Below are 72,089 nucleotides of genomic sequence, written 5' to 3'. Positions count from 1 at the left end.
TCAGTAACCCCATCGAGTCTGTGCGCGTTTGCTAAGCAACAGTGCAACTATACTGTCATTCCCGACGCCAAGAGGCCCAGCAACAACCACCAGCCAGCGCTAACCGCAATCGCGTTCTCTGAAACAAATAGTAAGTCTTTTCTTTTGTTTATGATCTCCCTCCTTTTTCTTCTCTTTACTTATTATAATCGCTTCCCTAGTGGAACCCGTTTCGAGGAAATCCACTAGAGCCAAAGCAAAGCGACTCCGATACCGTCGCAATCGCCGAACCCGCAGATTACTGGCTCGGGCTGTGGCTGACCCTTCTTTTACATTAGATTTAAACGAAATAAATACGAATCTTCCTATCACCAGAATCTTCTTGGGTAACATCCAAGAAGATACGCGAGACTCCTCATATCTCCCCCCTCAAACCTCTCCTCCCAATTACTCCCCGTATCTGTCTCCTGGAACCCTTGCTCCTAGTTACTCTCCCGTGTACGACACGGAACCCGACCATCCGCCTGAATTTCCGCAATTGTCGCTTTTCCCTTCTCCAGCCCACGAAGCAACTCCCGATTCTCATCTCTTCTCTCCTCCCGCTCTTCCTCCCCCTATTTTCTCCTGGATCAATTTTCGTGATCGAACCGCCGCAACGATTCTCTCCTTAACCTACCCTGAATACACAGATCCCATCCTCCCAGGTACTTTCACCTTGGGACCTGGCCCCATACACATTCCTAGCTTTAAGGCTTTTCTCCGCACCGCTCCTCCCGATATTTCCATTCCCTGTTTCACCCCCTTTACCGATAACCCCATAGCCTTTCCCATAGAATACTTCCGGGAAAGGTATCCTCCTGATTTTGATTAGATCCTCTTCGTCTCGCACACACACATACACACACTCACGTACACACACACGTACTCACTTAATATTGTTACAGAATCATGTACTAGATCGTATCGATTTATGATTAAAATTTTTATATAACCTTTCTTTATAATGTATAATAAATTCATTTAAATTTATTCTTTCGCGTTCAACTCAATTGATCCCTCACTTCTCCCACGCTCCTGAATCGCACTTGGTCCCATCCCGGGTAAAAAGGATTAAATTCCTTTACCAAGAAGGGGACCGTCGAGCGGTCATTTGGACCAGAAATAGCGTAAGATCGACCCTTGCGGTCGTTGACCTATCTTTGGCTCTCCCGCAGGCTCGCTCGACCCGAGACATCTGCCCTTAAGGCACCTGTTCTCGGGATACAAGTGTCACGTCCTTCCTTCGGCCCATCCTTTCTCGGGCCTGGATGTAACATACGTAAATTTTTGGGGGCTCGTCCGGGATTGATATGTGCGATTCAAGGAAACGGGAATGAGTGACGGGACTCGAGGTAAAGCCGATAAAAAAGAAGTGGAAAAATTTTATAAACTCGCTCTAGAAGAAAAAAAATCTAAATCTAAAATTGAAATTAAATCATCTGGTTTACCTGATACATCTCCAAAAAGAACTATCGAATCCACACCAAGACACTTTAATTTTTCTTTAGAAAACACAGACACAAGTATAAGTAATACTACTTTAACAGCCGACACGCCTGAGCCAAAATCTGACAACTCTGGTGATATAACTTGCCAAGAATTTTACACACTTACTAATACTCTTATTTATAAAGCAGAAAAAGATCTTGATAGATCCGAAACCATGACTCACCAAAACCCACTTGCCACCTTAAAATACGCGGTTGAAGTTGTTCCTTTTTTTGATGGTAAAAATATTCCGCTCAGTTATTTTATCGAAGGATGTGAAGAAGCTAAGTCCATGTTACCTAAAGAAGCTGAAGCGCAATTTACCAAAGTTATAAGAACCCGAATAGTCGGCGAAGCCCGTCGAACCATCCAAGACCAAGATTTTGACAGTATCAAATTTAGCTTCGTATTTAAAACAAATTTACGGACCTTCCAAAAATGTATATATATTGCAAGGAGAATTAGGACGCGTTTATCAAAAGAATGAAGATGTAGTCACATACGCGAATCGAGTAAAATTGCTGGGAAAACAGATTTTAGAAGCATACCGCAGTACTAGTCGTTCTTTACCTGACCAGAATATAAAAGCATCATTAGAAGGAGACATGTGTAAATGTTTTAGCCGAGGGCTCAAACCCGAGATAGAACAAAGAATCGCAAGAGACTTAGACGTGCATGGAACCGTCGCTGACGCATTAAGGATAGAAAGAGAGCTTCTAGCAATGACAGATTTACGGCAGGGACAAGATACTAACTCAGATCAAAACAAGCCGCGAATACGAGAAACTTGCCAGATCTGTTATAAAGAAGGACACATAGCTAGCAACTGCAGGAAGCTCACGCAGTCATCCTCTTTGGGTCAAATTCAGGGAGCCTTAGGAACCGAAATTTTGATTTGCCAAATTTGTAAAAAACGCGGACATGATGCAGATAAATGCCGCCTGCGCGATCCTCAATATCGCCAACCAGTGAATGTAATCCAACCGCGAATCATAACTTGTCAATTATGTTCTAAAAATGGACACGACGCAAAACTGTGTCGTCAAAATAGCAACAATAATCAAGCTAACAAAACCTCCGTAATTTGTCAATGGTGCGATAAAACTGGTCATTCCGCTAATAATTGTTGGAAGAAACAAAATGAACAACGCAATTCAATAAATAAAACTACTGTTACTTGTCAAATTTGCAACAAAAACGGACGTCGCTAAGAATTGTCGCACTAGAACAAATCCAACACCTACAACCAACTCTTTTTGCCGATATTGTAAAGAACAAGGGCATCCTCTTGAAAATTGTCAACTACGGATCGCAAGTAATAATCGTCGGAAAGAAAAGGATCAGGGAAACTACAATGGGCCCTCGACGTCGGGTGTGCGACAGGGGCCCGAGCGAGCTTCACACCCGTCCACTCAGCAGGACGCCAAATAAATCGACAAAACCCAGATGTACGACCTGTGACAGTGACCTTCGCTAAAGACAGTCGCGTGCCTACTGTTCAGGTCAATCTCAACAAGACATCCGCTCATATAACTCTCATGCTAGACACGGGATCCGGACCGAATATAATTAAAGAAAAATTCATACCTAAAGATATTGATATAAATTTCGATAATATTTTAAAACTAAATGGTATAAATAATTACCCTGTTTACACACTCGGAGAAATTATATTAACGCTTTTCGGAATATCTGTATCTTTTCACATCGTATCTGACGACTTTCCAATTCCACAATCCGGAATACTTGGAAATGATTTCTTCAAACTAACTTCTTCAAAGATAGATTACGCAGAGGGATATTTAGACATTTCTGGAATTAATGTGCCTTTCTTCTCTCCCGAAACTATTACAGTGCAACCAAGATCCGAGTCATTATTTTACGTAAGAATAGTCAACCCTGAAATAAAAATAGGATACATACCGAGATTAAAGGTGGAGCATGGAATTTATCTGGGAGATACAATAGTAGAGAACGTTTCTGGAAAGGCTTATTTGAATATCATAAGCACTTTAGATGAAGAAGTGGAAGTTCGTGTACCAACACTACATTTAAAACCATTAGACGAATTGTTCGACGATCATAATTCGAACATTGAAATATTCGACAAACAAAAATCAACAAGATCACTGGAGGATTTCGGAAACATCGACGAAACTCAAGATAATATTATTCTTAATGAAGATGCTGAAATCAATACCCTTAATGAAATCCAAGATGAAGATGAAACATTTAAAGAAATAAAAGGAAAAAGGATAAATCAAAATAAAAGAATCAAAACTAAGAGAGGAGATAAAAATCATCCAAATAAAAATTCTAATAATTCAAAAATCCCCGAAGAGGTAAGTTACTAAATCTCTTCCCAAAATTTTAATAATCCAACCATCCTTGGAGAGGGAAATTACCAAACCCTTCCTGAAAAATTGATTAATCCATATATCCTTGGAGAGGGAAATTACCAAACCTCCTTAGAAAAAAATAATTCTGGAATTTCGGAGGGAAGTTTCCAAACCTCGTCAGAAAATTCCAGCTCCGTCGATTGCGAGGAGGGAAGTTACCAAACCTCACTACGGAAATCGACACCTTATTCTAAAAAAGGGAGAAGTTCTTCACTCTCTCTGGACGCTACATTTCCAAAGAATGGACTATTTGCAGAAAATAATGACAATAATGAATTAGAAACCTCTCATGTTACAATAAAAGACCTCCTCCGAGAGGCTCAAAAATATAATTCGAATATTAAAAATATTGAAAATTCCCGAAAAATTTATCACAAGAATAATCCGTCTTTGAAACTTTCTACATCTTTATGTAGAAAATCTCAAGAAATAATAGATAAATTTATGCAAAAACGTAAGTCTAAACACAAGACTGACATCGCAGCCTCTGATTCGCACAATTGCTTGGTACTTTCTGAGGAAACTAAAGAAGATCGACTCTCTAAAATTATCGATTTATTACGATTAGAACATTTAAATAAAGAAGAACAGGAAAACATAATAAAACTAATAGCAAATAGTCAAGATCATTTCCATATTCCCGGAGAAAAATTAACTGCAACTCACGTTTTGCAACATCAAATAACGACCACAGATGATCACCCGATAAATACGCGACAATATAGATTTCCGCAAGTACATAAAGAAGAAATAAACAAGCAGGTAGAGGACCTCCTACAGGGAGGCATAGTAAAACCTTCGCAGTCGTCTTACAATACTCCCATATGGATCGTGCCTAAGAAAGACGATTCTAAAGGAAACAAACGCTGGAGAATGGTTCTCGATTTTCGAGCTTTAAATGAAAAAACTATTGGAGACGCTTACCCACTATCTAATATCGTTGATATACTAGATCAACTAGGGGGAGCGCAATATTTTTCCGTATGTGATCTCGCATCCGGATTTCATCAAATAAAAATGGATCCTGCCGACAGTCACAAAACCGCTTTTACAACTCCTTTCGGACATTACGAATTTGATAGAATGCCTTTCGGTTTAAGAAACGCTCCGGCTACTTTTCAACGCCTAATGGATTTAGTATTAACAGGATTAAAAGGCGAAGAATTATTTGTATATATGGATGACATAGTTATTTATGCCAAGTCATTAGAGGAACATGAAAGAAAATACAACGCTTCAATAGAACGTCTTGGAAACGCTAATTTAAAACTACAGCCCGACAAATGCGAATTTCTAAAATCGGAAGTAACATATTTAGGACACGTAATTAGCAAGGATGGAGTAAAGCCAGATCCAAAAAAAATTAGAAGCTGTAAAATTATTTCCGAGACCGAAAACACAAAAAAACATTAAACAATTTCTAGGACTTGCAGGATATTACAGACGTTTTATACCTAATTTCTCTAAATTTGCCAAACCGTTAACAGCTTTATTGAAAAACAACACGAATTTCGAATGGACATCCGAACAAGAAGAATCATTTCAAATCTTGAAACAAAAGTTATGCGAAGAACCTGTATTGCAGTATCCTGATTTCACGAAACCATTCATATTAACTACAGATGCTTCAGGAATAGCCATAGGCGGGATTCTAACACAAGGAGAGATAAACAGAGACCGACCGATTGCATACGCATCACGTACTCTAACAGATAACGAGATAAAATATGATACTTATGAAAAGGAAGCACTAGCCATAGTTTATTGCGTAAAACATTTTAGACCATACTTATACGGAAGAAAATTTACTTTAGTTACTGACCATAAACCTTTAACGTGGTTCAAAAACGCGCAAGACGCGAACATACGAATACTAACGCTGGAGATTGAAATTAGCAGAATACGATTATGATGTTGTATATTGTTACGTCCCCGCATAAATTTCAACCAAATTACCGACTAAATCTCTTGCTCTAGATAGAACATAACTCTAATTACCGACTTCAGATAACACCGGCTCCGCCTAAAACGAATCTACCTTACCAACACCGGATAGAACTAACCCACGATAAAAACGAGTTATCTCCCTATCTGACTCCGGGCCACACCAATAGATGGCAACCGTCATCTCCCACCCCTAAGGAACACCCCCATCATCCCTACCTCCCCACTCTTCAACCCCAAATCAAGGGACCTCAGTGCAGTCCCAAAACCAGGCACTTCGATTCCAAGTCCCGAGCGAGCCACTTCTCTTCTAGAAGTGTTCCCTGGACACGCAATAATTCCATTTCTAAACGCGATCCTATTTCCAGTTGAGATTCTATTTCTAAACGCGATTCTATCTCCAGTTGTAACTTCATACCCGAATACAATTCTATTCCGACTGCGAATTCACTCCAAAACTTACGACGACTACCATTTCATACTGCCAGCGTCCGCGCCGATAGCTCTCGAACAATCTATATTGTAACCTAACATTGTAAGTAAACCAAACACACTTGAATATACTCTTAGTTATTATACAGTGTTGAAATTTAGTACGCCCTAACCCTGTACGCATCTCCTCCAACGAATCGGCACGAATTCCTTAGCCATACTATAAACCTGGTTTCGATCATCCGCGAGCAGTGTTAATACGGTGCCTACCACGTGGCACGGTTATCACGGGCTCTTAACTCCGCCGTTTAGTGCTAACACTCTGCACACTCGGCACTCCCACCCCCTAAAAGATCGGTACTCCGGTGCTAATAAGCTGCACGTTGTTCTCGATCATTCCTACCATCTCCCATGATCGAACCCAGCCGGCTTGCTAATTCCGTTTTTCTGTAGATGCCTAAAGCAAGGAGAGGCGGACATCAATTTTACGCACGCAGTTTATATTATAAATTCAAATACGCTCCCGTGACCGAAACTGATAGCGAGTTCCTGGGGACTGAGCGTATATACCTCGATACTGAGTACGAAGCATTCTTCAACCCGCAAGTCCAACTAAAAGGGATCAAGCCTATAAGAAAGGATATCCGTATTAAATCAATCGAATATTCGCAGTGGCCGCGTAATCTGACAACCCTAGAAAGTAAGCCGTCACTACCGCCCCTGAACTACGTGCCCGGGGATCTCCGGAAGACGCGCTACCTTCAGATCCGCGCAGAAGTCTTACACAAGGAATACGGGGCCAGTACACCCGAACACTGGGGCACCGCGGACCAGCCGATAATATTGGATTAATTCCCCACGCGCTAAATCCAGTAAGAACCCAGGACACAACGAAACACGATTTTGAAACCGAAAGAACCACGCAAGTTTCACTTTTATTGCCCCAGACGAGGCAAGGATTCACCCTTGGCCTCCCCCGACAGGGCAACCCTTTGCCTGAGTTTTATTGCCCTGACCCTTTTAGGAATTTTCACTTTTCCAACTCGTAAGAAACCCCGAAGTAATATTTAGCAAGAAATATTATATATGTAAATTCTACAAGCGATTAAAAACTCTGGGGATAAATAAATAAATAAACTATCAAATTATTGTAAATTCAGCCGTTACCTTTTTATTTATTCCCCTAACTCAAATACACTACGCCCACATGAATCGCGAACACACGCACGGTGAAGTATTCGACCGACTCACGAATATTCGTTGCACATACATTTCGGGGTTCGCCCATAGGATCCATCTAACTCCTTATTGCGTGTACTGCTTCGCCAACTCGAATAATATTAACAAGGACCCATACGCGTATTTCAATGTCCATTTAGCCATAGATAGCGATACCTACGACGGGGTACGCTGCACTGTATGCTCTCGAAATCTCGCAAATTTCTTCCCTTTCGACTGCAACCAATGTATCGCTGCATATGTTAGATTCGCCAGGGAGTTAAGGCAGCAAGGCATAAATTATTATTCACTTCCTGACCCGATTAAAGTTTTCGTGACCGGCACCATACCCGCTAGCTTTACTGTACGGGACTTCCCGTGACCACAAGAGCCACGGCACCCCTCGCCGATAACTTTGTCGATAACTCCCCAGCGGCCGGTAACGTCGTTTCCGCCGCTAACGCCTTCGGGGCCTCTTGGTTCGCTTTCCCTTGGGAAAATCTGTCGCTCGGGTAGCCTAGTCGCAGGCACTCCCCAGGGCCTCTGCCCCTGAAATAAGCGACCCGTCCGGCGCAAGGTCCGAGTACTCGTAGGAGCCGCGACCCCGCCGAGACGTAACAATATAAAGCTGGAAAAACTAACGTAAACGCAGATGCATTATCACGAAATCCCGTAAATCTCATGAAAACAGAATGTAATATTATAAAAGATAAGCTGTTGAATCCTAATAATTCGCAAGATGCAGAAAAAATTTCTAGGATGTTAGAGGAATCGGACGACGAGGAAGAAAGCGAAGACGACGATTTTCATTTATATCTTTCAGAAACCGAGACAGATGAATCATTTTACGACCATACTAATGCCCCACCATCCATCAAAGAAAACGAATCACTACCATCCAAACGAGATCGAATACAAACCAGAAGCCAAACTATAAATCAAAAGGAACAAAATAAAAATTTTCAAGATATGGAAAGAAGAACAGACCCACCAGATAAAGACGAAGATAAAGAAGATGAGGAAGAAGAAGATGATGAAGAAGAAATTATCAATCAAAATTTAAGAAAAACAAGAACAAAATCCGTCGAAAATAAAAGTAATACCATAGAAAGTCGCGAATTATTTTTACGAAAAGATAACGTAATGTATTTCGTTGACACCAACGGAAAACCTTTAGACTCAGGCTCGCAAAAACTCTTTGAGCGGAACGTTCTCCCGAATCTTGGGTCCCTTACCTTAGGTAAACCTAAGGCCATAAAATATAAAAACTACTTCGACATAGCTCTGCCTATTACAGAAGGACAACAGGAAGGCCCTACGATGACTCTAAACCAAATATCGATCGCCATAAATAATCTATGCGACATCATTCAAGATTTAAAGTTAGAAACGATTAGTATCGCAAAAATGGAAACAATTAATAATGTACCATGGAATAATATTAAATCGCGACTTCAGTCAGTATTCGTTAACGTACCCACTAAATTAATTATATATAACGGATTAGTCAAATATCCACCTAAAGATCTACGACCTGTTATTATTGGAGAAATGCACTGCTTACCCACAGGAGGACACCGTGGCGTTACGAAAACTTACAATAGAATAAAACATAATTATTATTGGGAGAATTTGAAAGCCGACGTTCAAAGATACATCCAGCAATGTTTACAATGTCAGCTCAAAAAACTTGTTCGAGTCAAACTAAACAACTTATGATAATTACAGACACACCAGGATCTTCTTTCGACAAGGTCGCTATGGATATCGTAGGACCATTACCGAAAACTGAGAGAGGTAACGAATATATTTTAACGCTACAAGATCAATTAACGAAATATTGTATGGGAATACCACTACCAAATCGGACTTCCGAGACTATCGCAGAAGCTTTCGTAGATCGATTCATTTGCGTACTCGGAGCACCGAAGGCAATATTAACGGATCAAGGACGAAACTTTATTAGTGAACTACTAAAAAGGGTCGCTAAATTATTTAAAATTCGCAAGTTTCGAACAACAGCTTTCCATCCTCAATCAAACGGATCGTTGGAGAGATCTCATCATGCACTAGGAGAATATTTAAAACAATATGCGAACGAACAAAAGCAGTGGGACAGATGGGTTGGTCTTGCGATGTTCAATTACAACACTAGCGTACATGAAGCAACTAAACATACTCCATACGAATTAGTTTTTGGCAAAATAGCAAGAATTCCATCTAACGAACCCCTTACTTCAGAAGATAAATTAGCAAGCTACGATGAATACTTAGTAAATCTCGTTTCACAACTTCACGCGATTCAGGGAAATGCTCACGATAATGTTATCCAAGCAAAAACTAAATCAAAAAATTATTATGACAAGAAAATAAATCCACAGACCTTTAAGCCTGGCGACCAAGTATTTTTATTAAAAGGTCCTAAACCTGGTAAATTCGGAGATCAATATACCGGACCTCACGAGGTTTTAGAAATTCTTAACAAAAATAACATAAAAATTAGGATAAAGGAAAACAGTCGAATAGTACATCCTAACCGCTTACGAATCTCACACATCAAGCCATCGAAAAGCCAATAACTAAATAATAATTAAATACAATTTCAGATGGATCCCAGAATCAGAAGACTAATTGCAAGAATAATACTCCTAACAATGCAGTTTCTTCGAACGTTCGGAATAATAGGATATGATTGTGGGTCATCATCAGCGAATCTAACGACCTTATCCTTATTGAATATAGAAGAATGCGATATCTCTCAAAAACAAGTTAATTCTAGTTCAATTTACGTGCAATTACTGCAAATTAACGATTTCAAATCAACCCGAGTCATACAATGCAAAGTTGAGATCGATAGATTAATCAGAAAATGTGGAATGTTCTCCCACACTATGGATGTACATAATGGAAAATATTCTTACATTGAACTAATAACCCGCCAAACTTGTAGACGCATGCACGACTATGGCAGCTACCAGCTGGGAAGCACATACATAACCGGCCTGAAATCGAATACGACCACCGCACGCCCAGTAACACTGGCCGGAACCGTAGATAATGACGGTAAATGTTCTGGAGGATCATATTCCGACCCTTATGGAACATGGTCAGATGTTCTTGTAATGGGATCAGTAAAAATTACATTACATGACTACACCACTATGCGAATCAATAGTAATCAAGTACAACTCAGATCAGGTATGACTTGTGAATTTGGCTCCGTAGAATGTATAGACATAGAAGGAGGAGATACATACTGGGACCCAGTTCCTGTTGGCCCTTGCAGATTTTCCGACTACAGTATAATATATGAAGGATACGCTGACAAAATAATCGACGAAGAACTACATCAAACAGTCTATTATCTCACCACTCAGGACATAATATTTGCTTTAACCAGCGTAGGGAGACATGAAGTTTGTGGATATTCATTAATACGAACAGAGCATCCTAAATTATTAATTTTTGAAACCGTACGTGGCACCGTAGTTTTTAATAGACAAACTCGCACTTCTAACTTGGATATCTTCGCATACATGAACTCAAAATTTGTCTATGTGGAGAAATACATTCGTATCCAAATCAATCAACTTTATCATAATATCTTGTTACAACAATGCAGTCTGGAACGAAAAATGATGCAAAACGCCTTAGCTATCGCTACACAATCACCAGATATTTTTGCATATCACTTAATGAAAGGACCTGGATATATGGCTCTACTAGCTGGAGAAGTAATTCACATAATAAAATGTATACCCATCGAAGTAACACGCATTCGAACAGAACAATGCTATAATCAATTACCAGTAACTCGGAAAAATCAAACCTACTATTTAACTCCTCAAACTCACATATTATTACAAGGCACTCAGACAACATGTAATTCTTTCGCGTCTGCTATGTATCTCTTAGGAGATGCATGGTATAAATTGACGCCCAGACCAGTAGATACCTTACCACCGACCATCATGAAACCGTTAACAAAGCCAACATGGAAATATATTAGTCCAGGATCACTTGCCACCAGTGGTATATACACGGAAACCGACTTAAATGATCTCAGAGACCATATAATGTTCCCGGCAGAACGACCCGCAGTTCTAAATACCGTAGCCCGAGGAATCATGGGAAAAACCATCTCTCTGCAGGGAGGTTCCATCTCCAACCTATTAGACAAAAACACAATAGAGAAAATAGCCTTATCTGCATGGGAAAAATTTTGGAGCAAATTCTTGATTTTCGGAAATATTAGCGCGGGATTACTTGGAATCTATTTGAGCATAAGAATTATTAAACTAATATTAGATACAATAGTACACGGATATGCCTTGCATACGGTATACGGATGATCACTATATTTATTAGGGGTTATCTGGGACTCTCTAACCCAACTATTGTTACACTTAAGAACAAAACCACCATCACAAAAAAGGGCACCCATCGCACCTACCTTCGAATCCCAACCCAGCAGAGCGTCTGAGACGGCTCACTCCGAAGGCTGTGCAATACCAACGCACGTTTATCCTTCTCTCTCTTCAAAAGAAAATACTTCCTATTCATTTCAAATCAAAGAATCAAAATCTTAAACGAATGTCAACATTATCTGAACCACACCCTGACACCTCAATTATATATATATATATATATACAGGGTATCCAAAAAGTTCCGATACAGCTGAATATCTCACAAACGGTGCATTTTAGAAAAAAATGTTTCAGGCAAAAGTTGTATGGTTTCAAGGGGGACATAAGGTGGTACCATTGGTTTGACCTTGAAGAGTCATTTGAAGGTCACGTGAAGGTCAATTCAATTTTTTTAAATGGAACACCCTATATATTTTTGCACACTCTTGTAGCTTATCTCGAGAGCTTTCCAAAACACTATAATTAAGTACCTTTTCGTTAAGTACCTTTTGAGTTATGAGGCTTGAAATAATTTATTAATTTTACATAAACCGTAAAATATCTTGTAAAATATTCATTTTTCGATTATCTTACCTTAATACTTTTATGTACAAAATAATGAGAGGAATCAATTGGTGTAAAGAAAACACATAGTTGTTTTGAAGAAAAAATATGGAATTGTTAATTGCAAATTCCATATTTTTTCTTAAAAACAACTATGTGTTTTCTTTACACCAATTGATTCCTCTCATTATTTTGTACATAAAAGTATTAAGGTAAGATAATCGAAAAATGAATATTTTACAAGATATTTTACGGTTTATGTAAAATTAATAAATTATTTCAAGCCTCATAACTCAAAAAGTACTTAACGAAAAGGTACTTAATTATAGTGTTTTGGAAAGCTCTCGAGATAAGCTACAAGAGTGTGCAAAAATATATAGGGTGTTCCATTTAAAAAAATTGAATTGACCTTCACGTGACCTTCAAATGACTCTTCAAGGTCAAACCAATGGTACCACCTTATGTCCCCCTTGAAACCATACAACTTTTGCCCGAAACATTTTTTTCTAAAATGCACCATTTGTGAGATATTCAGCTGTATCGGGACTTCTTGGACACCCTGTATATATATATACAGGGTGATTCTGAACAGACGTTTGTCTTTAAAAAGATAAATTGTCGAGTCTATTCAAAGACGATTTTCCCTTTACCAAAATTGTCTACGAGGCTTAGTTTTTAAATTATTAAATAAAATAGTTCGCGAATTACGGAACGAGTACAAGAGGTAGACAGGGACGGCGCAACTCACCGTCCGATACAGGCGATCATGTGGGGCGCGCGACGCGATCAGCTGATTGCTGCACACGATGAGTGTAACAATCAGTGTGTGTGTGTGTGTATGGGGTGTATTTATGCACGCGTATCCCACATGCACCGTACTCTCTCTCTTTCTCTCTCTTTCTCTCTTTCTCCCTCTTTCTCTCTCACTCTCTCATTCTCTCACTCACTCACTCACTCATTCACTCACTCACTTATTCTTACCTTAATAATGAGATTCTTCATACTGCTGATAAATAGCAGTGCCCAGTGTGTTGCACGATAATAATCGTCGTCGACGAGACGTCGTTTCTTCAACACGCAGTCTGACACAAATAAGCGAAGTTTTTTCTTTCATCACTTTCGACACTTTTACAAATTTACTCGCGCACTTAATCACTCACGATTGATAAAAGGAGGAATTTACCAACGGTTACGGTACGAATTTAATAAACGGTTAACGCATTTAATTATTAATTACACACTTGATTAAAGAAACGCGTTAACAGAACGCGATACTCGATGCAAAGCGCGCGACGCGACGACCGACGACAAGCAGGTCAGGTTAGTACTAGCGTCTCTAGCGCTGCCAAACATAAACTCGTAGCATTACGCGCGAGACGCGAGGCGCTACCGTGTGTCTTATAATTAGCTGCAGCTTCCGCATTGTGAATGCGATAGTTTGGAAAATCCAAAATCTGTAGTATTATATTTGGTTTGTGTAAATAATTTATTAATATTTATTTTGCTTTATCTCCTTTTTGCAAGCGAAATGTTCCATGTAAAAATATGTTGGTCGCTCTGAAAAGAGCGGATTATCTTTGATCGCTCTGAGAAGAGCGGATTAAAATATGATTTATAATAAGTGCTCGAAATTAGCACCATCCATTCTAACGCATGCTCTCATGCGTTTCACTAAATGATTTTGGACGTTCTCCATCATTTCGTCTTCGATGGCCCAAATAGCATGTCGTAATCTTGTATCTAATTCGTCGACATCTTCGGGAAGCGTTTTATAAATTACTTCCTTACAATATCCCCATAAAAAAAATCGAGAGGGTTGAGATCCGGGGATCTTGCGGGCCACCGTATCGGGCCATATCGACCCATCCAACGTCCAGGAAATTGCTCGTTTAAATAATTTGTTACAACTCTGGCGTTGCGTGGTCCAGCTCCGTCTTGTTGAAAAATAATCGTGTGTCTGTCTAATAATGGAACTTTTTCTAAAAATTCGGGCAGATTATCTCTTAAAAATTTTGCGTATGTTTGGCCTGTTAAAATATCTGGCAGAATAACTGGACCAAGTATGTGAGTTCCCATTATTCCAGCCCACAGATTCATCTTCCAGCGAACTTGGAAATTTCTTTGTCGCGTGACTCTGGGATTTTCTTCGCTCCAAAAATGCATATTATGTGTATTAAAAATTCCTTCTTGTGTAAAAAACGATTCATCGCTGAATATTACATAAGAAGGAAATCTAAGATTTTGATCCACTTTTCGTAGAAAATTTTCACAAAACGTTCGTCTTGTGCGGTAATCTTCTGCTCGCAAATGTTGCACGCGAGTATAATGGAATGGATGCAAGTTTTCTTCTTTTAGTATTCTTTGTATAGTTGCGTAAGATAAATTGTGTTCTCGAGCAATCACTCGAATACTTGATTCGGGATTATTCTCGAAAGCATGCAGAACTTGCTCCGTATTTCGTACATTTCTTTCATCGCGATGTCTCCTAGTGTCCTGTTTGTTTAAAAGGACACTGCCAGTTTCGTACAGCCTCTGAGCTGCTCGAAGTATTACGGCAGCGGATGGATGTCTTGCTCGATTCGGATACAATTCTGTGTATCTTCTCGCAGCTACATGATATTGCCTATGACACTCGCCAAGTGCCATCAGCATATCGTAATATTCTTCGTTTGTGTACGCCATATCGTGCTTTTAACGCTTCTAATGATCGAAGGGTTTTTGATTGCAGCATCGATCGCCCGACCGTATTTATACGATCCTCGCAGGGGGTCCATGCCCCCTCCGCGTCTCCCGCGACGAATCCGCGAGTCGCGTGTCGCGAGTCGCGTGTCACGAGACGCGACTCGCGGATTCGTCGCGGGAGACGCGGAGGGGGCATGGACCCTCTGCGAGGATCGTATAAATACGGTCGGGCGATCGATGCTGCAATCAATAACCCTTCGATCATTAGAAGCGTTAAAAGCATGATATGGCGTACACAAACGAAGAATATTACGATATGCTGATGGCACTTGGCGAGTGTCATAGGCAATATCATGTAGCTGCGAGAAGATACACAGAATTGTATCCGAATCGAGCAAGACATCCATCCGCTGCCGTAATACTTCGAGCAGCTCAGAGGCTGTACGAAACTGGCAGTGTCCTTTTAAACAAACAGGACACTGGGAGACATCGCGATGCAAGAAATGTACGAAATACGGAGCAAGTTCTGCGTGCTTTCGAGAATAATCCCGAATCAAGTATTCGAGTGATTGCTCGAGAACACAATTTATCTTACGCAACTATACAAAGAATACTGAAAGAAGAAAACTTGCATCCATTCCATTATACTCGCGTGCAACATTTGCGAGCAGAAGATTACCGCACAAGACGAACGTTTTGTGAAAATTTTCTACGAAAAGTGGATCAAAATCCTAGATTTCCTTCTTATATAATATTCAGCGATGAATCGTTTTTTACACAAGAAGGAATTTTTAATACACATAATATGCATTTTTGGAGCGAAGAAAATCCCAGAGTCACGCGACAAAGAAATTTCCAAGTTCGCTGGAAGATGAATCTGTGGGCTGGAATAATGGGAACTCACATACTTGGTCCAGTTATTCTGCCAGATATTTTAACAGGCCAAACATACGCAGAATTTTTAAGAGATAATCTGCTCGAATTTTTAGAAAAAGTTCCATTATTAGACAGACACAAGATTATTTTTCAACAAGACGGAGCTGGACCACACAACGCCAGAGTTGTAACAAATTATTTAAACGAGCAATTTCCTGGACGTTGGATGGGTCGATATGGCCCGATACGGTGGCCCGCAAGATCCCCGGATCTCAACCCTCTCGATTTTTTTTATGGGGATATTGTAAGGAAGTAATTTACAAAACGCTTCCCGAAAATGTCGACGAATTAGATACAAGATTACGACATGCTATTTGGGCCATCGAAGACGAAATGATGGAGAACGTCCAAAATAATTTAGTGAAACGCATGAGAGCATGCGTTAGAATGGATGGTGCTAATTTCGAGCACTTATTATAAATCATATTTTAATCCGCTCTTCTCAGAGCGATCAAAGATAATCCGCTCTTTTCAGAGCGACCAACATATTTTTACATGGAACATTTCGCTTGCAAAAAGGAGATAAAGCAAAATAAATATTAATAAATTATTTACACAAACCAAATATAATACTACAGATTTTGGATTTTCCAAACTATCGCATTCACAATGCGGAAGCTGCAGCTAATTATAAGACACACGGTAGCGTCTCGCGTCTCGCGCGTAATGCTACACGTTTATGTTTGGCAGCGCTAGAGGCGCTAGTACTAACCTGACCTGCTTGTCGTCGGTCGTCGCGTCGCGCGCTTTGCATCGAGTATCGCGTTCTGTTAACGCGTTTCTTTAATCGAGTGTGTAATTAATAATTAAATGCGTTAACCGTTTATTAAATTCGTACCGTAACCGTTGATAAATTCCTCCTTTTATCAATCGTGAGTGATTAAGTGCGCGAGTAAATTTGTAAAAGTGTCGAAAATGATGAAAGAAAAAACTTCGCTTATTTGTGTCAGACTGCGTGTTGAAGAAACGACGTCTCGTCGACGACGATTATTATCGTGCAACACACTGGGCACTGCTATTTATCAGCAGTATGAAGAATCTCATTATTAAGGTAAGAATAAGTGAGTGAGTGAGTGAGTGAGTGAGAGAGTGAGAGAGAAAGAGGGAGAAAGAGAGAGAGAGAGAGAGAGAGAGAGAAAGAGAGTACGGTGCATGTGTGGATACGCGTGCATAAATACACCCCACACACACACACACACACACACACTGATTGTTACACTCATCGTGTGCAGCAATCAGCTGATCGCGTCGCGCACCCCACATGATCGCCTGTATTGGACGGTGAGTTGCGCCGTCCCTGTCTACCTCTTGTACTCGTTCCGTAATTCGCGAACTATTTTATTTAATAATTTAAAAACTAAGCCTCGTAGACAATTTTGGTAAAGGGAAAATCGTCTTTGAATAGACTCGACAATTTATCTTTTTAAAGACAAACGTCTGTTCAGAATCACCTTGTATATATATATATATATATCACATTTCAACAATAATACAAAAAAAGAAAATCATACCCTATTATCATAAGCAATTTTAACCATTCTACAGAATAAAAATCAAAAATGGAGATCAAGTGCATTGAAACCAATCTCTTAACCCGAGGACGCTTGGATGTGACAATAGTAAAGATGGAATCACCGCTCCTCTTTTGTGTCCAACTAAAAAACAGTGCGAAGGATTTAAAAGAATTAGAAGAAGAACTGGAATTCCGGATGGCCAGGAAAGCTACCTATTTACACATCTGGCCCGAAGACTTCAAGGAAAATATGACCGTCGCAATAAAAATTGCAAATCTTGGCGACGGGGCCTTATAAAAAAAATTAATTGAACCAGCTGGATGATTAAAGTCTGCCTAGGGGACTGGGGCCGATCAACCTGGCGGCTTATGAGCGAAGTCTACCTCCTAGAGGACAGATTCAAAGAGCTGCCTTGGCAAACCATAATCTGTGGCTTAGCTTACACCGGTCCTGTCCTGAACGTCCAAACTTGGCCAAAGGAAACCAAAGACCTCTGCCGATTACTTCTCGAAGGGCGAAAAGGATGGATTCATATAGTCGGCCCCCTTAGTGAAAGGACGGCACTAGTTAAACTAAACGTAGAGGGAATACCCCCTAGTACTTCATATTCTCTCCGAGATGCACTTATTTTATTAGGTCACGCCCAACTTAGCACTAGTGTAGCCGTAGATGTAATTCCTACCGTATAAGAAAACGATAGAACCTTAAGAGAACACACTCCATACATTATATTATTAAGCATTATTCCATATTACTAGTTATTCGCGTTTACCCATCTCTCTCTCATAAGGAAAATTGTAATTTTACATTACAACTTAGGGAGTGAAGGTTTAAGCATACCGCTAGAAACCTCTTCCTACTCTCTCCCTTCAATCTTCTGCCACCGTTTCATTCTCTTTCAAACTCAATTAAATAAGGACAAACTTGCAATTGATTAGATAAACCAACTTCTTTTATAGAAAAGAGAATGGAACTATCACCTATTGATACCGGAAAGCTGACACGTTCTCGTCTGGAGGTTATAATCTTACGTGTTTTGTCCCCACTGCTATTTTGGGTCAGGCTAAAAAACAGCGATAAAGACCTACAAGAGATGGAAGAGGAGCTCACTCTTCGGATGACTAGAAGGAGTAAATTCTTGATTTGCTGGCCAGAAGACCAGTGTTGCCAACTCGGATCATCGCCACCCCACTAGAAGGCTTCATGAATCCCGCTAAAAACCCGCTAAAATTTCTTTACATGTTTTCCCATCAGAAACCATCAGAATGCAGCTTTTTCACTAAAAACTACCAAACTGAACGTAGACATCAATGAAAGCAAAAACTCTAATAGCGTTTGCAAGCGGTCGGGTTCAATCGCTCCGGGGTAGTTTACTAGACGTCATTGACCAATCAGAGCCATTCTTCAGAGGAATTTATGGTTACGTTCTTCAAAAGAATGGCTGTGATTGGTCAATGGCGTCTAGTAAATTACCCCGGAGCGATTGAATCCGAGCACTCGAAAACGCTATTAATTATCAATTAATTGCCCGACTATCTGCGAACAGTTAACCAACCAGCGACGAATATTCAGAAGATATGAGTATCTTCTGAATATCCCTCGCTGATTGCTTAGCTGCTAGATGCTTGGCGCGTCCTGTCTGAATGAGCCATTATTAGTTAGCTGTTTTTACTTTATTAATGTATCGACTTGCGAATAATTTGTCAAAGCAGGAATCACAGTGTTTACTACTAATATTAGTATTACTGCTTTTTGATTTTATTGTGATAAACTTGTAACTTATCAAATTGTGATTTCACAAAAATTCACATCGAGATGGACAAAGTCCCAAAAGAAAAGCAGTATGTACAAAAATTTCGGCAAGTATGGCTCACGGATATCCAATTAAAGGACTGGATCGTTCGGGTACTAGTAAAACTAGTCTATTAAAAAATATTATTTTAATATGCAGGCTATTTATTTCATAACCTCAAATTTTATGTAAAAACAGGCAACCAACAATGATACGAAAGTACACTGCAAGTTTTGTAAATGTGATTTAGTATCAAAATACGTGGACTTGATCAATCACAGCAAAACAAAGAAGCACGTGCAAGCTGCGGAGCCTTTTTCGTTGCAACGACAAATGAAAATATCTTTCTGAACAATCACAGAGCTCATCTGCCGCAGAAGCATCTATGGCACTGTTCGTATGTGCGCATAGCGCAATTTCTTCATGCGATCATTTAGGGAATATGTGCAATAATAATTTCAAAGACAGTGAAGCAGGAAAAAATTTACGCATGCATCGAACAAAATGTAGCGAGGTAATAAAAAATATATTGAACCCTTACTTCAGAAACGAGTTATGAAACGATATTTCGGATGGAAAATATAGTCTATTATTAGACGAGTCAAATGATATATCGATAACCAAATTGTTAGGTGTGGGTATAATTTACTACAGCCTCAAACACGGGAAACCCGTCTCAACATTTCTAGCGTTAACTAAGTTAGAAGAGTGCAATGCACAGAGTATCGTCGATGCTGTAAAAATGGTGATAAAAGAAATGGAGTTGCCTCTGAAAAATTTGATAGCTATCGGTACCGATAATGCGTCGGTTATGGTCGGAATAAATAACGGCGTTTATACCAAATTAAAAGCTGAATTGCCATCCTTAATTCTGATAAAATGTCTCTGTCACTCATTGCAGCTCTCTGTATCATATGCAATGAGCGATACACTCCCGCAAAATCTGGAGTTTTTGATACACGAGACATATAATTGGTTTTCTAAATCAGCCTTACGTCAAATAAAATACACCCAGGTATACGAAACGATCAATTATGGCGAACAGCTTTTGAAAATACTCCAAATTTCAAATACAAGATGGCTATCCATTGAGCCAGCTATAGATAGAATATTAAATCAGTGGTTCGAGTTGAAGACTCATTTTGATATGACACGACGTGCTGAGAAATGTTATACAGCCGAAATACTATATAGCATGTATTGCGACGAAATTAATAAGCTTTACTTGTACTTCCTCAAACAGATTTTATCAGAAATACAAGTAGTTAATAAATCATTTCAGAGCGAGAAGAATGATCATGTCAAACTTTTAAGCGATTTGACGATCATGATTCAAGCCATATCGAAAAAGATTGTGCTGCCCATATGTAAAGTTGATATTTTGCACAATTCCATTGACGACTATCTTGATCCAAAACCTTATTTGGGATATTCTTTTGAAAAAAATAGAGCAGCTTCGAAAGGATGGTAAAATAAGCGATAAAGATGAACAAGGAATCAGAGAAAGATGTAAAATGTTTTTATTAAGTCTATTGAAGCAGCTCAAGCAAAGATTACCCGAAAATATTGAGGTCTTGAAAAAAATATCACTACTGTCAGTAAATAATATTTTGAAGGCAGTTAAAGAGCCTATACAGCCGTTGCTTGAATATTTGGGCGAATCAAAAAACATTGATGTAATTGAATCTCAACTATCAAAAATATATTTAATTAATTGGACAAATAAAACTAATACTATGGCGTTTTGGGACGAGGTTAACAAGTACAGGGATGCATCAGGATATAATCCATTCCAAGAGTTAGCTACTTTTGCATTATCCAGGCTCATATTACCATACTCGATGCACAGGTTGAACGTATATTCAGTCAACTTAATCTTGTAAAAAATAAGACGCGAAACAGAATGTCGGTAGAAATGATTAATGCAATCTTAACTATACGCTTTGGATTGAAAAGAAACAACAAATGCTGTTACAACTATATTCTGCCACCAGAGGTTCTAAAAAAAATCGGTTCGAAAGAAGCGTACAATAGAGAACAAATTTCCAATGAGTCATCCTCGAAAACGACTGAGATCGATATAATCGATTTTGATTTCGATTCATGTTTCCAAATTTAATTTGTAACAAACGTCGTAAGACTAGGTATAAAAAAAAAGTATTTTACGCTTGAGTTTGTCTAGTCTAACTAAAAATGTCCTTAGACTGATTATTAGATTTAAAAGAATGTGTTTATTTATCTTATAAGATATGTCATGAGACTGACTATAAAAAAGCAATAATTTTATTTTTGAGTGTTCAGTTTATATAAAAATGTTTAGTTTAAGAGAAATGTCATAAGACTGACTATAATTTATAAAAGAGAAAAATGCTATAATTGTAATATTATTATAAATAAAGACATTACTTTTTGTTTATTTAGGTTTGTTTTTAATAATTCACTTCTTTTATTTGGATTTATATTTAAGTTTATTTACAGAAATTTAATTTGTATATACTATGAGTGCTTTCCCTTTAGTGACACAAGTCGACACAGGCATCATTCTGTCTTTTTTTAAACATCTATGAAAAACAAAGATAGAATGATACTTGTGTCGGCTTGTGTCGCTAAAGGGAAAGCACCCTATAATACATTACTAACAAATTAAAAAAGCCAATGAAACGTCAGTATTGAGTCAGTAATCGTTCACGTTATCATAAAATTGATGCATGCGATGATAGTATATGTTCCTTTTTTTAGTCCAAAGATTATCTTAGTTTGGAAAAAAATCGAGAATTTGTTTCATAATATATTGATTGTTGGTATATATATATATATATATACAGGGTGTTTCATTTTAATCCGACCAGTCGAATATCTCGAAAACCAAGCCCGGGAGAGAAAAATATTTCAGACAAAAGTTGTTTGATTTCGAGGGGGCCATAAGATGGTATCATTGGTTTGACCTTGAAGAGTCATTTGAAGGTCACGTGAAGGTCACTTCAATTTTTTTAAATGGAACACCCTATATATTTTTGCACACTCTTGTAGCTTATCTCGAGAGCTTTCCAAAACACTATCATTAAGTACCTTTTCGTTAAGTACTTTTTGAGTTATGAGGGTTGAAATAATTTCTTAATTTTACATAAACCGTAAAATATCTTGTAAAATATTCACTTTTCGATTATCTTACCTTAATACTTTTATGTACAAAATAATGAGAGGAATCAATTGGTGTAAGAAAAACACATAGTTGTTTTTAAGAAAAAATATGGAATTGTTAATTGCAAATTACATATTTTTTCTTCAAAACAACTATGTGTTTTCTTTACACCAATTGATTCCTCTCATTATTTTGTACGTAAAAGTATTAAGGTAAGATAATCGAAAAATGAATATTTTACTAGATATTTTACGGTTTATGTAGAATTAAGAAATTATTTCAAGCCTCATAACTCAAAAAGTACGTAACGAAAAGGTACTTAATTATAGTGTTTTGGAAAGCTCTCGATGTCAGCTACAAGAATGTGCAAAAATATATAGGGTATTCCATTTAAGAAATTTAAGGTGACCTTTATGTGTCCTTCAAATGACTGTTCAAGGTCAAATAATTGTCACCATCTTATGGCCCCCTCGAAACCAAACAACTTTTGTCTGAAATATTTTTCTCTCCCGGGCTTGGTTTTCGAGATATTCGACTGGTCGGATTAAAATAAAACACCCTGTATATATATATATATATATATATATATATATATATATATATATATTGATTGTTGGTCGATATTTTCAGTAATATTTTAACACATAACTCATCTTTGAAAAATTTCTCACTAAAAATGCCAAATTAACTTAAAATTATAAAATGCCAAATTAACTTAATTAAAATGCCAAATTAACTTAATTAAAAAATGCCAAATTAACTTAAAATTATAAAATTGATGATTATAAAAAATATCAAATCATTTCAAAACCACCAAATTTCCCTCCAAAAACGCCTTGATATCATCAATTTACGGCTAATCACTAAATTAATAAATCTTACAACCAAAAGTCTTCCAAAACCACCAAATCTAGTGGGAAAACCACCAAGTTGGCAACACTGCAGAAGACATCAAAGTAGGAATGAACGTCGCTATCAGAGGAGATGACTGTTGGCGACGGGGATGGATCGAAAAAATTAACAGGGGACCGAACATGGTCAGAGTATATCAGGCAGACCACGGCCGGTCAACCTGGCGGCCAATGCATGAGATTTACCGCTTGGAGGATAGATTCCTAGAATCATCGTGGCAAGCCATTGCATGTGGCCTCGCCTACGCGGGATCACCTACCAATGCGACCATATGGCCCGAAAAAACAAAGGATCTTTGTCGGATTTTAGCCGAAGGCCATACCGGCTGGATCAACATCGTTCAGTCAATAAGATCGGGAGCAGCCTTCGTTAAATTAACCGTTCAGGGCGAGAATTATGAAGGATCTTATAATTTAAGAGATATGTTAATCAAACTGGGACATGTAGAATTAAGGACATCAATAACTAAGGACGTTTTCCCCGCGGTATAAAAAAAAATATATATATATATAATAAATATAAAAAAAATATATATTTTTTTTATATTTTACCTTTTATATACATAGACCTCTTCATTAGCATAGAATGTATACATATATATAATCACATATAATCAAAATTAATATTAATTACCCTTAATCTTAAGGATATACCTTATCTACATTAATTATTATCGAATATACTCCTGAGTAATCAACATTATATTAACGACATTATATTCGACATCATATAACCATACTAGTATTAATATCTTATATAACCTATATATCCACATATATATTTATATAAGCACACTATGTGCGAATAAATCATAATATTATTCATACTATTACTCGTACTATATTTTTTTTATACTCATATTACCAAATACTCTCATGAATGTTACATGGTGAATATAATATGTATATTGTGAGAAGATTTAACATAATACACCTATGCAACATGCACTAAACGAGTAACATTAATTATCTCTCTCTCTCTCTCTTACCCCCTCCCCCCCCTTTTTTGTATCCCCTCACGATATAACTTCCATGATATACTTCCTACTTTTCTTATTTTATTTTTTTTATACACATATATATAAATAAAAGAAAAAAGGAAAGGTTATATGGCTTCACATCCTGATGAATGCATTGGAAGAAATATCCTTCTAATATGAACGAATCTTGTCGGTCCTTATAGACAATGGAAATCAAATCAATCGACACCAGACAATTATGGCTCGAACTTCAGGAAGTAAAGGTCGTATATGTGGTCACCGTTATGCTTCTGGGTTCAACTTCAAAGTAATGAGGAAACCTTCAAAAAATTACAAGTAAAATTGAAATGCAAGATGGCTATTAGTAAAAGAATCATGGAAATTATAGAAGAGAACCAAACCGTTGTAGTAATGTACAGAAAACTTTGGCAAAGAGGTTTAATATCAGGAATCAGTAAAGAAAAAGGGATAATTCAAGTTCACTTAAAGGACATTGGCAAACAAATATGGTTGCCCTCAAGTAAAATATATATCCTTGAGGATGAATTCAAGAAATTGCCGTGGCAGGCCATTGCTTGTGCTCTGGCCTATACAGGATCGGACCCCCCCGCTTCCACCTGGCCCAACGCAACTAAAAAATTCAGCCGCATTATTGCCGAGGGTTGCAAAGGGTGGATACATGTAATACGACCTCTTTGGGATGGAGCCGCCTTAGTGAACCTGCGACTCCAATCAAGAAACTTCAACGCAGTATATGACTTCAAACAGGCATTAATAAAATTAGGATTTGCTCGCCACAGTAATAAAATTGCGGAACATATATTCCCCGCTGTGTGAAAAAAGAAGAAAGGGTGGAAAAATATATTAGAATAAATAAAATTTATATTAATCTAATTACTGAGACGCGGAAGGAGAGGAGTTATTTCTCGAATATCTATCGATTACAGCACAGGATGCCAGGGCATCACCACCTCCTACGGGTTCCAAAAAGGCAAGAAGAAAAATATTATGGATCAATCGATGGCGTAAAACCAAGAGATCATCCCGAAACATATGGATACTTATTAGAACTTAGGTGTGTCGCACCAAATATCTCTGGAGGCCTGCCCCAGCCCTATCTTAGGGTCCATCCGCCACTGCTATTTGGTACAGTGGGGATTTTAGTATATTCTAGAGGGATCTTAGGGGATGTGGTCACTCTACGGCGTTGTGCTCGTCGGTGCCGTTTTATACGGAAGCCAGCATGTACGCGAATACCTCCACCGGCACTTATTTGGTCAGCGAGCGACCTTTTCAAGGATCCTCCATGGCAATCGGCATTGCATCCATCGAGCAAGATACCAACATCGCTCTGGAGTCGCATATCACTGTGTTAAAAAGCAGCATTAGGTGTGAGGTCTGGATAGCTCAGTGGTCTAGAGCAGTTGCCCGGAAAGCGAAAGACTCGGGTTCGATTCCCGATCCAGCCACTTGCGCCTCACATATTTTTCTAGTCTGCGAATATTGTTTTCTAGCAATTATTCGTTAGGCTGAAAAATGTGTGAATGCTCTCTCCACAGGATATGCGTCAATGCCGTTGCCACGGATGGATTCTGTCGCTCGTTGATCAAATGGGCGTAAACACACGTCCGACCTCCTCCCACATACATCCCTATCTTTCTCTGGAAACCAAATCTACCAAAGCAAACCGGATAGCTATAAAATCTGCAGCTCATGTTTCCTTAAAGTACCAGAAGAATACCAACGAGAATACATAGTAGTACCACCGCATAGTCTAGTACATAAAAATTCAGTAGAAAACCAAATGAATTGTACGCGATGCTATAAAACCATAGTGAAGGTGAGACCAGCTGAAGAATGCAGAGGTTGTATCGAAGAATATTTCAGCGTCGATAAGGCCTATTTAGAGGAAGGATGGGGAGCACCGGTCCTAGCCCAATGGATGGAAGAATAACAACGAAAGACAAACGAAACCTTTTCCTCCTTTCTGTATATTCAACATCTGGCACGGACCTTGCGACGAAACCATGTGCCTACTATCTTTTTAGTGCTTATACTATCTTTCTCTAGTCCCACCCTTTCCTTACTTTTATCCACCCCTTGTAAAAGAAAAAAAAAGTTTAACCATTTGTACGTAGCATATTATCAGTATATTATCGTATTATCATTATATCTTATTATCACCATACTATTATTAATAATTAATCTTTGTGATTTAAAAATATAGCCTGAGAGAACTTGTACAAGAAGGACGAAAGAACAAAAGAAGGGGTTTTTGGAGGTCGCCTTTTCTTTCTTCCTTCTTATAAAAATAGGAAATGAAGACTAAATATGCTATTACGAAAATTGCGTAAAACAAACGCCTCAATACTCTACTCGGAAAGAAAAGAATCAGATCGTTTTACTGTTCGAAAATGTTGTGTACCCCCAACATTTGTCTAAGGCAGGGGGTGTTACGTCCGGCGGACTCCACGATTCTTTTCTTTCCTCGAAATTATACAATAAATATTAGTAGGACCAATTTTTACTCATAGATATCGGAGACAGAGAATAATAAATGAAATTTGACATTACGCAGACGGTCAGTCACTGTCAACTTAAAATCTTCTCTATAAAATCAAATAATCGAATATGCTTATAGTTGGTACGTCCGGTGAAACATAAGACCACCTGCGCTCAAGGAAGCAAAGGAATCCTTATCAGCAATAAGCATACGTAACTCTGTCTCTCGAAATAAAAAGTAATAAATAAAAGTCAATCGAAGGATGGTCAGTAGCTATAACCTAAGATTTTTCAAAACAAAATTGTAGTTACAGCTGTCACGTAAAAATCCAAGTGCTTCGCATGTTTATAATGGTCCATATGAAACTTTTCTATTTGACAATTTAGACAAAAGGCATACTGGATCTTGGAAAAATTATCAAAAGAAAACTAAACAATCTTTGAGACGACACATACGTTTGACTCACGAGCAAATTCTCATGAACAGTAAATTAGTCACTCTACTCCCACTCTCTGGATAAAACTAAGTCTCAACCTAAAAGATTTAACCAATTAAAAATCCTAGAAAACGCTCCTCCTTCAAAAGGTCAACCTCCTTGCCCTTGAGAAGGGAATAATTGAAATTATTCGTTAAAGAAGATTCCCACCAGCCAGCAAAGAGGAGGAGCAATGACTTTAAAAAATGCGAGCACAAGGCGCGAGGACCAGTTTTTTCACCATTCTTTTCAACAGTTTTCGGCAGTTTTTCGCAGTCCTTTGACAGTTCTTTAGTAGTTCATATTTACCCGAATTAACCATTTAACAGTTCTTATAATTTTCTCAATTACCCGACGACTTCGATTCCGGGTAACAGTCACTAGTAAATTTAAAAAATCTATCCAAGTGACAGTGAGCTACTGACTCTCCTGCCGACCTCAACACCTAGAGCACCCACAACCAAGAAGAGAGCCCCGTTCTACGGACCTGACCTTGTACAATCTTTCGCAACGCACTCTATAAATAGTAAGTTAGACCAGTCCCGGTTTTATTTTTTTTCTCTAGTTCGTCTTTCGGGAGACGATCCTTAATTATTAATTTAAAATACCAACTAGAAATTTAAATCAGACCTTTAATAAACGGTTTATCCTGATCTGTAATTAAACAATCGAAACAGAAATTGTTAACGTACAATTTACAATCTATTCATCCATTACATTGAAACTTACATTTAAAGGATGAAAGAACTTATTCCTATAACCTAAGGATCGTTTCTTGACAATAATAATAGCGATAGTAGAAGCAATAAATCGCGTTTATCATTTATCAGTGCCGCGATTCAATAGTCAGCGTATCGCACTACGGTATCGGAATCGTCGGAGGCGGGCTCTTCGAAAACTAGAAACACAACGAACTGCCACCCTCGATGTTCTCGACGACGAATTAGACCTTAGCAATTTAGAAACTAATAGTTTTAATGATAACACTCTAGACAACAGCAGAATATACAATATCCAATTAACTAAGCATAACCTAAACCCCGTAAAAAATATTAATAATGATAATCTGGAGAACCCCTCCCAAGGCACACGCTATATAACTATTTCTCCTATTCTTACTCCTAATTATTCACCTGTTCCCTCTCCGAACCCCCAGTTCACCTACTCCTGTTCACCTACTCCCCCACAGTCTCCAATTCAAAAATCTATCTCTCCTTCCCATCCAGTTACTCCCCAAATGCCACCTTCTATTCCAATAATTATTCTTGATTCCGATTATCCCTCTCCCTCTCCTATACCGATAATTACCTTCGACTCCGATCCTCCCTCTGCTTCTTCCACATCATCCGAAATCAACGAAGCTCTTGAAGAATTTTTGAGAGACCTCCCCGACCTTGAGGAGGAGTCCCATTACCTTGAATATTACATAGACCCCAAAGAATTGACGAATCAATCTCGAAATCCTGCTAACTCCTATATGTTAACCTCTTGTTATTCTTATTTCATTCTTCCATTCTTTAATTCAAAAATCTCTGATCCTATATTTGCTCTTCCTTCATATACAGGTACAATTTATATACATGAAGATTTAAATATTTCTTTTTAGAACCGCAACATCATTGTAAACCCAGTCAGGACTAAAAATTTAAAGCTAGGTTCCCCCATTCATCCTGACTGATGTCCCCCGCACTATTGTAACATCCGCGAAATTTAATATATACATACACACAAACACGTCTCAAACACAGGCATGCTTTAGGGATATAATAAATATTAGATTTTCTCGTAAATTTGTATCGATGTATTAACCACTAATTTAGTATTTATGAATAAATATCATTTTTATGATTAAATTATTATTTTTTTTCTAACCCGCTCTCTTCCCTGAATCCTACGATCGCACAAGGTCCCGTCCCGAGTAAAAGTGATTAAATTCCCTTACCAAAAAGGGACCGCCGAACGGATAGGCTTAGCACTTCACAGAGTTAAAGAGACCGTTTCGGTCCCTGACCTGTGTCAAGCCCTTAAAATCCGTTCGACCCGATATATACACACGCCCTAACAAGTGTGTTACGGGGTAAGTAGTTTGCGTCCTTCCAGATGGCCCATCCCTTTAACGGCCTGGACGTAACAAAATAATATAGAGAACTTCCCTCTATCCTACATAATCTTTTTGCGTAATTATATATACATATTCATATTCACATAATATTCATATTATTTAGTATAACTAAAATGTTAGCGAACTGCCAGTGCTAACCTAATAGCTGGTCACATATGATTATATTAATCAAATAAAACTAATGAATCTTTCAGATTAATTGGTTATAATTATAACGATTTCATTATATGTTAAAAGAAAATCACCAATGAAATTTTATGAATACAATTATATACATTTTAATCAATGATGAATTCATTAATATACTACATAGCCAGAAATATATTATAACGGATTAGCAGTATTGACCACATATGATGATATTTATATCAATAATCAATTTTATTGAAGAGAGAAATATATTCGGAATCTTATTACCAAAAGAAATTTTCAACAAATCATTCTAAATAATGTAACTACGTCAAAAGCATTCGCAACAAGTCTCAGTACAAATTATTATGTGAATATCAACCTCCATTATTCTAAATATTTAATCAACAAGTAAACGAAATAGTAAATATTATATACATATCCCGAAATATTTTATGTCGCATAAAACCTAAACAGTAAAATCGAAACCTCACAGATACAAATTATATTAAACCCTCCTAAAATCAAATGTTCTATAAATCAACAGTCACCTAAAATCCGTTGGTAACTAAATTCGCAGCCTTTTGTGCATTCCTTTAACAAATGGCATAATCTGCCATAAGTGAGCTACCACAAGCATAAATCTTGAAACCTGAAAATCATATAATTAATTAATATTTGGATAAATAAAGACATAACTCACAGTAAAAATGCTAACAAATGCTCTGAAAGCGAGCCACATAAAAATACTAATACAAAAATTTATAAAGAATTATTAATAATAAAAGGAAAGTTATCAAGTTAATATTCTCCATACATATAAAATATAAACTAACAAACAATAAATAAATGTACTGAGTCAATCAAAAATTAATATCCATGAATAATAATTATTACTAAAATAATACGTAAATTTCGCTTTAAAAATCAGCAATAATAATCAATAATAAAATAATTAACGATATATATATATACATTCAAGAGAAATAAAATTAATAAATTTTCCTTGACTAATTATTTTTCTAAGTGTTATAATAAAAAATTTTCATTGTACAATAATATCATTGGCCAAATATATCTATATAAAAATTTTAATTATTATTGAATAACATATATATTTACTTTGATTATTTAATTACAAAATTAAAATGTAAAAACAGATGGCCAGTAACAACTAAATAATAATCCTTTGTAAAGTAAGAAGCCTCTCTTAAAAATTAACGATTTAAATATTTCTTAACGAATGAAATATAATTAATCGGGCAAAAACTTCCTTTAAAATAATAAAAAAATAATTCCGGGTCAACGAACCGAGATCGCGTATCTTGTGGCGACAAACAAAAGAAACAGCACCTATATATTATTTTGGCAAAGATGGAAAAAACTGTGGAAATAACATATGAATCAAGTGCAAGATTTATTGACAATAGACAAACGTTTCTACCCCATTCGGGTTCTCTTCAGTGAAAAAGATAATTAGTTAATTGACAAACGCAAACAAAAGAGTGGTACAAAACATTGCTAGCATGTAAAAGTCGCAAAAAATAAAATAAAAGTGTCATTGCGCATCAAAGATTAGTTTATGTCTGTGAACGTGTGCAGACATGACGCTCGAATTATTTATAATAACTTACATAAACAATTATGGAGTTGCCGGTATATAAAGGTATCGGAACGCATAAAAGACGGCGACGAATTTGTTTACGCATGAGAGACAATAACCGATTAGTGTACATGTGCAAACATGACACTCATCTTAGGCGTTGAAAAGTCTCTGAAAAGGAACGTACCTCCATATAAAAGCATGGCAAAATCCAAGAATTTAGTAATCAGAAGTAGCGAGTCATTAATGTGTTTATGGTCCTGAAAATTACTGTGGTAAATCTGTAAAAATTATAAGCAGAAGGAGTCAAGAAGACCCAACATACATGTCAACAGAAGTCGCAAAAATAATATGTTATGTACCGAATCAATAAAATAACAAAGACGAACCGTTACACTTTTGAAATCAAACGCAAAGATAAATAACATGAAGTAAGAAATAAAAATAAAAAAAGAATTCGCAAAATAATAACCGTTGAAACAAAAGGTAAGGAGCAATTGAAAAAATTCGATAGAGAGCTCACCAAGACGCCCGGAAGAAAGCAGAAAGGAGTTAGGCCCATCAAAGAGCCCGAGAAGCGTCGAAACTCATGTATCGATGGATCGCAAGTTACAGTAATAAGACACGCAAGCCGAAATATCCGAGCTAGCTGTTAGAGAGGGAGGGGATAAAGGAAATAAAAAAAGGGGGGGAAAAGGAAAGGAAAAAAGGAGGTAGAAGGAGAGGGAAAGGATAGGAATAAAGGAGAGATAAAAGATATGCTAGACTAAATTTCTAAAGGAGTTAAACTAATTTATTTAAAATGGGAAAGTAAGAGCTATCCAGCAGATCCGTGTCCTCTTTGATATTAATACTGTTAGATTGATTTTTGATATGCAGCATTTCAGATACCAGTCTTTTAATGTAATGTGGTTCGTTGTCTAATATGAAAACGTTATTCCAGTCAAATTCATGACCTGCTAATCTGTGCTCCGACACAACGCTTAAATTAGCAGATGGATTATCTATGTTAGAACGATGTTCTTTAATCCGAGTAGTAAGTTGTCTCTTAGTTTGTCCAACGTAAGAGGCATTACAGTCAAGACAGTTAATTCTGTAAACTATATTGGTTTTTTGTTCGTTGGGTAGGGGATCCTTGTGTACTTTGATGAAACAGTTTAGCTTATTAAGAATGAGGAATGCTAATTTTTTATTAAGGTGATGCGACAGAGGTATAAATTTAGGAGCTATGTTTTTAATGAAGGGGATCGCAAAGTATGAGGGGGGAGGGGGAGGATCAGATGTAGAAAGACAAGGAGAAGTAGACGAAGGAAGAGAGTTGACTGAATTAGGAATAGAAAAAATTAGTTTATGAATTCTATTGCCGATAACTTTAAAAATTAAACTAAGAGGATAACTATTTTCAATTAAAATTTTAATGATGAAATGGAGATTTTTTTCATGGAACTGCGGGTGCGAGACGTGGAACACTTTGTCAGTCAAGCTCACAATAATGCCTTTCTTATGGGCCATAGGATGGTGTGAATTAAAATTTAGGAAACGTCCTGAAAAAGTAGGTTTTCTGTACCAGTCCGTTACGATTTTATTGTCCTGAATAATAAGTGAAACGTCAAGAAAACTCAATGATCTATTCTGTTCAATTTCTACTGTAAATTGAATTCTATGATGGAAAGAATTAAAGATTTTTTTAATATCTGAAATGAGTGTGAGGGGTGCAGCCGATATAATATCATCGACGTATCTAAAGTAGAAAGGAACACTACAAGGCAATTGTTTGAGTGCTTTCTCCTCCAAATCACACATCACTATATCCGCTAAAATCGGAGACAGTGGAGATCCCATTGGTGTGCCAAATGTTTGTTTGTAGATAACATTATCAAAAGTAAAAAAAGTGGAATTCATTACTAATTTTACACCTCTTATAAACTCATGGAACGGAAGAGAGCAGCCTTTTTTTATATGATGCCATCTCTTGGCCAACCCACCCACTGCTAAATCTAGAGGTATGTTAGTGAACAGAGAAATCACATCTAGCGAAAAAAGGTTTAAATTTTCATCAAAGGGCCGATCCTGCATAAGTTTAGCGAGGGTAAAACTATTGGCAACATGACTAGAAGGACTGGGGATATTTTTATAAATGAGATTGTGTAAAAATAAAGCAAAGGAGTGTAAGGGACTTCCTATGGAAGAGACTATAATTCTGAGCGGAATGCCGGGTTTGTGTATTTTAGGCAGGCCGTAAGCTCGTGGTAAAGTTCCCGCACTAGTTTTGAGAGACTTCGCTTTAATATTAGTAATATAATTTTTTCCAACCCAATCCCTCAACAATGTTTTTAAATTGTTATTTAGGATGTTCAAAGGATTTCTGTCTATAGTCTGGTATGTGTTCGAATCGTGTAACATCTCATTCATCTTGTTTTTATATAGAGATTGGTCAAGACAAACAGTAACGTTACCCTTATCCGCTCTGGTGAAAAGTAAGTTAGGGTGGTCTGCAAGAAATTTTTTTGTTTTAACAAACCTGCTTTGAATCATTTTATCTATACTGGAGGGAACCGAACTTGAGGAAAGAAAGCCCTCCAAAATATGTATCGTATGGTTGCGAACATTAGTAGTCACGTCCGGATGTACACCGCGAAAATTTTTTTCCATGTTTTTAATGTATTCGTGGACAACATAATTTTTTTGAGAAGCAGAGACCGGCAAACTAAACCTTTCACCAAGCTGAAGCAAAGATATGACCTCTTCCGGAATAACTGTGGAAGATAGGTTTTTAAACCAGTTAGGTTTTAATGTGAAAAAATTTTTTTCAAGGTTAAGACAAGAAGTGAGAGAGGGATAATTTGAAGGATGGAGGGACACACAATAAGATTCAAAGGTTGAAGGTGAAGGGATGGGTTTACAGGAAAATTGGGGAAGGAAGGAGTGAGACGAAGATTTTACAGCTGAACGGAGCCTCGAACAATAATATGAACGTTTATCGCTTGGAGGAATCGACACATGATAACGAATCGCATCAATGTCCTGCATAATATTTTCTTCATGTTTCCTAGTCAGCCAGTTAAATTTGCTTTCCATAATACGATTTTGTTTATGTTGGAAAAATATAAAAAAGCGTGATTGGTAGTAAAAAAACTGAGACAGTAATTTTCGCGGAAAAAAGTTGCATAGTTTACCATGTGATATCAATCTGAATTTGTGTAGAGAAGTCAATTTACGATGTGCATCTTCAATTTCAAGAAAAAGAGATTTATAGAGGAAAGCAGAAGTAACCTTATTATGTGAGTTCCTAATTCTATTGTTAAAAAACGTAAGAAACGTGCTAATCTTATTGTTACGTAAATGTGCTGGTAAAACTTTGTGTTGTTTGCACATTTTAAGAAACCACAGTTGAGACTTGCAAATAATGACACTTTTAGAGATATTCGTCCAACTCTTCAACAATCGTTTGCCCTCAGTGCCAAAATGTTGTTCGATATATATAAAAAAATCATTGTTAGCAAAATTATTAAAACGCATTGTTTAGACCTGCGTAAATTAAACAAATTAAAAATCGAATAAATAGTTTAAGGTTCAGTGTATAACAAATAATAAAAAAATAATTCCGGGTCAATGAACCGAGATCGCGTATCTTGTGGCGACAAACAAAAGAAACAGCACCTATATATTATTTTGGCAAAGATGGAAAAAACTGTGGAAATAACATATGAATCAAGTGCAAGATTTATTGACAATAGACAAACGTTTCTACCCCATTCGGGTTCTCTTCAGTGAAAAAGATAATTAGTTAATTGACAAACGCAAACAAAAGAGTGGTACAAAACATTGCTAGCATGTAAAAGTCGCAAAAAATAAAATAAAAGTGTCATTGCGCATCAAAGATTAGTTTATGTCTGTGAACGTGTGCAGACATGACGCTCGAATTATTTATAATAACTTACATAAACAATTATGGAGTTGCCGGTATATAAAGGTATCGGAACGCATAAAAGACGGCGACGAATTTGTTTACGCATGAGAGACAATAACCGATTAGTGTACATGTGCAAACATGACACTCATCTTAGGCGTTGAAAAGTCTCTGAAAAGGAACGTTCCTCCATATAAAAGCATGGCAAAATCCAAGAATTTAGTAATCAGAAGTAGCGAGTCATTAATGTGTTTATGGTCCTGAAAATTACTGTGGTAAATCTGTAAAAATTATAAGCAGAAGGAGTCAAGAAGACCCAACATACATGTCAACAGAAGTCGCAAAAATAATATGTTATGTACCGAATCAATAAAATAACAAAGACGAACCGTTACACTTTTGAAATCAAACGCAAAGATAAATAACATGAAGTAAGAAATAAAAATAAAAAAAGAATTCGCAAAATAATAACCGTTGAAACAAAAGGTAAGGAGCAATTGAAAAAATTCGATAGAGAGCTCACCAAGACGCCCGGAAGAAAGCAGAAAGGAGTTAGGCCCATCAAAGAGCCCGAGAAGCGTCGAAACTCATGTATCGATGGATCGCAAGTTCGAACAGTAATAAGACACGCAAGCCGAAATATCCGAGCTAGCTGTTAGAGAGGGAGGGGATAAAGGAAAACTAAGAGACAACTTACTACTCGGATTAAAGAACATCGTTCTAACATAGATAATCCATCTGCTAATTTAAGCGTTGTGTCGGAGCACAGATTAGCAGGTCATGAATTTGACTGGAATAACGTTTTCATATTAGACAACGAACCACATTACATTAAAAGACTGGTATCTGAAATGCTGCATATCAAAAATCAATCTAACAGTATTAATATCAAAGAGGACACGGATCTGCTGGATAGCTCTTACTTTCCCATTTTAAATAAATTAGTTTAACTCCTTTAGAAATTTAGTCTAGCATATCTTTTATCTCTCCTTTATTCCTATCCTTTCCCTCTCCTTCTACCTCCTTTTTTCCTTTCCTTTTCCCCCCCTTTTTTTATTTCCTTTATCCCCTCCCTCTCTAACAGCTAGCTCGGATATTTCGGCTTGCGTGTCTTATTACTGTTCGAACTTGCGATCCATCGATACATGAGTTTCGACGCTTCTCGGGCTCTTTGATGGGCCTAACTCCTTTCTGCTTTCTTCCGGGCGTCTTGGTGAGCTCTCTATCGAATTTTTTCAATTGCTCCTTACCTTTTGTTTCAACGGTTATTATTTTGCGAATTCTTTTTTTATTTTTATTTCTTACTTCATGTTATTTATCTTTGCGTTTGATTTCAAAAGTGTAACGGTTCGTCTTTGTTATTTTATTGATTCGGTACATAACATATTATTTTTGCGACTTCTGTTGACATGTATGTTGGGTCTTCTTGACTCCTTCTGCTTATAATTTTTACAGATTTACCACAGTAATTTTCAGGACCATAAACACATTAATGACTCGCTACTTCTGATTACTAAATTCTTGGATTTTGCCATGCTTTTATATGGAGGAACGTTCCTTTTCAGAGACTTTTCAACGCCTAAGATGAGTGTCATGTTTGCACATGTACACTAATCGGTTATTGTCTCTCATGCGTAAACAAATTCGTCGCCGTCTTTTATGCGTTCCGATACCTTTATATACCGGCAACTCCATAATTGTTTATGTAAGTTATTATAAATAATTCGAGCGTCATGTCTGCACACGTTCACAGACATAAACTAATCTTTGATGCGCAATGACACTTTTATTTTATTTTTTGCGACTTTTACATGCTAGCAATGTTTTGTACCACTCTTTTGTTTGCGTTTGTCAATTAACTAATTATCTTTTTCACTGAAGAGAACCCGAATGGGGTAGAAACGTTTGTCTATTGTCAATAAATCTTGCACTTGATTCATATGTTATTTCCACAGTTTTTTCCATCTTTGCCAAAATAATATATAGGTGCTGTTTCTTTTGTTTGTCGCCACAAGATACGCGATCTCGGTTCATTGACCCGGAATTATTTTTTTATTATTTGTTATACACTGAACCTTAAACTATTTATTCGATTTTTAATTTGTTTAATTTACGCAGGTCTAAACAATGCGTTTTAATAATTTTGCTAACAATGATTTTTTTATATATATCGAACAACATTTTGGCACTGAGGGCAAACGATTGTTGAAGAGTTGGACGAATATCTCTAAAAGTGTCATTATTTGCAAGTCTCAACTGTGGTTTCTTAAAATGTGCAAACAACACAAAGTTTTACCAGCACATTTACGTAACAATAAGATTAGCACGTTTCTTACGTTTTTTAACAATAGAATTAGGAACTCACATAATAAGGTTACTTCTGCTTTCCTCTATAAATCTCTTTTTCTTGAAATTGAAGATGCACATCGTAAATTGACTTCTCTACACAAATTCAGATTGATATCACATGGTAAACTATGCAACTTTTTTCCGCGAAAATTACTGTCTCAGTTTTTTTACTACCAATCACGCTTTTTTATATTTTTCCAACATAAACAAAATCGTATTATGGAAAGCAAATTTAACTGGCTGACTAGGAAACATGAAGAAAATATTATGCAGGACATTGATGCGATTCGTTATCATGTGTCGATTCCTCCAAGCGATAAACGTTCATATTATTGTTCGAGGCTCCGTTCAGCTGTAAAATCTTCGTCTCACTCCTTCCTTCCCCAATTTTCCTGTAAACCCATCCCTTCACCTTCAACCTTTGAATCTTATTGTGTGTCCCTCCATCCTTCAAATTATCCCTCTCTCACTTCTTGTCTTAACCTTGAAAAAAATTTTTTCACATTAAAACCTAACTGGTTTAAAAACCTATCTTCCACAGTTATTCCGGAAGAGGTCATATCTTTGCTTCAGCTTGGTGAAAGGTTTAGTTTGCCGGTCTCTGCTTCTCAAAAAAATTATGTTGTCCACGAATACATTAAAAACATGGAAAAAAATTTTCGCGGTGTACATCCGGACGTGACTACTAATGTTCGCAACCATACGATACATATTTTGGAGGGCTTTCTTTCCTCAAGTTCGGTTCCCTCCAGTATAGATAAAATGATTCAAAGCAGGTTTGTTAAAACAAAAAAATTTCTTGCAGACCACCCTAACTTACTTTTCACCAGAGCGGATAAGGGTAACGTTACTGTTTGTCTTGACCAATCTCTATATAAAAACAAGATGAATGAGATGTTACACGATTCGAACACATACCAGACTATAGACAGAAATCCTTTGAACATCCTAAATAACAATTTAAAAACATTGTTGAGGGATTGGGTTGGAAAAAATTATATTACTAATATTAAAGCGAAGTCTCTCAAAACTAGTGCGGGAACTTTACCACGAGCTTACGGCCTGCCTAAAATACACAAACCCGGCATTCCGCTCAGAATTATAGTCTCTTCCATAGGAAGTCCCTTACACTCCTTTGCTTTATTTTTACACAATCTCATTTATAAAAATATCCCCAGTCCTTCTAGTCATGTTGCCAATAGTTTTACCCTCGCTAAACTTATGCAGGATCGGCCCTTTGATGAAAATTTAAACCTTTTTTCGCTAGATGTGATTTCTCTGTTCACTAACATACCTCTAGATTTAGCAGTGGGTGGGTTGGCCAAGAGATGGCATCATATAAAAAAAGGCTGCTCTCTTCCGTTCCATGAGTTTATAAGAGGTGTAAAATTAGTAATGAATTCCACTTTTTTTACTTTTGATAATGTTATCTACAAACAAACATTTGGCACACCAATGGGATCTCCACTGTCTCCGATTTTAGCGGATATAGTGATGTGTGATTTGGAGGAGAAAGCACTCAAACAATTGCCTTGTAGTGTTCCTTTCTACTTTAGATACGTCGATGATATTATATCGGCTGCACCCCTCACACTCATTTCAGATATTAAAAAAATCTTTAATTCTTTCCATCATAGAATTCAATTTACAGTAGAAATTGAACAGAATAGATCATTGAGTTTTCTTGACGTTTCACTTATTATTCAGGACAATAAAATCGTAACGGACTGGTACAGAAAACCTACTTTTTCAGGACGTTTCCTAAATTTTAATTCACACCATCCTATGGCCCATAAGAAAGGCATTATTGTGAGCTTGACTGACAAAGTGTTCCACGTCTCGCACCCGCAGTTCCATGAAAAAAATCTCCATTTCATCATTAAAATTTTAATTGAAAATAGTTATCCTCTTAGTTTAATTTTTAAAGTTATCGGCAATAGAATTCATAAACTAATTTTTTCTATTCCTAATTCAGTCAACTCTCTTCCTTCGTCTACTTCTCCTTGTCTTTCTACATCTGATCCTCCCCCTCCCCCCTCATACTTTGCGATCCCCTTCATTAAAAACATAGCTCCTAAATTTATACCTCTGTCGCATCACCTTAATAAAAAATTAGCATTCCTCATTCTTAATAAGCTAAACTGTTTCATCAAAGTACACAAGGATCCCCTACCCAACGAACAAAAAACCAATGTAGTTTACAGAATTAACTGTCTTGACTGTAATGCCTCTTACGTTGGACAAACTAAGAGACAACTTACTACTCGGATTAAAGAACATCGTTCTAACATAGATAATCCATCTGCTAATTTAAGCGTTGTGTCGGAGCACAGATTAGCAGGTCATGAATTTGACTGGAATAACGTTTTCATATTAGACAACGAACCACATTACATTAAAAGACTGGTATCTGAAATGCTGCATATCAAAAATCAATCTAACAGTATTAATATCAAAGAGGACACGGATCTGCTGGATAGCTCTTACTTTCCCATTTTAAATAAATTAGTTTAACTCCTTTAGAAATTTAGTCTAGCATATCTTTTATCTCTCCTTTATTCTTATCCTTTCCCTCTCCTTCTACCTCCTTTTTTCCTTTCCTTTTCCCCCCCTTTTTTTATTTCCTTTATCCCCTCCCTCTCTAACAGCTAGCTCGGATATTTCGGCTTGCGTGTCTTATTACTGTTCGAACTTGCGATCCATCGATACATGAGTTTCGACGCTTCTCGGGCTCTTTGATGGGCCTAACTCCTTTCTGCTTTCTTCCGGGCGTCTTGGTGAGCTCTCTATCGAATTTTTCCAATTGCTCCTTACCTTTTGTTTCAACGGTTATTATTTTGCGAATTCTTTTTTTATTTTTATTTCTTACTTCATGTTATTTATCTTTGCGTTTGATTTCAAAAGTGTAACGGTTCGTCTTTGTTATTTTATTGATTCGGTACATAACATATTATTTTTGCGACTTCTGTTGACATGTATGTTGGGTCTTCTTGACTCCTTCTGCTTATAATTTTTACAGATTTACCACAGTAATTTTCAGGACCATAAACACATTAATGACTCGCTACTTCTGATTACTAAATTCTTGGATTTTGCCATGCTTTTATATGGAGGAACGTTCCTTTTCAGAGACTTTTCAACGCCTAAGATGAGTGTCATGTTTGCACATGTACACTAATCGATTATTGTCTCTCATGCGTAAACAAATTCGTCGCCGTCTTTTATGCGTTCCGATACCTTTATATACCGGCAACTCCATAATTGTTTATGTAAGTTATTATAAATAATTCGAGCGTCATGTCTGCACACGTTCACAGACATAAAAACTAATCTTTGATGCGCAATGACACTTTTATTTTATTTTTTGCGACTTTTACATGCTAGCAATGTTTTGTACCACTCTTTTGTTTGCGTTTGTCAATTAACTAATTATCTTTTTCACTGAAGAGAACCCGAATGGGATAGAAACGTTTGTCTATTGTCAATAAATCTTGCACTTGATTCATATGTTATTTCCACAGTTTTTTCCATCTTTGCCAAAATAATATATAGGTGCTGTTTCTTTTGTTTGTCGCCACAAGATACGCGATCTCGGTTCATTGACCCGGAATTATTTTTTTATTATTTGTTATACACTGAACCTTAAACTATTTATTCGATTTTTAATTTGTTCCTTTAAAATCCTAGATTACTTTAATTTTCAGTTCTCGTTGAGTAGTCGTAGTTCCCATAAGTCCACATATATATATATATATATAAGTAGGGGAGCTATGTTGGTTCTAACTCAATTAAAATCTAAAAATAGATATTCCTAGTGGGGGAACCGCGCATGCGCTGCGCGGTGGGGGATTTCTCTCTATCCGCTAGGTTGGTAGTAAAAAATGTATTCGCGGAGGGGATTTATCCGTCAGGTTGGTAATGCTCGCGCCGCCCGGACGCAACCCGTCCAACGCGCGCCGCCCGGACGCAACCCGTCCAACGCGCGCCGCTCGGACGCAACCCGTCCAACAACGTCGTGGTCGCCGCCTAAGGAAAAAAGTGAAATTTCGCGTAGCCGGCGGGCGAACGGTTCGCGCGAGGGCGCGCGGCTGAGGGTGGGGCGAGGGGCGAGCCGCCGCCGGTTCGTTAGCGCGTGCGAGAGAGACCTCCGTAAGAGGAAGAAGGGGAAGCCGATAACAATACGGCGTATCCGTCTTTCTTTGTACGCGCGTCAGGAGCGGGAGAGAGATGGAAGCGGGCGATAATAATACGAGAAGAACGACGAATTTCGAGTAAAAATAATTTTTTATTATTTCGCTAGATCGACGCTCGCTCTATCCATCGGTTTCTTAGCTGTTTAGTACGGTTCTTGAAAAAAGTGCGGATCGTTAATTCGCATAGCGTGTTTGTCAATTTTGATAATAAGTATATATTTCAGGTCTTAAATTACGAGTTTTAGCCTCCCGGAGCCTTTACGTGTAATCGTAACCGTCTCAATAGTTCTTCCTCTCGTAGTCTTCTTCGTTCCACGAGTTCCTCTATTATTCTTCTTTCCTCTTCTTCCTCTCTCCTACGTCTCTCCTCGTATTGGATGTACTCTATCTCTAATATTTCCTCGTACAGATCTCGCATCTCGAAAAGGCCTCGTAGATTGAAGATGTCGTGGTACTTCCATCCGTTAATTTCGTTGTCTCGACGGCCTTCCGGAGTGTCGCCCCATTCCTCCTCGAGATCGTGTCGCGCGTTCCATCGCTCCGCTCGTATTTCGCGCCGATGTTCGATATTCACGAATTTTGGAATTTCAACGTCGACGGAGGACTTTAAAAAAATGATATACTCGTATATTATATACGCGCGTATATTTTTTTTCATACAAAAAAACATTATTTACCTTCCAAAAGAATATCACTTTTGCTACGATGCAAAACAATAGATTTATGAAGTCTTTTTTCCATAGAGAGTAGAGATTGTTGTTGATGTTATTCATTTCGGTTTGTTGTACGTTCTTTCTCTTTCGAATAAAAACTGGAGAACGATTTAATCGCAGGATTAATATATATCCTCCTGAAAGCATCGCGCATTAACGCATTAGCGCGTTAGCGCGGTTAGATTAAGGGGAGAGCGATAAGCGGTCGCGAACGAATTTCCGCTCCGTATTTCCTCGTTTTAATCTAAGCGGTATTCGTTTCCTATTTATGAATGAATGAAAACTCGATGTATCGGGAGAATATATTGCGCGTAGAGGTGTTTGTCTTTAAGGAGAAGGAGGAGGAGAGATGACGAATTTCGTGTTAAAATATTTTTTTATTATTTATTCGATTAACTTTACATGTGTATGTGCGAGTACATAAGTCGTCAATGGGATTGCGTTAGCGGCGTATATTTTTTTTCATTCGAATTTATATGCGCGGATACATAAATTGTTTTTACAAACTGTAGTAGAGTCCGAAAAGGAGAGCGTGTAACTCGCAATCGATTAAATCGTTCGCGTCGAAGTGTTCGTGTTGACGAATTCCTTCCGGAATATCATTCGGATGATCGATTTGCGTCGCGATATCGATGAAATTCGATAGTTTGTTGTCGACGGTTTCGAGCACGCCGGTTAGCGTCGCGACGATGCGATTCACGCATAATTCGAGATCGAACAGCGCTTTTACCGTGGCTTGCGACATGGATATGCGATTCTTTCCCGATTCGAATCGTAGTGTTTTGAGGTTGTTTATCTTGCCGAATCGAATCGTCGCGGTTCCGATTGTCGCGAACGTTGGAGCATGCGGATCTTCGGAGTCGTTCTCGAAATACCGTAGTATATCGTTGCGTAGAGCGAGCAGATCTTTCCACATATCTGCCGTCAACGAGATCTCTTTTCCGTGACAGTCTCCTAGAGCGATATCGACGTATGATTCTCGCTTTACGACGATAGCGATGTCGATGTACTTGTAAGACGTTTTAGTCAGCGCGTATCGTCTTCCTAATATGCGAATAGGATGTTTCGCGAAATTGATCTCGCGTTTAAACATCCAATTTCTCATCCATCTGTTGAAAAAATGAGGAAAAAAAGATTAGAGAAAGATAATCGAAAACGTTCCCGCGAGATAATTCGCGAGGTGTACACTTACTCGTTTTCGGTGTACAATTTGGCTTTTTTTTCCGCGGGCGGAGTGTCGCAGCAGTCCTGGGTATCGTCCTCATCTCGACGCAAAGGCGCGACGAAGGGATTGGACATTGCTGTTGCTGCTGATGTCGTCGTCGTCGTTTGCGGCGCCGATTGATTTTGATCCCCGAGGACTCGGCGATATTCCTGTCCGATTCCCGCGAACATGATCGGTCTCGCGAAGAAGGAATCGATGCTCGTTGGAAACACTTCGACACGTTGAGAGATGCGCGTTAATCTCGAGCACTGCGAAAAATGTTGCTCGTCGCGATCGAGATGCGCCTTATATACTCATTGTTTTTTTCGATTAACGGAAGTGCGGTTTGGAAAAAAAACGATGCGTTAAATATAACGATTTTCAATTTCTAGGCTGATGCGCATTCCAAACGAGGAAGCGGTTTAGAACAACGCGAAAGATATAATAATCTTAAAAAAACATTAAGTGTTAAAGTTTCCCCGCATAATTGTCGTTGTAGTCATCATTATCGTCGTCGTCGTCGTTATCATTATCATCATTTTCCGGTCTGTTGGCGGATACGTATTTTAGACGATATATCTTGGAAACGAGTTCCTGTAATTGATTTAGAATGCTTTCAGCGGGACATTTTATTCCGAGTATATTGAGATCGAAAGGACCGGCTGAGGTTATCGCGTCGATGAATTCGTTGTACGCGTAATAATCGTGTTTTTTGAGGAAATAGAGATTACCGTCAATGTGACGAAAAGCCGCCGTTATCGCGGACGGTATCCCGGAAAACGTATCCCATAGAGAGCCGTGTCTCATAATTGTCATCGCGCAATCGTTCATCTCGGCTATCTTATCGTCGTTATATATAACGTAACTGCGCCCCGCGTGTGTGTTTATCGCAGCGTTTATTTTAGCCTCGTGCGGAAATCCGATGTGCTCGATAGATCTCGGCCATCCTATTTTGAGTTGAAAATTCGAATCGGTGAGATAAACAGAGCCGTTCGCGAATATCACGATGTCTCCCGAGGGTTTCTGATACACGGTTGATATACGTGCGATATCGCGAGGGAAAAATTTAAAATAATCGGTGAATGAGAAGGACGAGCCGTAACGTTTTCTCTTTATATCGATCGACCATACGTTGCGTTTACGCGCGACGTATAAACGATGATTCATAATTAATGCTCCGTCTATACGTTTTAAGGCGCACAGATCAATGGTATTGGTAGGAGTCGTCGTTGTCGTTCTCACGGTCGTTGGCGTTACTGTAGTTGTCGGTGCTACTGTAGTTGTCGTTGTCGTTGTCGTTGTCGTTGTAGATGGAGTCGAAGTTTTCCACGATCCGTAGAGATTTCGTATACTTATGATATCTTCTATGCTCAATCTGAGCGGAAATTGTTTGTCTTCCGTAGGCGTATAAGCGTACATGACTGAATCTTCTCTCAGACTGTGAGTTAAACCTAAAGTGTGACCGATTTCATGCGTCAGCGTCTGAAGGAGATACAATCTATTCGATGGAGGTCTCGTTAGCGCGATGTGCCACGGTTCCGATTCATCGACGTGTACCTCGGTTACGTAATCGATCGTTCCCGTTGGAAAGAATGCGTGAGCGACGGCCGCTCCCGGACCCGTGAACGGTGACGGGCACGAGTCTCCATTCTTATCGTTCTCGTACACGTGTACGCCAGATTGATACGATATCAGTATATCGGGTTGTAACGTGTCACGCGAAAATGTTAGCGAAGAATGCTCGGACCATAGAGCGAACGCCATTTGAGTCGTGCGTAGAGTTTCTCTATTTGCTAGTTTAAAGTTCCACGTGAGATGCGTCTTCGGCCACTTTCGCGTTAATGAGCTGTGATTGTGAATGTCCGCGACGCCGCATCGCGGTTTGCGCATTATGCGAATTGTTTCCACATTTAGAATTCCATTTCCAGATAGACCGTAGTACTCTTGAAATAATGCCAATGCATCGCTTAGAAGGGTTGCGTTATCCAACGATTGTTGATTTTCATCGTTCTCCAGATAGCCGTAAATTCGCAGATAATGAAACGCTTCCGCGATATCGCTATCGGTCAGCGACGTAGCGACGACAAACGGAAGTGTCGATAGCGCGAACGATAACGCGAACGATATCGCGACGCGCGTCATGACTCTCGCGAGCGCGCGCACGGAAGCGAGTCGCTCGAATTCGCGAAAGCGCGATAGAGCATCGATCTCGATGAGAGAAGAAAAAAAGGAGGGGGAGAAAAAGAAGGGCGACGTGCATATATGAGTGCGTGAAAATCGTACGTTTAATTGTACAATTTTTTATTATAATACATTCAATTAGAGTCAGCCGGTGGCTGAAATCCTTGACAGTCGACGTATTAAATTAGCGATCGAGGAATGAACGCTTAATCGTAACACATATACGCCAAGTTAAAGATAATTCGTTAGATGAGTAAATATTACATTTAATTATTTAGTTAATATGGAAAGAATATTATATACTAAAGATAAACGCGTTTGAAGAAAGACGATGTGCGTATGAACGCTTAATCGTAATACGTTAGATGAGTAAATATATATATTTAACTATTTAGTTAATGTAGAAAAGAATAATACATTAAAGATTAATTGTAGATATAAAAATATCGTTATTTACATATCGTGTAATTGACTACGTCTCTCCAACCACCAATTATGTAGTTTACAAACGTTTTCTAAAGCGCAAATTTTCGTGTGGTAAGCGCAACGATAGGCGTGTGACGTGGCCAGCATTCGTAAAGGTCCGATGTCCTCGTAATCGGCGTCGATAGTTTCGATTGTTATATCGCGTTGCTCCGCAACTTCTCCCGTAATGTCGACCAACCATTTCTTCTTTTCATGACCCTTGACATAAATTGTCGTAGTAGTGTCCGCGTTAAGATTCTTCGACGCGCGACATATCGCGTCGCGGATGATCTGTCTAACACATTTATATTCCACGTATCCGTCGGTCCAATGGAATCCATGATGATTCAAAGTTAACCAACAGGCTTGCGATTTTTCACCTTTCGTCAATAAATTCCATGACATCGGAGCGCGAAAGACGTGATGCGTTAGATCTCTACCGTTCGCGAGTATCGCCACTTCTTTCGTTACGAATCGTTCGTTGACAATAAAACCTTGCAGATCGATAAAAATTGGTATCGCGATATTACTCGTAACCGTCGTCGCCGCTGCCATGGTCGAAAGAGAGAGATCAACGTTTATTTATTCCACAGTCTTATATATATAAAGACCCGCGGTTTATTCGTTTCACCGCTTCCGTCTCATTATTCCCTCTCTTTCTCTCTTTCAATTCGACGACAGTTTACGCGTCGCTTTATAGAATTTTACGCACAACATTCGTTAGCGGATTATATTCCACCACGCGATCGTGAATGATGAGACAATACGCCGTGGTGTTGGGTGGGACATTTTCTTTACAGTCGAATTCTAGACGAACGTCCACGGTGGCGCTCTTAATCGCCTCGTTTTGACGGGAACAATCTATTACTGCGAGCGGGCCGCAATATAAAAATTTATTCATAGTCAGAATTGCCCCGTCGTTTTTAGATCCATAATATGTTCGTCGAAATCGCGTGTACGCGTCATATAATATTGCGATTCTATTTTTATCGAAATCTAAATTCATATCGTCGTATGGATAGAAATCGGAATTAAGATACAATTTTACATTAGTTAGATTGCACGCGTCAAATCTAGAAATATCCTGCGATAGAATATTTTTCTTTCCGGTTTGTAACGCGAAAATGACGTAACGCGGTTTTTCGAGTTGCGTAGCCGCTTTTACGGCCCACGAGTGTTTGGTCGTGCTTTGCAATAGCGGAAATTCGTAAAGATCCCACGAGCGAAAGGGCATACTTAGATATCGACCGCTATCTAATGTGCGCAATAACGACAATTTATTAATGTCATTTAACGCTACGTGCGGCATACGCCATTGTATCTTCATCAGTTCTACTCTTGGCTCGTTTTCCTCGTGCGATATCAGACAATTGTGGTCATTTCGCGCTCGTATCAAAATCAATTCGTGACGCGCATTAATAACAATACGTTTGTAATCCTCGCAGAAACCTAATAGCGTGTTGAGAGGAACACAGAAGTTGAAGTCGTCCGTTGTTGCGACGCCGCTTGATCCGATTGCGAAATCCCATCCGGCATTCTTCAAGATATTTCCTCGTTCGCTTGTCAATGACACGTAATTCTTAATTGTACTTGTTATTCCGACATTGCGACTACGGTCAATTTCCACGCCGTCGAGTTCGTAGCGTATTTCTTCGAACATAAAGGCCACGCAGTTATTTACCAACCGTGGCGGTATCGAGGGGGTGGCCGATTTATCCGATACCGGCGGTTGTCGATCCGATGGAGCATTTTTCGTTAGTAATCTGCCCTCAATATAGAGAAAACTCTCGCATGGCAACGTATACAGATCCTGTTGTTGAATAGGAATTCGTATCTCGTCACTGTATCCGAAAGTGGTGTTGGCGTATGGATTATACGTGTGACTCTCAATCTTCACGATGCGATCATCGAAGATGGGTTCTCCGTCGATATTCAAAATGTCACGCATAATGTCGAACTATCGCGCGATTTTCGGTACAACGAAACCCATAGATCGTAGAAAAGCGATATTGGAGGCGGACAATCCTTTAACATTCTTCTCCCCCTTCGAACGTTCGATTCGAGTTTCGACGATACGATTATGGTTGCCGATGCCGCAACGCGCCTTCGCAGCATTAAATTCACTCACGACGAGCATTGCGCGAATCCTTATGTCTCTCTCTCTTTCTCTCTCTCCCCTCCTTTCCCGTTTTCACATCTTACTCACTCGCGTTCGTTTTATCGTCTGCGCCGTACGTGCAGACGAATCGTGATCTCTTCACCGCGAAAATCGATCAATCGATCATTCTGATCGACGACGCGCAACGATATATCGGTTACGAGTCGCGCGATAACCGGTAGATAAATAATCTGCGTTGGAATCTCCGACACTTTATATCCCGGTGGAACGTTCGGCGCGAATTCGTGTATCGTATGCGCAGATTTTCCATTTACATACGCACCCGTCGTCAAGTTGCATTCAACGCGAATCGTGTTAACCGCAATAATGTTCACAGGCTTATCGGACGCGTACCATTTATTCGGTTGTAATACGCGAGACGAGGAAAAACCTAATAACGAGCCGATATTATTCGGTTTGTCGAAATTAACTCGATACGCGCATTTAATTTCACTTCTCATGGTATTGTCGTTACCGCGTAGCGAGAAAATGCGCTCGCTTCCGCCGCCATCGCTACCGTCGACACTCTCATTCTCCTCTTCGTACTCGATGTCATACAGATATTCGCTGTCATTGTCGCTGTCGTTTTTTTCTTTTTTAGACTTATCTTCCGGTCGTCGTCGTCGTCGTTTGTGAAGAATTGCCGCTTTCAAATACGCACCTATGTCGCGCAACTCGTATGATCCTTCGGGAATCGAGATCATTTCGTCGTTATCATCGAAATAAAATTTATTATTCGAAACATTCACATTCGGTATTGTATTGTAGGTTTCAAAGTTAGTTAAACCGAGTTCGTAATCGTTGTCGCTCAAATCTAAAGGTGGAAAGTAGTTCGCCGTGAGAACGCTGCTTCTCCCAGTTAATGTAAGAATCAACGACATAGTGACGCACGTTATTATAATTAGATACCGAAAGGTTTTTTTTCTCCTCTCCAATCGATTTGTCGAAGAAAACGCAGACACAATTGTCCGCAAACACTCTGATCATAAGTTTGTTGAGAGTCACGATTATATGCGATACGCGTATCGCATCCGAGATAACGTTCTAGTTCTCGCGGCGGTCGTAGATTGCCGAAAGCGTCGAAGTAGATCGCCTCTTTTCCCTTTTTAGCATACGCCACCCAATGCGTACCTGGTCCCGAGGTGTCGTCCAGATTCACAATACCACTTTCATTGCGACAAACTCGCGCGGGCAGTGCGTTACGCATAAATACACCTCTGAAGTGACGCACACGAACGCGCAAGGCCGCGCGATTCAATTGTTCATTCGTCGTAACGCCAATTGGAATTACAACGTTACTCAATGTTTGCGCGATTTTTTTTTTTTCTTAACCACGCGTTTTCTCCTTTTCGTGACGCTTCCGCCACGCTTGTAAGGCGCGAGATATAAACCGCGACCTTCCATTGCTCGATTGTGTCGTTGCAGCTCCTCCAATTGTCGACGCGACGCTTTACCGTCGCTCACCATTTTCGCCACACCGGCCGCTCCACCGATTAACGATCCTAACGCCCCGAGTGCGGGTAACAGCGGTAAAAAGCCGCCGCGTTTCGCCGTAGGAAGAATTCGGCTCCTCGTTCTCTTTCTCGTACTCGTTTTCTTCTTGCCGCCACTTCTTCGCGTTCCAGTCATACCCATTCCTAATTTCGTTTTCGCCTTCATAGCTGCCCATACGGTCGATGACGCTAATCTTTCTCCGAAAGTCGAATCTCCGGCTCGAATACGTTCGAACGCTCTCGCTCCGAGCGCTCGATCCGCGATGTGCCGATCGGCAAGATCGTCGCTTTGCGAATAAGCGATATCGTGCTCGCGACAAGCCGCGTCCAACGGATTAATCCCTCGATCGCCTCGCGCGAGTCGCTTCGCGAGACGAGTACCGGGACCGCAAAACTGATATCCAGGTATATGTAGTTCGAATGGAAGAGTGTTTATAACTTTATTAAGTAAACCTCTACCACCGATGTCCTTCGCGTAATTCATACGATCGTCGTCTTATTTTTTATGCACGCGTAACAATCTTTAATCATCGGTGGCGGACCATCAATGTGATCTCGTTGCCACGGTTGATTATGATGTTTATGACAGAGCCGATATTGCTCCATATCGGGATCGTTCTTCAAATGTACGGGCAATTTTTCCCACAGTCGATCGACGAAGCAGCCATATTTGTCTAGTAAGAGTTTTTTCGGAACGTATTGTAACTGATCGACACTGAGTCCGAGAATATCGGAATCGTTCACCAATAGAATAAACATATCGATTCGTTGTGCGCAGATAACGAATAAATCTATATATCGTTTCACAATTCGTCGAGCGCGGACGTCAAAAGTGCGCGATTTTATCACGTCATCGCTGCCGTCATCAATCGAACTAACAACGCGACCGTTCTTCTCTCTCTTTTTTATCCGTCGCGCGCGCACGAGTCTGCGCACGATGCGTTTCGTTCGTCAACCGATCGCGATAAGAGTGTCGAATATCGACGGTAAAACGAGTTCGATGAATGAGAAACAACGGAAACACGGTTATTTATTACCAACCGCAATTCGTTGCGTAATTTGCGGTCCGTCTAATTGCGGTAAAACAAACGTGTTGATAAGTCTTTTGGAGAGTCCTCACGGCGTGAGATTCGAGAACGTATATGTTTACTCAAAATCGTTACATCAGCCCAAGTATCGATATTTAGAAAAATTATTGAAACCGATGGAAGATATCGGTTATTTTACGTATTCGAACAATACCGACGTTATTTTACCGAGCGAGGCGCTACCGAATTCGATATTCGTGTTCGACGACGTGGCTTGTGATAAACAGGACGCTGTAAGGGAATACTTTGCTATGGGGCGACATGTCAACGTTGATTGTTTCTATCTGTGCCAGTCGTATGCTAAAATACCGAAACATTTGATACGCGATAACGCGAATCTGTTAATACTTTTTAAACAAGATGGCACTAATCTTAAACACATATATAACGATCACGTAAATACCGATATGTCGTATGATGATTTTTACGCGTTGTGTCGCGCGTGTTGGAAATATCGATACGGTTTTCTAGTGATCGACAAAGATAGCGCGTTACGTAACGGTAGATACAGGCGAGGATTCAATGATTACATCGTGCCGTAAGACGTTATAATTATCGCCGTTGTCGTCGCGGCTATCATAGAGAAGGAAAGAGAAAGAGAGAGAAAGAGAAAGAAGGCGAGACGTTGACGAGCAACGCGCGATGACGGATGTGGATAGGCGTGAGAAAACCGCGAAAGAGATAGCGAGAACGCGCGCGTCAATTCGCAAGAAGCACAGAGCATTGAAGACCGGTAAAATGGAGAGTGAGACGGCTTTAGAAACGCAATTCAAACCGATTGTCGAACCGTTGCGTCATATCGCCGAGCGTATGGGAGACGATTCCGCGCGAAAGGAATTAGTGAAACGTGAAATTGTGAGGAAGAACGAAATTGATAACGACAATGACGAATATGACGATGACGCATTTGCACGAGATATCGGGAAAAAAACGATGATGCGAGAGGAAGAGGAGAACGAAGAAGAAACGGAGAGAGACGCATTACCGTTGCTATCCGCGAAAAATTTGAAGGCTAAACGATTTCAACGTTTGGGCGGTACGTCGGATTCGCCTGCGGCGACTTCAACACCCGCAGGAGCGTCAAATATATCGCCTGCAAAGCGGCTTAAATTCGCAAGAGAAGAATCTTTCGCGGAGCCATTCGTCGAAGAGACGTTCGAGACGAGCGACGACGTCTTCAATTCGCCCCCCGCAGTATTCGAAACGTCAATCAGACAGTCTCTGCGATCTCCTCGAGGACGGGATCTCTTACGCAGTCAATTAGGTCCGTTGGCGCGAAGATACATAGGTACACTTCTAAGCGGTATATCGAGCGAATTCGATTATGTTTACGGCGTTTACTTTTCCGACACCGGCGCTATGCTTGGAAATAAACGATTCGACGTAGGCGCGGACGATGCGATATTTATAGATGGAGTTAAATATGTCGGTACTCCTGGTCTGTTCGAATTAATCTTCAAGAGAATTCCCGACGATCTCAAGTATACAGAGAGAGATAAAGCGGCGTATAAGAGTATACTGTTGCAAACTAATGCTCATAGACGCGAACATAATACTCGTTTACCGGTATTAGGAAATAAGGGATACAAATACAAGCATGTTATAGCGCCGATTTTACAAAAGGACAATCCGAGAAAAAGAATCGGCGGAGGTCGCGTACCATCCGTCATGCGCGCGATCAACGATACCGTGGATTATGTTCATTGGGACAATCCGAATGAATTGGTAGATCGTCTTCGATTGCTAGACGCCTCTCGTCGAGCTGGCAACAACGCTCACGACAACGAAATCTTATCGATAATCGAGGAGCTTCGCGAAGCGGGCGCGATATTGTGAGATATCGCGTCGAGACAGCGGCAAGCGCGCACGCGTATAACAACGAAATCTTATTGATAATCGAGGAGCTTCGCGAAGCGGGTGCGATACCGTGAGATATCGCGTCGAGACAGCGGCAAGCGCGCACGCGTTATTCGACCGCGCGATGCCTGTAAACAAATTCGGCGTATCATTACAGAAAAAAAAACGCGAACACAGTTATAGCGGTAAATTACGCGCGAGTGTAGAATCTCTACGAAATTACGTGCGCAATAACGCGTTGTGTCTGAGCATCGACGCCTCTTCCTCCACGTCGCATTACGACGCTCGAAATTTCAAGATACAGCGAGTAGCCTGGCCGATCGATGACGACGACGTGACGAGCAAGAAATACGTCGCGCGTATTATACGCGACGCGCAAACGGAAGAGGGAAAACAGCGCGAGAATATAAGATTTCTAATAACGAAACTAGAGAACAGCGCGAACTCGTCAACGAAGGATCTGTACGCGAAAATCGACACTGTTCAGAATGCCGCGAATGAAAGTACGCGTTCTCTGAAAAACGAAACTTCTCAAATTTTCACGAAACAGAACGCTCTCGAGAGTCGATTACAAACGCTTGAGAATTTGCAGACGCTCGTTGCGACGAAAATCGAGATCGCTAAGCGAATAAGCGATTTAGAAAAGTTTATCGAGACGACTAAAAACGCATTAAATAAAGCATCGAAGGATTTGAAGATTTCGACGACGCAAATGGTGCGGAACGAAGTATTGCATCTAAAGAAAAATATAAACGAATTAGCGCGAAAAATAACTACGACGACGACGATTCCTAAAACGAGCAAATCAAGCGCGATAGTTATTAAAGAGAACGATAACATTGCGAATAAAGGTCAGCAGTCTAAAAAAGGATAACAAAAAAGAAAGAGAGAGCGTTAATGAAATGAGTGCCGCGAAACGAAAACTCGTAAATGAACTGCACGCACCTGCGAGAAAGAATTTCCCCCGCCGACGCGTCATCGTACGCGGATACGATGATTTGTGGCAAGCGGATGTCGTCGAAATGCGCCCTTACGCTAGACACAATAGAGGTTACAATTACATACTCACTATTATCGACGTTCTAAGTAAATATGCGTGGGCGATACCACTTAAGAAAAAAAGCGGCATCGAAGTTACTCGAGCTCTCTCAAATGTAACACGTACTTCCAAACGCTATCCGAGAAATTTGCAAACTGACAAAGGAAAGGAGTTCTATAACGCTGAGATGCGCGGATTCGTAGAAAAACATGGAATCAATCACTATTCAACGTATTCGGTGCTAAAAGCCTCGATCGTCGAACGTTTCAATCGCACACTCAAAAATTCCATGTGGAAATATTTTACGTTGAACGGAACTTACAAGTGGCTCGACGCGCTACCGCATCTAATATCTGAATACAACGCTCATAAACATCGAACTATTGGGATGCGTCCAATCGACGTGACGCCCGCTCGAGCGTCGAAACTTCTGTCGACGGTGTACAGCCGCCCGAAGATCGCCGCTCCGGGAAAATTTCGACCGAACGATCCCGTGCGCGTGAGCAAGTACAAAACACTTTTCGAGAAGGGATATACGCCGAACTGGACTACGGAAATCTTTCGCGTAGCTGAGGTTCGAAAGACGAATCCCGTGACGTACATGCTGACAGATTCGCGCGGCGAACCGATAGCCGGAGGATTCTACGAGTACGAATTGCAACGAGTCTCCGATCCCGACGTGTATCTCGTCGAGAGAATATTACGTCAGAAGGGTAATATGGCGCTCGTAAAGTGGTTGGGAATGGACAAATCGCATAATTCTTGGATAAATAAAACTAACATATTGTAATACGTTATAATAAATACTTTATGTGCAAATAGTGAAATAAAAGAAAAAAAAGATACATTGTGTGTATATATATTTACAAACTATTAACTCGCTCGCAATCATTTTTTTTTTCTTACAGAGGTATCTTATAATGTCCCCACGGTAAAGTGTCGACTGAATCGGGTATAACATAACGTTTATCGTCATACGGGCTGAGCGCAATTTTCGTCTCGCGAACAGTATACATCTCGTGTAATTTCGATCTCAAACACGACTGTTCGCGAATCATTTCGATCTCGCGTTTCAAACATCGCGTATAATCGTCAAATGTCAACATTTTCGCAACGACGCCTCTCTTCACTCCTTTACTCTTTTTAGTATCGCTTTTACCCTCGACTCGCAACGCATACATTTTCGCTCTGAGTCCTACGAATTCTAACATGAGAGCACCGTTATTCTCATCTTTCATCAAACCGAGAACCTTCTTATTCGCGCGCGGCATACCGTAAGGATTGTCGTCGACATAATCGCTCGTATCGAATTTATCAATGTCGCGTCTCATTTGTTCGTACGCGTCTTCGCATTCGATACTATACACGAAACTATCCGTATCGGTATATAATATTCTACACTTATCACCGTAGAGCGGTAACATGTATTCGTAGTGAAAAGCATACAAGCGAATCTTAGATATATCGAGAATAGACATGCCGACGTAAATCGGTTTGTTAATTTTCGCTTCCAATTTACGCAATTCCACGGCCATGAGAGTCTCCGAGAATACGCTTCTACTGTGAAAATTCGGTTTAGAGATCAACGCTTCGGCTCCATATCGTCCATCCCATTTAGTCACAAGTCTAACATCCACGCGATTACGCACGTTCTCCATAGTTTTACCGAAGACGGCATTGTTCATCAACTTGTATAAATTTTTCTCAAAATCATTACTCGCATTAGTACGTAAACGCGTATTAAATTCCACGTATCCGCGTAACCACGGCGACTGTAAAAAACGCAACGCTCGATGAATCTTTGTCAAATGCAGACCGTGACGAATACACTGCTGCAAATTACGATAATGTGTGACGTATCGACGCTTATCGTATAGCGTAGCTAGAAGCTTGCTCTGTCGCTTTCCAGGCGGCGTGTCGCGTATAGGACAAAACGGTAAATCGGCGTGGGTGTCGTGCGCATTAATCGGATAATCTAGATCGACCTCCAAAATATAACCAACGGGCGAATCCTCCGCTATAGAATTTACATCGAAATTTTCAAAATCTCTAACCCACTCGAATTGTTTATAGGGTAACGATTGACACATCGCCCAACCGTACAAATTATTAATATCTAAATACATCAGATAGATCGACGGTTGCGACGAATCGAACGCGCTCATGTATTTATTGTTCGCGCGAGCGTATCTATTCGAACACTGACTGAGACCGCCGCGTATTCCGCGCTCCACAAACATCATCATGTCAATATCGGTGAGTAGCTCGAAACGAATTCCGCTGTATTTCAGCATCGCATCCCACGTGTATCCCGGCAACGTGAAATAATACGCGGGATCTAAACCGTAACTCTCCAGACAAGCGGCGCGAAAATTTTCAAACACGTCTGCGAGTAAAAGAACATCGGTCTTTAGATAGAGATCGCTGTAATCGCCCAACGTTTCGATTCGAAATCGCTCCCAAACGCGAATCGCGTGGGCATAATCGTTTTCAGATACAATGTCGTCAATCAACGAGCTGTAGAAGGAATCACGCGGCGGAAGACGCGTCTCTCGCAATCTCTCGATGCTATCGATATACTCGTATGGAAACACGCCCTTGCGCGTAAGAAGTTTAAAGTCGTCGTCGACGAGACGGTAAAATTCGCCTCGCGTGATCGTCAACTTACTCTCGTCGAGATACGACGTTAGTTTTTCGAGACTAGCGTTTAAAAATTTGAACGAATCCACAAATCGTAATTTAACGCATTTAGAACGTATAGAGCTTCCATCGTTTCGCTTATCGGTCGTCGTTGTCGTCGCGGTATCTTGAACGTTCTTCGTGAAAGCTATATACGATTCCTTCGTTACCGGCAACAACTCGACGCTACCGGGATAAGCATTAGCCACATCTCTAATAATAAAATGCGCGTCGTAACCCGACAGATTATGAAAAAACACAGGTATAACGTGAGAATCCTTGTAATTTAAATTACAATTAGAATGCGCCGGACCTCTGAAACGGCCGGTCAAATGACAATGATCGCGCACGCGAATGTCTCCCACCTCAAACGATCTATCGCACACGTGACAACGCGTCGCGTTCGCGAATCTCTCGCATTCCTCGAGCGTAAGATTCACCATCGGTACCGCGGTATCGAGAATGATCTTCACGCGCTGCGCCAATTCGTGCAACTCGCGCACGAACCACGCGACGCATCTCTCGCCACGATAAGATCTGTACGCCGATGCGGCATCATCAAAGGAGCAGCGCGTGTAATAACCTACGCTGTGAACTTTATGATGTTGAGTGATAATCGTGTTCGCGGTTCTCCTCTTCTCACTTCCATCTTTCTTCTTCTCCAGCACGCATTCCAAATCGGCATACACCACGAACGGAATTCGTTCCTTTCTCGAAAAATTATCGAACGTCAACCACTTATCATCCTCGCTGGGAAGAACGATCGCGCAATCGTTCAATTTCTCGCAGTCCGCGCTATGCGCAATCAACTTCTCGTTCGTATAAAAATAATGCATGCACCTACGAAAGAAAAAAATACAATGAAATGGACATTAGATCGATATTTCATTACCGAACTATTTTTTACAATCAAAAAAAACTCACCTATCGCACACGTACGTCTTGTTTCGTCGTTTACTCACTTGCGCGCCGACTAAACGAGAGAGATTCTTAACGCAAGCGAAATGTCCAATCTCGTTGTCTTCGCGCGTCGTATCGCTCAAATACAGCAGATTAACGTGTCTCTCCCTCTTTCGATTCGTCAAACGAAGAGGAACGATACAAATTCTGCTGTCACCGTTCTTCCCGCGTCTTCTCTCTCCGACGGTATACACGTTCACCGATATCTCGTTCAATCGTTCAAATCGTCCGATTCCATTTAAAGTCATAGGTAACTCGCAATCCTCCAGTTTCAACACCGTGGAATAATGCGGATATCGCGAACTTCTCTCACTATTTCGATTAACGGGATACAAAGCGGCGATTACCGACCACGCGAAACACGCCTCATCGTTAGTTCGGACGTTAACCACCGCTCTTTTCATCTGAATTTCCCGCGGAACTCGCACGTAACAACCAGCGCGCATAGGATTATATCTATTCACATTCACCGTTAAGTCGAGTATGCGCGACAAAGCCCATCCGCTATCGCGTTCTTGAAATTCCTCCAAAGACGTCATAATATCGTCGATGACGCGATTGTCGTACCACTCGCGCAAATCCGTCGCGGGCAAAAGCGAATGATTTCTCGTGGCGATAGTCTTAACGGCAATCTCATCACCCGATACGAATTCTCCGTTAAAAATCGTATTCACTTTAACGCTATGACATCGACCCATAACGTCTCGCACGCGACGAAGCACGGTATCCCTAGCGTCCTCGAGAAATCGCAAAGGTTCAATATAATCTAGATTAATCACTGCGCCGGTCAACACGCGTCTCTTGAAAGCCGTATCGATTTCGGTCCACGTGAATCCCGCGCGCGACTCGACTTCCCCGCCATCCCCGTCCTCGCTCTCGCGTCTCTCGACACCCGCGCCCTCGCGCTCGAAGCGTCTCCGCAAATGATCCCTCGTACCGATTACTCGTAGAATTCGAGCGACCAAGGAAAAAATCGCTCCCGTCGAAACTCGTCGTCGCGCATCTCGACATCTCTCGCGCAATGTCGCGAGACACTCGTCACATCGTCTCACCCACGCGCGATAATCGTCCGTCGTAGCGACTTCGCGCGCGCTCTCGAGCACTCGACGTTCTTCTTCGCGCATGGCTGCGTCCTTTCCCGCAAAAATCGTCGCGTTTATTTTATACGTTCGAATGATAAAAAAATTACACTCGAAACCGCAAAAAACCGGAATAAATCAACACTACGTATCCAAGGGAAAACGACTAATCTATCGACGATACCGCATTCGTCCGGGATTCACTCGTTATCGCGCACGCACGCGTATCTCGAGGAAAAAAACAAAACGGTGAATTTCAGGATGTGAGATGCATACGCGATATGATATTACTAAGAATAAACTATATATAAGGCTTAGCGATAATAATTTCTAATTAGTAACATACGAATAACGAAAAGTACCACTACTATTAAAGGCATGTCAACTACTTCTGAGACGGATTCCGAAAAAGACCCGTTCGACCCACATTGTACGTGTATGCATACGACGAAATTTCCATTAACCGATTTAAAAAAAAACGCGATAGGTAAAAAATTAATGGAATCTTGTTCCGCGAAAACAGCATGTCGTCCTCTCGAGAGATTTATAGTACCGAAAAGAATTTGCAATGTAACGAAATATTACCTGCATCGCCAATATCAGGATCGTCGCAACATAACGACCGAACGAATACTCGAAACGTGCGTAAGCACGCACGCGAGAGCGGCGAATTACAACTTCATGCTACTGATAGATCGTCCGTATATAAGCGAAAAAAAATACGAAAATGCCGAAATTCTATATCTACCGGAGTACGAGGACGGCGCATGGTTGCCGTGCCAACGCGAGGACAACAGGAAAAGCTACATAAAAATTTAAACGCCGATCGTAAAAATCACACAGGTAAAGTAACGCATTATTATAAAATTAACTAAAACTGTAAATACTCATATAGAGTGTTTAGATGCGAACATCGACAACGACGACGACGACGAACTGTGGATAGATTGGACGACGAATCAAATCGTGCTATGCAAAGAAAAAAAATTACGATGCGACGAAGTATTACCCGCATCGCCGATACTAGGACCGTCGCAACATAACGATCGAACGAATACTCGAGACGAATTGCAACTTCGTGCTAATGATGAATCGTCCGTATATATAAGCGAAAGCGAAAATAAAATACGAAAAGGTAAAATAAAGCGTTATTATAAAAAAGTAAATTACGCACGCAATGTCGTTTATTAACTAAAACTGTAGATACTCATATGGAGTGTTTAGATGCGGATATCGACAGCGACGACGAACCATGGATAGATTGGACGACGAATCAAATGGTGTGGAAAAGACGTTTTCAACCATTAAACACACTGTGCGAATTAGCGATCCACGCTTTTTTCAAGAACCGCATTGTTTTGGACGATTCGGATATCAATACTTTACCCACAATCTTACAACGAGATATATGGAACGCTTGGCGGAAGCTGCTAAACGCGGAGGTCGTACTCATGCGTACGCGAGGTTACGCTACAAATTGGGAAAGATGGTACCGCAACGTCTTTATTCGACAAACACGCTATGCGAATTAGCGATCCGCACTTTTTTTCAAGAACCGTACTAAACAGCTAAAAAACCGAAGGATAAAGCGAGCGTCGATCTAACAAAAAATAATAAAAAATATTTTACTCGAATCGATCTAACGAAATAATAAAAAAAATATTTTACTCGAAATTCGTCGTTCTTCTCGTATTATTATCGCCCGCTTCTATCTCTCTCCCGTTCCTGACGCGCGTGCAAAAAAATATAATACGCGCGATTCGTATCCAAGACCTAAAAGATACACTCATCGTCGAACAGATACGCCGCCGTATTGTTATCGGCTTCCCCTTCTTCCTCTTACGGAGGTCTCTCTCGCACGCGCTAACGAACCGGCGGCGGCTCGCCCCCTCGCTCTAACGAAATAATAAAAAAATATTTTACTCGAAATTCGTCGTTCTTCTCGTATTATTATCGCCCACTTCCATCTCTCTTCCGCTCCTGACGCGCGTACAAAAAATATAATACGCGCGATTCGTATCCAAGACCTAAAAGATGACGAACAGATACGCCGCCGTATTGTTATCGGCTTCCCCTTCTTCCTCTTACGGAGGTCTCTCTCGCACGCGCTAACGAACCGGCGGCGGCTCGCCCCTCGCCCCACCCTCAGCCGCGCGCCCTCGCGCGAACCGTTCGCCCGCCGGCTACGCGAAATTTCACTTTTTTCCTTAGGCGGCGACCACGACGTTGTTGGACGGGTTGCGTCCGAGCGGCGCGCGTTGGACGGGTTGCGTCCGGGCGGCGCGCGTTGGACGGGTTGCGTCCGAGCGGCGCGAGCATTACCAACCTGACGGATAAATCCCCTCCGCGAATACATTTTTTACTACCAACCTAGCGGATAGAGAGAAATCCCCCACCGCGCAGCGCATGCGCGGTTCCCCCACTAGGAATATCTATTTTTAGATTTTAATTGAGTTAGAACCAACATAGCTCCCCTACTTATATATATATATATATATATATATATATACAGGGTGTTTCATTTTAATACGACCAGTCGAATATCTCGAAAACCAAGCCCGGGAGAGAAAAATATTTCAGACAAAAGTTGTTTGGTTTCGAGGGGGCCATAAGATGGTATCATTGGTTTGACCTTGAAGAGTCATTTGAAGGTCACGTGAAGGTCACTTCAATTTTTTTAAATGGAACACCCTATATATTTTTGCACATTCTAGTAGCTTATCTCGAGAGCTTTCCAAAACACTATAATTAAGTACCTTTTCGTTAAGTACTTTTTGAGTTATGAGGCTTGAAATAATTTCTTAATTTTACATAAACCGTAAAATATCTTGTAAAATATTCATTTTTCGATTATCTAACCTTAATACTTTTACGTACAAAATAATGAGAGGAATCAATTGGTGTAATGAAAACACATAGTTATTCTTAAGAAAAAATATGTAATTGTTAATTGCAAATTACATATTTTTTCTTCGAAACAACTATGTGTTTTCTTTACACCAATTGATTCCTCTCATTATTTTGTACGTAAAAGTATTAAGGTAAGATAATCGAAAAATGAATATTTTACTAGATATTTTACGGTTTATGTAGAATTAAGAAATTATTTCAAGCCTCATAACTCAAAGTACTTAACGAAAAGGTACTTAATTATAGTGTTTTGGAAAGCTCTCGATGTCAGCTACAAGAATGTGCAAAAATATATAGGGTATTCCATTTAAGAAATTTAAGGTGACCTTTATGTGACCTTCAAATGACTGTTCAAGGTCAAATCATTGTCACCATCTTATGGCCCCCTCGAAACCAAACAACTTTTGTCTGAAATATTTTTCACTCCCGGGCTTGGTTTTCGAGATATTCGACTGGTCGGATTAAAATGAAACACCCTGTATATACATATTCACTATTAGGAAGTAATTTTCCTCAGAGTCTTGATACCTGAAAAATATAATAAATGTATAAGAAAATTCACTATAAAAATTATTAAGTGAAACATTCAAAATATAATACATGCACACTTTTTATGATCCTATATATATATCCTCCTCATAATAATATAAGACGGCTTGTCATAAATAAGTAGCAAGAATTCCAAGTCCCAGTAGCTGAAAATAACAATCAGGTAACATTCGGCCGTATGAAAAATTAACAAAAAAATACACAAAAAAATACACAAAAAATATCAATCTATACAAAAATCTATTATCATTATAAAAGTTTTAATTAATCAAAATTACTGCACTGAAAAAGTTTAATATTTCAAATGCATACAAATATATATGAAAATATAAACAAATAAATAACGAATAAGATGTACCAAATTAATTAAAATTTAATATTCATGAATAATTACTATTGAAACAATATGCTAATTCTGCCTTATATAATTTTGAATATTAACGATAATGATAATAATAGAATAATCAATATTCTATAAGTCCCAGCAGCTGGAAAATAACAATCAAATAACATTTGGCCGTATGAAAAATTAACTTAACATAAAATACACAAAAAATATCAATCCATACAAAAATCTATTATCATTATAAAAGTTTTAATTAATCAAAATTATTGCATTAAAAAAGTTTAATATTTTACAAATGCATATATATATATACATATATATAATCATATAGAAATGAGGAAAATCAAATAGTAAAAGAAGTATGATAAATCAAATATTAATACACTAAATTTTAACAATAAATATATTAAATTAAATAATAACTACAAAGAAAACTTCAAAAAATTAGTATGAATATAATTTTATACATAACTCTGCTGCATGCAGAATTATAAGCCTCCAAGGCTAATCTTCGTTCGCTCCATTATCTCCCCTATGTCCGGTGTACGTCAACACTTGCGTCATCCGGCGAACGCGCTACGCTGGAAATAAAATTAATTCATTAATAAAAATTTAAAAGACAATACATCAAAATAATAAAAGTACATATAAATATATATAATTAATAGATATATTATGCAATTAAATAAGACTTTTAATTAATAAACTTATCAAATAAACTCCCGAAATAATTTACACAGCAGCCTCATAACCATTTCAATACTGCATATTCTCATATGCTTTAAGCCTGCATGTTGTCCGTGAATAATCCATTGGCCTTTCCAGCACATATATTATATATGTAAATGGAACCTAGATAAATGAGAAAAATTTAGTTAATAATACATTTAAAATCTAAGCACAAAAACGTAATAATTAATTACCTAAATCTAAATAACAAGCGTATGTGCCGGAATATTAATAATAAAAATACTTTAGCAACGCGATTTTATATGCATGAATTAATAAGTCAGTATATGCGCCCAAGGCTAATCCAGCGCGCCGCGTTATCTATTGGAATGCACCAACAGTCTTATCTCCCCTATCGCATGCGACGTTCATTCGTTAGCCTTCAGACAAAAGACTACAGTAATATTCTTATAAGGCTAAGGCGTGAAATAAAATTAAGACTCTCTGCCTTAACCCTTAACACACACGAATATTAATAAAACATATTTTACGATATGATAAAATAATAAATTATAAATAAAGAATAGGTAACACATATACATATGAAACATAAAAATTAAATATTCAATTATCAAATTAAATAATAATAAATAATGCAAAGTAGTGACAAAATATGTATATATAAATAAAATAGAAATTTTAATAAGGAAAAAATAAACCTATATATATATACGTATATATTAAAGGGAAGCAAAATACAAAATTTAACCCTAGCTTTAATAATAATAAATGGACGGTCTTATAAAAATTCACTATGTATGATTTTATATAAGCAAATTATTGAGATGAATTATAAGTCTCATTATAAGAGCCCAAGGCCAAGACGAACGCGCTGCGTTATCTCCCCTATACTCTGTTATCTCCCCTAATGGTTTCAACGTCCGCGCCGAGTTTTAAGACAAAGGGGACTCGAGAATAATAGCGTGCATGAATATTATAAAGAACACTCCTTATTGCGAGAGTAATAGTTATAATTATAAAATTGTTAAAAGGATATACATATATATATTCATATGCCAAGCAAGCCTGAATAATTAAAACTTAGCAGTGATAAATTTCAAGCAATCTATCGTTTTTCAAAAGGGAAAATACTAATGTACATATTAAATCATTAAATAATTATAAAACAAATCTAACAAACAATTAAAAACTAATAAATACATAAAAAATTCTACAAACTAACATTTGTATATACATATATATATATACAGGGTGTTTCATTTTAATCCGACCAGTCGAATATCTCGAAAACCAAGCCCGGGAGAGAAAAATATTTCAGACAAAAGTTGTTTGGTTTCGAGGGGGCCATAAGATGGTGACAATGATTTGACCTTGAACAGTCATTTGAAGGTCACATAAAGGTCACCTTAAATTTCTTAAATGGAATACCCTATATATTTTTGCACATTCTTGTAGCTGACATCGAGAGCTTTCCAAAACACTATAATTAAGTACCTTTTCGTTAAGTACTTTTTGAGTTATGAGGCTTGAAATAATTTCTTAATTCTACATAAACCGTAAAATATCTAGTAAAATATTCATTTTTCGATTATCTTACCTTAATACTTTTACGTACAAAATAATGAGAGGAATCAATTGGTGTAAAGAAAACACATAGTTGTTTTGAAGAAAAAATATGTAATTTGCAATTAACAATTCCATATTTTTTCTTAAAAACAACTATGTGTTTTTTTCACACCAATTGATTCCTCTCATTATTTTGTACATAAAAGTATTAAGGTAAGATAATCGAAAAGTGAATATTTTACAATATATTTTACGGTTTATGTAAAATTAAGAAATTATTTCAACCCTCATAACTCAAAAAGTACTTAACGAAGAGGTACTTAATGATAGTGTTTTGGAAAGCTCTCGAGATAAGCTACAAGAGTGTGCAAAAATATATAGGGTGTTCCATTTAAAAAAATTGAAGTGACCTTCACGTGACCTTCAAATGACTCTTCAAGATCAAACCAATGATACCATCTTATGGCCCCCTCGAAACCAAACAACTTTTGTCTGAAATATTTTTCTCTCCCGGGCTTGGTTTTCGAGATATTCGACTGGTCGGATTAAAATGAAACACCCTGTATATCCAACATAATAAAATCTAATAGCAAACCCGTGCAGAAAAATTATTGCAAACAAAAATTAGGTCGACATATAAAACGTTATAAGAATAAAATTCACTTACTAAAAGATAAGCGACTCTCCGAGCTTCATCCGGTGCAGCTGCACATGAGCTCACTCGGCGATAAGATAAAGCCTGTGTTACGTCCCGCAACAAAAATTTTATTTCTTATTCAAATACGCAAAACTTGCCTCTATAATCTTCAAACTGTAATCCCACCGTTGAACATATCAAGCTCAATCCTATCGCGTTACATATTATTGTTAATATAATTCATATTGTTAACTAACATCTCACCGCAAGATATATTATTACCAATATTTCTTATTATAAAATCCCACCGCGCAATGTATTATCGCCAATATTCATAGTACATCAATATTATTCCGACGCGCGATATACTATTATCGATGTCTCCGAAAATAATCTTTCTTTATTAAGAAGCTAGCTATACATAACATAACCTCACTTAAGAATGATAGAAATAATTTTAAGTATTTACCCGCATATAATATTGTCCGCATAAAAATTACCGACAAAATAGTTTTCTACCTTACCGACAGTAGATAATGTCACCCGCACAAAAGTTACCATCAGATGCTAAGGAAGTTTCTTACCTTACCGACAGAGTAAAACTTACCGACATAAAAGTTACCGACATATGATAACACAGTTACCGACTTCACCGACTGAAGATAAAGTCACTTCCTACTTTACCGACGAACGATAATACCGACATAAGATAATGATGATACTAACCTTACCGACATACAAGAGTATACCTCTTTTATTGGTATATTATCCTGATACTAAAAAAGTTCAAAACTAAACTTCAAAGGACATTTATTAAGTTATATATACATATATATATATATATATGTACACGTCTCAGCACCGACTATACATATATCATTATTTTAAGGTATAGTTTTAAACCTAAAAATCTTTAATCCTTTACTAACCCAAAAAATAATATAGATATAAATCTCGTAATAATTTTTACTTAAAGAGCATAAAAAGCTGAGTTGATACATATATGCATAATTATGAAAACTTCAATATTACTAATTTTATAAGTAAAGTTTTAAATATGATTTTACGTATGCAATATTATAGTCGCTATAAAGTGCTCAAGGCTAAATACAATGCGCTTCTCGGAAGCGCCGATCGGTCGCAATTCTCAGAAACGCTGAGCTCGCCACATTCCAAGCTCAAGGCTATGGAATATTCCGCTCGAATATTATTGCGTACGAATATTATTATTAAGAGACAAACGAATTTATTGTTAAATATTAATATTAAGAGCATATGCAATAATTTTCATTAATTTATTAATTCAAAAACCTAACGGTTATAAATATTAAAATTTAAATCTAAAGAATAAAAATTGTTGCATAACATGTTGAAATATATTGCGTACGAATACTATTATTAAGAGACACATGAATTTACCGTTAAATATTAATATTAAGCATATGCAATAAATTTTATTAATTTATTAATTCAAGAACTTAACGGTTATAAATATTAAAAGTAAAATCAAAGAATAAAAATTGTTGCATAACATGTTGAAATAATTAATTATTAGTATTTATTCCGCCGTAAATTAAAATTATATTCACTTATATTCCACCGCATGAAATAGCTGCAATAATAATTAATTTACATTATTTTATTCCACCGCGAATTAATTATATTCATATATGAAATAGCCGCAGTACTTCATTGTGCCATGAAATGAAATTAATTTATATTACTCTTTTAACTATATCCCATCGCAACATAAAATAGATTATTGCACGCTAAAATAAGATTTTGTTAACAATAATTATATTCATATAGATATATCTATATAAATATACATATATCTATATCCCACTGCATAATCAAATATATTTATATTTTCAGATGTTAAAAGAATTGTAATTATAATAATTATGATATCAGAATTCATTAATAATATTTAAAAGCATTTTTTATAATAATACATAAAGACAAAAATGAACTTTTGAACGGAGCATGCTAGAAACTCCGTTGACATTTCTACAGTTAGAGCTTAAAATTCTACATTAGAAAATATATGCATGTGAACTGCAAAGAAATTCTGATAGTCAAATAATTATTATAAAAATTATATGTCGAAAAGACAATGAAACCAGTATAGCCGATTCTATACTGACCGCTCCGTCACCCCCACTCTAAATCAGAAGAGTCGCGCCATCTACAACTCAAGTTACGCCCACTCTCGGCAACGCCCAGCGGCGCGCGCATCCAGCACGTCAGAGGAAGCCAATCATAATTCGACACGCATCCAGCACGTCAGAGGGAGCCAAGCTCGACTGCCCTTCACATCAGCGTGCATCCTCCATCAGTGGGCCCGTGTGCAAATCGAGACCGACGCCTATATAAACTCGTGCAGAGCGGTCCTCCGGGCATTCGGATCAACATCTTTACAGTATTAACTTCAGCTTACTTTGACATTTGTACTTGCAACTCTGTACTTATACTTATCCAATAAATTCAGTTATTATTATACGACGACTTCTTGGACTGCAACCCTCTTCCTAAGCCATCACCGAGGTAGACGGCATCCAGTGGAAGGAAGTAGTTTCCACTCATCAACGTACAGCAAATCATTAGTGAGTACACAGCCGAATGTCACTCATCTAAATTCTTAATTCAATTTCATTTCAACTTACTACTAACAATAATCAAATTAAACTGCATGATAGTTTAATTCGGGAATCTATACCTTCAATAGTCCACATTTCCGCATCCCTACTCTCCATTGATTTAAGTCTTAAACTTTATTTCAAATATAATTATCTTTTGATTTTATTGAATTATTGAGTGTTCAACCGGTCTTTGGTTTAAGCCACAAGAGTGAAATGTCGCCTTAGAGTAGTCAATTGATGTACAATAAATGAGTGCGAAACTGTTTCGGCAGGACGAATCCAAAGCGCGGCACAGTGAAAAGGCAATTATCTTGAGGGAAGTTTCCTTTTAACTTGGAGCTGTTGATCATTTCTGAAAAAGAAACTAGAGCGTCTTGTACATCGAAACTATTCGAAAGAGCACAGGACGCACTCTTTAAAGACAGGTCGAATCATAGAATTTGAGCTCTGATTTAGTATTGCATAAAGAATGAATATTAGCTTAATAAAACTAAATCAGCAGACAGATAGACACTGACTCATAAGCAAATCCTTCCCCACCCTCAATTAATTTAATTTCGAAATTGAATGACTTTTACTGGGACTTGTCTTCTTGATAAGACGACTCGATTGACAGTGAGCGAGTGCGAAACTGCTTCGGCAGGGCGAACCCAAGTGCGGCACAGTGAAAGGGCAATTATCCTGAGGGAAATTTCCTTTTTACTTGGAGCTGTTGACCATTTCTGAAAAAGAAACTAGAGTGTCCTGTCAATCGACGTTTGATTAGGCGAAGATACAATTTCGGCCCGGTTAATTGGCAATTTTCATGAGATTGTCTTTTAATTTTGGAGCTGGTTGACGCAACCTCAGATTGAATCTAGCCTTGATTTCAAGATACGAGATACATCCCAGAAATTAGTGACGATACACTGGTTTAGCTTTTGATAATTTCAATTATTATTTAATTACATTTAATTAATTATAACCTGACATTGCAAGGTTGATACTAAGCCAGACGTTTGACAAGTGGATACATTATTAGAGTATCCAATCTCCTTATTCCTCCTCAAGCCTCTTCGATTTTCAGCAAATCAAATAAAAATTAAATTAAACTCAGAATCGAAACTGCAAATCTAACCCAACTAACAATTAATAAACTCATATAGTCTCTGCTTGATAACACCATCATACCACAAGTCGATAATTACTCTCGACCAATAATTATCTGACGTCGACATATACTTACAGTTGCTAACTTACTATTGACCGTTAACTTACCATCAGTTGATAATTACTAATTACCATCAGTTAAAACTTACCATCGGTCGATAACTTACCCCATCAGTAGATAACTTACCATCGGTCGGTAATACAGAAACTGATGTTAACCATCAGTCGGTAAAACAGAAATCCACATTACCATCGGTCGGTAACACAGAAACTGATGTTAACTATCAGTTGGTAAAACAGAAGTCTACATTACCATCGGTCGGTAAAACAGAAATCTACATTGCCATCGGTCGGTAAAACAGAAATCTACATTACCATCGGTCAGTAATTTTCGGGAGTCGATAATTACCCCGGATCGATAAATCCCATGGGTCGATAATTTATAATTAACAGTACTAATACCATTTACTTTTCTCAGCCTATATTTTTATCAAACTTAGGGAAAATAAATCTATCTCTCTCTACTCTTGGGATAACAATTATTTTACATGGAATGAATATTCACGCGACCTTTTTATTTAACAGATGTTGGATTTTTGAACTCGATCAACGTAAGTAACATCGAGCATTGAGTAATCCTTTTCAACCTTCGTAAATAACTAATAGCAGATCTATGTAACTAATAGGTGGTCCGAGCACGACGCGCTAATTCAAACACCCGTCAAGAAGTCTTCCACCGTGTACAACGGAATAGGCGCTCACGACGCTTACCTCATACCATAATTACACTTGACAACGATACTATAATACCAACTCCTGAAATCATAGATTTAGAGCCAACCCCATTTACCATAAGTCAGTCTTCTCCTTCCATCCCTGAGATCATAGAAATAGATTCTCAACCATCTGAAGATTCACTTATCCCCTCAATCTCCGAGTTAGAAGACTACTAAGAGATCCAAACGATTATCAGTGAGACTCCCATTCCAACAACGTCATCAACGGAGGACCAATATACGGATATGGAGGCAATAGAAGAATTCCCAGACTACCTGAGTGATAACTCCACCGTCTCTTTAGACCTCAACGATCCCCTTGCCGAAAGGATTTTAGCAGCCTGGGAGCACAACGCAACGATCGCGTCAAAACCAGAACAATATAATTATTCACCAGAAAACGACGATTTTTACCCTCCTCCTAGTTATTCACCTGTAGATTACGACGAGGTGGATACTCCAGCCACACCCTTAGCTGTCTCTCCGATAAATATCGAAATACCCCTTATTACTTTTGAGATTTCCTATACTAATTCAGACAACAACGAATTTATTCTCCCAGAATTGTATGACCTCCCTCACGAGGAATAGATTCACATCTCTTATAACCTATATACATACACGAAATAACATATCCAGTTTGTAAAAGGAAGGAGTAAATAACGAAAGAAATAAATAAAAGAATTTTATATTAAAATACATATATTTATTCGCATTCCCTCCTGAATCCTCTCTCTACGAGCACAACAGACCTCAATCTCTAGGCGTCCCAGGGTATAGCCGGCCTAGCAGGTTGCCCTAAAACAAATTGAAAGATTAATTGCATCCAACTGGGAAAGTAAGACTTCCAGACCAGTCCTGAGGAACTGGGGACGTAACACCTGTCAATAATCTTGACATCTTTACATACATGAACTCCAAGTTCGTGTATATAGAAAAACACGTCAAACAGCAAATGACGTCTCTTTATAATAATGTCATCCTACAAAAATGCGAACTCGAAAGACAAGTAATCACCAATGCTTTGTCCTTCGCCACTCTTCAACCAGATGAATTCGCCTACCGACTAATGAAAGGACCAGGATTTATGGCCGTTACGACAGGAGAAGCTGTGCAAATAATCAAATGTATCTCTGTTGAAGCGATGGTAAGGAAAACAAAAGAGTGTTATGCTGAGCTCCCTATCACTGTACGCAATCATTCTTTCTTTCTCACACCTAAGTCAAGAATCATCACCAAAATCGGTAATGAACGGGAATGCAGTTTAAAACTATCTACCTTGTACCGAATCGAAAATACATGGGTGCAACTCACACCTAATATTCAAGTTAGACAGCTACCACCTCAACAGCTAAAACCTATGTCTGCCCTAACCTGGAGATACCTCACACCAGGACCTTTGGCCATAAGCGGAATATATTCCGATACAGACCTGGAGAAACTACGAAACCATATAATGTTTCCCGCCGAAAAACCAGCTTTACTCAACACCGTAGCCAGAGGACTAACTGGTCATTCCATGAACTCTGAAGGAATCTCGATATATAACCTGTTAGATGAAAATTCTCTAAATAAAATTGTCGAGAGCGCAGCCTCGCGGATCTGGAAAGGATTCATAAACTTTGGATCAGCTACCGCAGGACTCGTTGGAATCTTCATGATCATTCGCCAAGTCAAATTGGTTATTGACACAGTTATACACGGATGCGCTCTCCACACTGTATATGGTTGCAGCCTTCATTTACTCGGAGCCTTATGGAGCTTCCTCGCAAACCTGATACTTTACTTGGCACGAGAACCTTCTAAAAAGGACGGAAACGATAACCGAGATAATCAATCACCTGGCAGAAGAACAACCATCCAAAACCCCAGTGTTGATCCCACTGCACCGCCAGAAGTAATCATTCAACAATCTCCTCCAGTCAAATCTCCAACGACAATGAAACCTTGCCACGAGGAAACCAACAAAAACGTAAATATGCCTACATCATATAAAAATTTAAGAGACCGCTTAAACACTATACGAAAATATTTAATCTCTCTAGATCAAAATCCTCCGAAAACAATCGGATTTTGTTCTTATTAGGGGGGAGGTGTTACGTCCCGCAACAAAAAAATTAAATATTGCTTTGTAGTTTTACTATTCTATAGAATTTTCCATCTTACATAACTTTTACGTATAATTATATAATCATAT

At 38.7% G+C, this 72,089-nt stretch overlaps 6 protein-coding genes across 8 annotated transcripts; 1 reads left to right on the top strand and 5 right to left on the bottom strand.

Moving 5' to 3' along the window:
• Positions 1 to 42,767: 42,767 nt before the first annotated feature.
• On the bottom strand, positions 42,768 to 43,887 carry LOC145972072 (uncharacterized). Its single transcript, XM_083100309.1, has 2 exons — positions 43,617 to 43,887; positions 42,768 to 43,533 (listed from the first exon to the last, which is right to left on the bottom strand). The coding sequence occupies exons 1-2, from the start codon at positions 43,817 to 43,819 to the stop codon at positions 42,924 to 42,926; spliced, it is 813 nt and encodes a 270-aa protein (XP_082956435.1). The 5' UTR covers positions 43,820 to 43,887; the 3' UTR covers positions 42,768 to 42,923.
• A 209-nt stretch (positions 43,888 to 44,096) lies between these two features.
• LOC145972353 (matrix metalloproteinase-18-like) lies at positions 44,097 to 45,770 on the bottom strand. The gene has a single exon (XM_083100909.1). The coding sequence runs from the start codon at positions 45,768 to 45,770 to the stop codon at positions 44,097 to 44,099; it is 1,674 nt and encodes a 557-aa protein (XP_082957035.1).
• Positions 45,771 to 46,968: 1,198 nt separating this feature from the next.
• Positions 46,969 to 48,222, bottom strand: LOC145972352 (uncharacterized). Its single transcript, XM_083100908.1, has one exon. It carries the CDS (start codon positions 48,220 to 48,222, stop codon positions 46,969 to 46,971), a length of 1,254 nt encoding a protein of 417 aa, XP_082957034.1.
• Positions 48,223 to 54,811: 6,589 nt separating this feature from the next.
• On the bottom strand, positions 54,812 to 57,500 carry LOC145972351 (uncharacterized). The gene has a single exon (XM_083100907.1). The coding sequence runs from the start codon at positions 57,422 to 57,424 to the stop codon at positions 54,812 to 54,814; it is 2,613 nt and encodes an 870-aa protein (XP_082957033.1). The 5' UTR covers positions 57,425 to 57,500.
• Positions 57,443 to 58,672, bottom strand: LOC145972350 (uncharacterized). Its single transcript, XM_083100906.1, has one exon. The coding sequence runs from the start codon at positions 58,670 to 58,672 to the stop codon at positions 57,509 to 57,511; it is 1,164 nt and encodes a 387-aa protein (XP_082957032.1). The 3' UTR covers positions 57,443 to 57,508.
• A 312-nt stretch (positions 58,673 to 58,984) lies between these two features.
• LOC145971936 (uncharacterized) lies at positions 58,985 to 60,226 on the top strand. 3 transcript variants are annotated; one of them, XM_083100040.1, is made up of 4 exons: positions 58,985 to 59,057; positions 59,151 to 59,470; positions 59,523 to 59,762; positions 59,831 to 60,226. In XM_083100040.1, the coding sequence occupies exons 2-4, from the start codon at positions 59,152 to 59,154 to the stop codon at positions 60,157 to 60,159; spliced, it is 888 nt and encodes a 295-aa protein (XP_082956166.1). In that variant the 5' UTR covers positions 58,985 to 59,057; position 59,151; the 3' UTR covers positions 60,160 to 60,226. The 3 variants fall into 3 exon arrangements, with proteins under 3 accessions (XP_082956166.1, XP_082956167.1, XP_082956165.1); XM_083100041.1 differs by having other exon boundaries at positions 58,986 to 59,470; positions 59,852 to 60,226; XM_083100039.1 differs by having other exon boundaries at positions 58,986 to 59,470.
• Positions 60,227 to 72,089: the final 11,863 nt, after the last annotated feature.

This window comes from Camponotus vicinus, unplaced genomic scaffold (genome assembly GCF_025532165.1).
Source record: "Camponotus vicinus isolate PSW18456_S1 unplaced genomic scaffold, iyCamVici1.0 SCAF_5, whole genome shotgun sequence".
Lineage (NCBI taxonomy): Eukaryota > Metazoa > Arthropoda > Insecta > Hymenoptera > Formicidae > Camponotus > Camponotus vicinus.
Note: the sequence above shows the minus strand (reverse complement) of the source record. Positions and strands in the feature narration are given on the sequence as shown.

Coding starts and splice junctions, on each gene's coding strand:
- LOC145972072 (XM_083100309.1), bottom strand. CDS start 43,819: ATGTTCGCGGGAATCGGACAGGAATATCGCCGAGTCCTCGGGGATCAA. Junction 43,534..43,616: donor AAATTGTACACCGAAAACGA/GTAAGTGTACAC, acceptor TTTTTTCAACAG/ATGGATGAGAAATTGGATGT.
- LOC145972353 (XM_083100909.1), bottom strand. CDS start 45,770: ATGACGCGCGTCGCGATATCGTTCGCGTTATCGTTCGCGCTATCGACA.
- LOC145972352 (XM_083100908.1), bottom strand. CDS start 48,222: ATGCGTGACATTTTGAATATCGACGGAGAACCCATCTTCGATGATCGC.
- LOC145972351 (XM_083100907.1), bottom strand. CDS start 57,424: ATGCATTATTTTTATACGAACGAGAAGTTGATTGCGCATAGCGCGGAC.
- LOC145972350 (XM_083100906.1), bottom strand. CDS start 58,672: ATGCGCGAAGAAGAACGTCGAGTGCTCGAGAGCGCGCGCGAAGTCGCT.
- LOC145971936 (XM_083100040.1), top strand. CDS start 59,152: ATGTCGTCCTCTCGAGAGATTTATAGTACCGAAAAGAATTTGCAATGT. Junction 59,471..59,522: donor CGATCGTAAAAATCACACAG/GTAAAGTAACGC, acceptor ATACTCATATAG/AGTGTTTAGATGCGAACATC. Junction 59,763..59,830: donor CGAAAATAAAATACGAAAAG/GTAAAATAAAGC, acceptor CTAAAACTGTAG/ATACTCATATGGAGTGTTTA.